The following is a 60,248-nucleotide window of genomic DNA, read 5'->3' on the forward strand; positions in this document are numbered from 1 at the left end:
TTGGTGCATTCACCTTATGACATCCAGTGGAGCAGCCACTTTACAATAGTGCATCTAAATCTTTTAAGGGGGGTGAGAAGGATTACTTTATCCTATCCTAGGTATTCCTTAAAGAGGTGGGGTTTCAGGTGTCTCCGGAAGGTGGTGATTGACTCCGCTGTCCTGGCGTCGTGAGGGAGTTTGTTCCACCATTGGGGGGCCAGAGCAGCGAACAGTTTTGACTGGGCTGAGCGGGAACTGTACTTCCTCAGTGGTAGGGAGGCGAGCAGGCCAGAGGTGGATGAACGCAGTGCCCTTGTTTGGGTCTAGGGCCTGATCAGAGCCTGGAGGTACTGAGGTGCCGTTCCCCTCACAGCTCCGTAGGCAAGCACCATGGTCTTGTAGCGGATGCGAGCTTCAACTGGAAGCCAGTGGAGAGAGCGGAGGAGCGGGGTGACGTGAGAGAACTTGGGAAGGTTGAACACCAAACGGGCTGCGGCGTTCTGGATGAGTTGTAGGGGTTTAATGGCACAGGCAGGGAGCCCAGCCAACAGCGAGTTGCAGTAATCCAGACGGGAGATGACAAGTGCCTGGATTAGGACCTGCGCCGCTTCCTGTGTGAGGCAGGGTCGTACTCTGCGGATGTTGTAGAGCATGAACCTACAGGAACGGGCCACCGCCTTGATGTTAGTTGAGAACAACAGGGTGTTGTCCAGGATCACGCCAAGGTTCTTAGCGCTCTGGGAGGAGGACACAGTGGAGTTGTCAACCGTGATGGCGAGATCATGGAACGGGCAGTCCTTCCCGGGAGGAAGAGCAGCTCCGTCTTGCCGAGGTTCAGCTTGAGGTGGTGATCCGTCATCCACACTGATATGTCTGCCAGACATGCAGAGATGCGATTCGCCACCTGGTCATCAGAAGGGGGAAAGGAGAAGATTAATTGTGTGTCGTCTGCATAGCAATGATAGGAGAGACCATGTGAGGTTATGACAGAGCCAAGTGACTTGGTGTATAGCGAGAATAGGAGAGGGCCTAGAACAGAGCCCTGGGGGACACCAGTGGTGAGAGCACGTGGTGAGAAGACGGATTCTCGCCACGCCACCTGGTAGGAGCGACCTGTCAGGTAGGACGCAATCCAAGCGTGGGCCGCGCCGGAGATGCCCAACTCGGAGAGGGTGGAGAGGAGGATCTGATGGTTCACAGTATCGAAGGCAGCCGATAGGTCTAGAAGGATGAGAGCAGAGGAGAGAGAGTTAGCTTTAGCAGTGCGGAGCGCCTCCGTGATACAGAGAAGAGCAGTCTCAGTTGAATGTCTAGTCTTGAAACCTGACTGATTTGGATCAAGAAGGTCATTCTGAGAGAGATAGCGGGAGAGCTGGCCAAGGACGGCACGTTCAAGGGTTTTGGAGAGAAAAGAAAGAAGGGATACTGGTCTGTAGTTGTTGACATCGGAGGGATCGAGTGTAGGTTTTTTCAGAAGGGTGCAACTCTCGCTCTCTTGAAGACGGAAGGGACGTAGCCAGCGGTCAGGGATGAGTTGATGAGCGAGGTGAGGTAAGGGAGAAGGTCTCCGGAAATGGTCTGGAGAAGAGAGGAGGGGATAGGGTCAAGCGGGCAGGTTGTTGGGCGGCCGGCCGTCACAAGACGCGAGATTTCATCTGGAGAGAGAGGGGAGAAAGAGGTCAGAGCACAGGGTAGGGCAGTGTGAGCAGAACCAGCGGTGTCGTTTGACTTAGCAAACGAGGATCGGATGTCGTCGACCTTCTTTTCAAAATGGTTGACGAAGTCATCTGCAGAGAGGGAGGAGGGGGAGGGGGAGGGGGATTCAGGAGGGAGGAGAAGGTGGCAAAGAGCTTCCTAGGGTTAGAGGCAGATGCTTGGAATTTAGAGTGGTAGAAAGTGGCTTTAGCAGCAGCGACAGAAGAGGAAAATGTAGAGAGGAGGGAGTGAAAGGATGCCAGGTCTGCAGGGAGGCGAGTTTTCCTCCATTTCCGCTCGGCTGCCCGGAGCCCTGTTCTGTGAGCTCGCAATGAGTCGTCGAGCCACGGAGCGGGAGGGGAGGACCGAGCCGGCCTGGAGGATAGGGGACATAGAGAGTCAAAGGATGCAGAAAGGGAGGAGAGGAGAGTTGAGGAGGCAGAATCAGGAGATAGGTTGGAGAAGGTTTGAGCAGAGGGAAGAGATGATAGGATGGAAGAGGAGAGAGTAGCGGGGAGAGAGAGCGAAGGTTGGGACGGCGCGATACCATCCGAGTAGGGGCAGTGTGGGAAGTGTTGGATGAGAGCGAGAGGGAAAAGGATACAAGGTAGTGGTCGGAGACTTGGAGGGAGTTGCAATGAGGTTAGTGGAAGAACAGCATCTAGTAAAGATGAGGTCGAGCGTATTGCCTGCCTTGTGAGTAGGGGGGAAGGTGAGAGGGAGAGGTCAAAAGAGGAGAGGAGTGGAAAGAAGGAGGCAGAAAGGAATGAGTCAAAGGTAGACGTGGGGAGGTTAAAGTCGCCCAGAACTGTGAGAGGTGAGCCGTCCTCAGGAAAGGAGCTTATCAAGGCATCAAGCTCATTGATGAACTCTCCGAGGGAACCTGGAGGGCGATAAATGATAAGGATGTTAAGCTTGAAAGGGCTGGTAACTGTGACAGCATGGAATTCAAAGGAGGCGATAGACAGATGGGTAAGGGGAGAAAGAGAGAATGACCACTTGGGAGAGATGAGGATCCCGGTGCCACCACCCCGCTGACCAGAAGCTCTCGGGGTGTGCGAGAACACGTGGGCGGACGAAGAGAGAGCCGTAGGAGTAGCAGTGTTATCTGTGGTGATCCATGTTTCCGTCAGTGCCTAGAAGTCGAGGGACTGGAGGGAGGCATAGGCTGAGATGAACTCTGCCTTGTTGGCCGCAGATCGGCAGTTCCAGAGGCTACCGGAGACCTGGAACTCCACGTGGGTCGTGCGCGCTGGGACCACCAGATTAGGGTGGCGCGGCCACGCGGTGTGGAGCGTTTGTATGGTCTGTGCAGAGAGGAGAGAACAGGGATAGACAGACACATAGTTGACAGGCTACAGAAGAGGCTACGCTAATGCAAAGGAGATTGGAATGACAAGTGGACTACACGTCTCGAATGTTCAGAAAGTTGACCTTACGTAGCAAGAATCTTATTGACTAAAATGATTAAAAATGATACAGTACTGCTGAAGTAGGCTAGCTGGCAGTGGCTGCGTTGTTGATTTGGGGGCTAGCTGGCTAGCTAGCAGTGTTGATTACGTTACGTTGCGTTAAAAGAACGACAATAGCTGGCTAGGTAACCTAGAAAATCGCTCTAGACTACACAATTATCTTTGATACAGAGACGGCTATGTAGCTAGCTATGTAGCTAGCTACGATCAAACAAATCAAACCGTTGTACTGTAATGAAATGAAATGAAAATGTGATACTACCTGTGGAGCGAGGCGGAATGCGACCGGGTTGTTGAGTTCTAATCGGTAGACGTTGGCTAGCTGTTGGCTAGCTAGCAGTGTCTCCTACGTTAAGGACGACAAATAGCTGGCTGCGTTGTTGATTCAGGGGCTAGCTGGCTAGCTAGCTAGCAGTGTTGATTACGTTACGTTGCGTTAAAAGAGCGACAATAGCTGGCTAGGTAACCTAGAAAATCGCTCTAGACTACACAATTATCTACACAATTATCTTTGATACAGAGACGGCTATGTAGCTAGCTATGTAGACGGTGGGCGTTAGCTAGCTGGCTAGCTGCTGGGCAGATACGTTAGGATGACGAAATACGATAATTACGCAATTATCTTTGATACAAAGACGGCTATGTAGCTAGCTAAGAAGAAATTGCTAAGATTAGACAAATCAAACCGTTGTACTATAATGAAATGTAATGAAAAGTTATACTACCTGCAGACCGAAGTGCAGACCGAAGTGCGGATGCGACTGCTCGCTCCAACCCGGAAGTCCAGGGTACAGTATATACATATACATATACATATACATATACATATGAGATGAATAATGTAGGGTATGTAAACATTATATTAGGTAGCATTGTTTAAAGTGGCTAGTGATATATTTTACATCATTTCCCATCAATTCCCATTATTAAAGTGGCTGGAGTTGAGTCAGTGTGTTGGCAGCAGCCACTCAACGTTAGTGGTGGCTGTTGAGATAGAAGCTGTTTTTCAGTCTCTCGGTCCCAGCTTTGATGCACCTGTACTGACCTCGCCTTCTGGATGATAGCGGGGTGAACAGGCAGTGGCTCGGGTGGTTGTTGTCCTTGATGATCTTTATGGCCTTCCTGTGACATCGGGTAGTGTAGGTGTCCTGGAGGGCAGGTAGTTTGCCCCCGGTGATGCGTTGTGCAGACCTCACTACCCTCTGGAGAGCCTTACGGTTGTGGGCGGAGCAGTTGCCGTACCAGGCGGTGATACAGCCCGACAGGATGCTCTCGATTGTGCATCTGTAGAAGTTCGTGAGTGCTTTTGGTGACAAGCCAAATTTCTTCAGCCTCCTGAGGTTGAAGAGGCGCTGCTGTGCCTTCTTCACGATGCTGTCTGTGTGGGTGGACCAATTCAGTTTGTCTGTGATGTGTACGCCGAAGAACTTAAAACTTACTACCCTCTCCACTACTGTTCCATCAGTGTGGATAGGAGGGTGTACCCTCTGCTGTTTCCTGAAGTCCACAATCATCTCCTTAGTTTTGTTGACGTTGAGTGTGAGGTTATTTTCCTGACACCACACTCCGAGGGCCCTCACCTCCTCCCTGTAGGCCGTCTCATCGTTGTTGGTAATCAAGCCTACCACTGTTGTGTCGTCCGCAAACTTGATGATTGAGTTGGAGGTGTGCGTGGCCACGCAGTCATGGGTGAACAAGGAGTACAGGAGAGGGCTCAGAACGCACCCTTGTGGGGCCCCAGTGTTGAGGATCAGCGGGGTGGAAATGTTGCCTACCCTCACCACCTGGGGGCGGCCCGTCAGGAAGTCCAGTACCCAGTTGCACAGGGCGGGGTCTAGACCCAGGGTCGTGGAGTCGTGGTCAGCTTTTCCGAAAGGAGGGCGGGGCAGGGCCTTATATGCGTTGCGGAAGTTAGAATAGCAGTGATCCAAGGTTTTTCCAGCCCTGGTGGCACAATCGATATGCTGATAAAATTTAGGGAGTCCTGTTTTCAGATTAGCCTTGTTAAAATCCCCAGCTACAATGAATGCAGCCTCCGGATAAATGGATTCCAGTTTGCAAAGAGTTAAATAAAGTTCGTTCAGAGCCATCGATGTGTCTGCTTGGGGGGGGATATATATGGCTGTGATTATAATCGAAGAGAATTCCCTTGGTAGATAATGCGGTCGACATTTGATTGTGAGGAATTCTAAATCAGGTGAACAGAAGGACTTGAGTACCTGTATGTTGTTATGATCACACCACGTCATGTTAACCATGAAGCATACCTCCCCGCCCCTCTTCTTACCAGAAAGATGTTTGTTTCTGTCTGCGCGATGCGTGGAGAAACCCGCTGGCTCCGATAGCGTCTCTCCAGTGAGCCATGTTTCCGTGAAGCAAAGAACGTTACAGTCTATGATGTCCCTCTGGAATGCTACCCTTGCTCGGATTTCATCAACCTTGTTGTCAAAAGACTGGACATTGGCGAGAAGAATGCTAGGGAGTGGTGCACGATGTGCCCGTCTCCGGAGTCTGACCAGAAGACCGCTCCGTTTCCCCCTTTTACGAAGTCGTTTTTTTGGGTCGCCGGCTGGGATCCATTTCGTTGTCCTGGGTGAAAGGCAGAACACAGGATCCGCTTCGCGAAAGTCATATTCTTGGTCGTACTGATGGTGAGTTGACGCTGCTCTTATGTTCAGTAGTTCTTCTCGACTGTATGTAATGAAACCTAAGATGACCTGGGGTACTAATGTAAGAAATAACACGTAAAAAAAAACAAAAACTGCATAGTTTCCTAGGAACGCGAAGCGAGGCGGCCATCTCTGTCGGCGCCGGAAGTGCAGGGGGGTGGCAGATAGCCTAGTGGTTAGAGGGGGGCGGCAGATAGCCTAGTGGTTAGAGGGGGCGGCAGATAGGCTAGTGGTTAGAGGGGGGCGGCAGATAGCCTAGTGGTTAGAGGGGGCGGTAGATAGCCTAATGGTTAGAGGGGGGCTGCAGATAGCCTAGTGGTTAGAGGGGGGCGGCAGATAGCCTAGTGGTTAGAGGGGGGCGGCAGATAGCCTAGTGGTTAGAGCATTGGGCCAGTCATCAAAAGGTTGCTGGATCGGTTCCCCGAGCTGACAAGGTAAATATCTGTCGTTCTGCCCGTGAACACAGCAGTTCCACTGTTCCCTGGTAGGCCGTAATTGTATATAAGAATGTGTTCTTAACGGACTTGCCTAGTGAAATAAAGGTTACATTTCATCTCCTCTGGATGCAAAACCCCTAATAGGGCTTAGCATCCAATCCCACAAACTCCTGTTACTGGTCCTATTAGGGGTTTAGCATCCAATCCCACACAATCCTGTTACTGTTCTTATTAGGGGCTTAGCATCCAATCCCACACACTCCTGTTACTGGTCCTATTAGGGCTTAGCATCCAATCCCACACACTCCTGTTACTGGTCCTATTAGGGCTTAGCATCCAATCCCACACACTCCTGTTACTGGTCCTATTAGGGCTTTGCATCCAATCCCGCACACTCCTGTTACTGGTCCTATTAGGGGCTTAGCATCCAATCCCACACACTCCTGTTACTGGTCCTATTAGGGCTTAGCATCCAATCCCACACACTCCTGTTACTGGTCCTATTAGGGCTTTGCATCCAATCCCGCACACTCCTGTTACTGGTCCTATTAGGGGTTTAGCATCCGATCCCACACACTCCTGTTACTGGTCCTATTAGGGGTTTAGCATCCAATCCCACACACTCCTGTTACTGGTCCTATTAGGGGTTTAGCATCTAATCCCACACACTCCTGTTACTGGTCCTATTAGGAGCTTAGCATCCAATCACACACACTCCTGTTACTGGTCCTATTAGGGGCTTAGCATCCAATCCCACACACTCCTGTTACTGGTCCTATTAGGGCTTTGCATCCAATCCCACACACTCCTGTTACTGGTCCTATTAGGGCTTAGCATCCAATCCCACACACTCCTGTTACTGGCCCTATTAGGGGCTTAGCATCCAATCCCACATACTCCTGTTACTGGCCCTATTAGGGGTTTAGCATCGAATCCCACACACTCCTGTTACTGGCCCTATTAGGGGCTTAGCATCCAATACCACACACTCCTGTTACTGGTCTGTCCTGTGAAGGCTTAGTGATGTATTGCCGGACTGCAAGACACCGTCCATCATTTCCACCCATTCATATCATCACTCTGAGTAGAGTAGACCCACTGGATTGTAGCATCAGAATCAAACTAACCAGGACCTCTCCCTTCAGTAGTAAAAGAGGTGATTTCCTTCTTCATTTCCTCTCCCTTTTTTATTTAGCCTTAATTTGGGAACAAATGACATTATATCCCAGAGCCCCGAGGGCAGCCTGGATTCTTAATAGAAGAAGAAGCTCCCTGCACAGTGGATAAAGATACAAATGCCTGAAACACCTCTCGTGTCACTCCTTCTCTCTGTGGAGAGGAGAGAGGAGGGGATGGCTAGGGTTGAACCTCAGCTAAACGCTGCACCCCGGTGGTAGCATTCTGAACTGGTCCTAAAGAACAAAATAAGTCAATCATGACATGGATAAATGCACGTGGGATGAGTGATGTGAGAACAGCTAACGCGGTTTGTGTTAATGATAAGAGCAGTGGTGGAAAACGTACTTCATTGTAATACTCGAGTCAAAGTAAAGATGCCTTAATAGAAAATGAGTCAAGTAACAGTGAAAGTCACCCAGTGAGGACTTGAGTAAAGGTCTAAAAGTATTTGGTTTTAAATACATTTAAGTATCAAAAGTAAATGGAATTGCTAAAATGTACTTAAGTATCAAAAGTAAAAGAATAAATAATTTCAAATTCATTATATAAAGCAAACCAGACGGCACAATTTTCTTTTATTTTTTTTGTTGACAGATCGCCAGGGGTACACTCCAACACTCAGACATCATTTACAAAACCAAGCATTTGTGTTTAATGAGTCTGCCAGATCAGAGGCAGTAGGGATGACCAGGGATGTTCTCTTGATAAGTGTGTGAATTGGACCATTTTCCTGTCAAAAATGTAACGAGTACTTTTGGGTGTCAGGGAAAATGTATGGAGTAAAAAGTACATTATTGTCTTTAGGATGGTAGTGAAGTAAAAGTTGGCAAAAATATAAATAGTAAAGTAAAGTACAGATACCCCCAAAACACGCTTCAAGTGATGCTTTAAATGATTTTTTACTTAAGTACCATACACCACTGATAAGAGGGTGAGATGGGTGATTATTTCACCAGAATGGTGGAGGTGGAGTTGGTGGGACGGTGCGATGTGGGAGGAATGGGGGTTATGTCAGGGAAAGTTAGCAGAGGTTTACTGTGTGTGTGGGTATGTATTAGCTAGCGAGTAGGTGGAGGTTGTCACGCCTTGGTCTTAGTATTTTTTTTTTCTTTAGTTATTTGGTCAGGCCAGGGTGTGACATGGGTTTATTGTGTTGTCATATTGGGGTTTTTAGTAGGCATTGGGATTGTGGCCTAGTAGGGGTGTATAGCATAGGCTTGGCTGCCTGAGGCGGTTCTCAATCAGAGTCAGGTGATTCTCGTTGTCTCTGATTGGGAACCATATTTAGGTAGCCTGGGTTTCACTGTGTGTTTGTGGGTGATTGTTCCTGTCTTTGTGTTAGCACCAGACAGGCTGTATAGGTTTTCACGTTCCGTCTGTTGTTTTGTATATTTATTTAGTTATTTCATGTATCGTTCATTTTTTCATTACAGAACATGAATAACCACCACGCCGCATTTTGGTCCGACTCTCTTTCAACAGACGAACGCCGTTACAGAGGTGGTGTGAGGGTGATAACTACGATGAAGGTTACGTTAGAGAAGGGTAGAAGAGGTGGGGTGTGTGTGTGGGCATGTATTAACCAGAGAGAGAGGGATGGGACTGGAAGTAGTGTCACCTCCTGCAGTTTGTCAGACATGATCCCACACTGTTCTGGTCGTCACGCTGACACGCTCTGTCGCTCCGAACTCATCTCCCTCTTAATCTCCTGCAGACACTTCTCCACATGAGGCGACACTTGGGGGGGATCACTGTAGGTTACAGCACTAAGCTGCCATCTTCAGAGTGCAGCAGCTAAGGTTAGAGTCATGTTTTTATGGCAACTTAATGTGGAAGTAAAGTATTTAAAGTGATGTAAATAACTCACTGAGTCCTGTCTCTGAAGTCGACAGGTGCTTTGAGTGATTCTCCATGACTCAGACCGTAAAAGAGAAAAATAGAAATGAGTGAATACACACAACATATTTGCACATAGTCTACCTGTTCCTCCTGATGATCTCTGTCCATGTCATCTCCCAGTCTCAGCTGGTCACTGCGCAGGTCGCTGAATGACTGGTGCAGGACGTGGACGTGAGAAGGAGGTGAGGGGCACAGGTAGTACAATCACTACTTGAAACATCAACAAGGACTGAATAACGCTGTTATAAAACAGGCATAACTGTTTTAAACTGTCACTGTGAAAATGGACCCCAACCGCCCTCTACTGGTTAAAGTATCTAACTGCACTAAAATGGTGAGTTGAACATTTTAAAGATAGCATCGCTTTGACAAGTCTTACATCCTCGTCTGGCAGGCTGGGGTCTCTGAAGCGGACTGTAGCCGATCTGGCCCTCCTCCTATCTCCTCCTCCAGCTGACTCAGAGCTCCCACAGACCTTCAGGAGAGACGTGGGGTCTCTATACACAAACCTACACAGATATGTAATAAACTAATGTAGCTGTTTTATAACTGTAGCCCACCACCATCTCTTGAACATCTGACAGAGGAGCAAGGTGTACGGGTACAGTTGCTTATAGTGTTGAACAACTGACTCGATGCTTTTTATAGTGGAGATCAAGTGTATAACTTCCCTGCCTGGGCTGATGAGACAGAGGATTGTGTAGTCAGAAGGAACAGAGTAAATAGGCATTTTAACGTCATAGATTTAGCCGGTGGTAACTTGTGGAATAGACACCAGCAGGAATGCGCTTTTAACCAATCAACATTCAGGATTAGACCCACCCGTTGTATAATTTATTTTTATTTCACCTTTATTTAACCAGGTAGGCTAGTTGAGAACAAGTTTGTCACGGTTTTCATGTAGTGAAGGAGAGTCGGACCAAAATGCAGCGTGTATATTACGATCCATGTTTTAATAAACAAACGTAACACGAATCTAAATACAATTACTACAAAAAACAATAAACGTAAAGAAAACCGAAACAGCCTAAACTGGTGCAAACTAACACAGACTCAGGACATCAAGACACTAAGGACAATCTCCCACCCCAAACTCAAAGAATATGGCTGCCTAAATATGGTTCCCAATCAGAGAACGATAAACACCTGCCTCTGATTGAGAACCACTTCAGACAGCCATAGACTTATCTAGAACACCCCACTAGCTACAATCCCCCATATATACACACCACATACAAAAACCCATGCCACACCCTGGCCTGACCAAATAAATAAAGATAAACACAAAATACTTCGACCAGGGCGTGACAGAACCCCCCCCCTAAGGTGCGGACTCCCGAACGCACCTCAAAACAAATAGGGAGGGTCCGGGTGGGCGTCTGTCCATGGTGGCGGTTCCGGCGCGGGACGTGGACCCCACTCAATTAATGTCTTAGTCCCCTCTCCTCGCGTCCCTGGATAGTCCACCCTCGCCGCCGACCATGGCCTAGTAGTCCTCACCCAGAAACCCACTGGATTGAGGAGCAGATCGGGACTGAGGGGCAGCTCGGGAGTGAGGGGCAGCTCGGGAGTGAGGGGCAGCTCGGGAGTGAGAGGAAGCTCGGGAGTGAGAGGAAGCTCGGGAGTGAGAGGAAGCTCGGGAGTGAGAGAAAGCTCGGGAGTGAGAGAAAGCTCGGGAGTGAGAGGAAGCTCGGGAGTGAGAGGAAGCTCAGGCAGGTTGATGGATCTACCAGATCCTGGCTGGCTGGTGGTTCCGGCAGATCCTGGCTGACTGGCAGATCCTGGCTGACTGGCGGATCCTGGCTGACTAGCGGTTCTGGCAGATCCTGGCTGACTGGCGGATCCTGGCTGACTAGCGGATCTGGCAGATCCTGGCTGACTGGCGGATCCTGGCTGACTGGCGGATCCTGGCTGACTAGCGGATCTGGCAGATCCTGGCTGACTGGCGGATCCTGGCACACTGGCGGATCCTGGCTGAATGGCGGATCTAACTGATCCTGGCAGACTGGCGGATCCTGGCAGACTGGCGGATCCTGGCTGAATGGCGGATCTAACTGATCCTGGCCGACTGGCAGATCCTGGCCGACTGGCAGATCCTGGCGGATCCTGGCTGACTGGCGGATCCTGGCAGACTGGCGGATCCTGGCTGAATGGCGGATCTAACTGATCCTGGCCGACTGGCCGATCCTGGCCGACTGGCACTTCTGGCGGATCCTGGCTGACTGGTGGATCCTGGCAGACTGGCGGATCCTGGCTGAATGGCGGATCTAACTGATCCTGGCCGACTGGCAGATCCTGGCCGACTGGCAGATCCTGGCCGACTGGCAGTTCTGGTGGCGCTGGGCAGACTGGCGGCGCTGGGCAGACTGGTAGCTCAGGCGGCGCTGGGCAGACTGGCGGCGCTGGCGGCGCTGGGCAGACGGGTGGCTCAGACGGCGCTGGGCAGACGGGTGGCTCAGACGGCGCTGCGCAGACTGGCGGCGCTGGGCAGACTGGGGACAGTGGCGGCGCTGGGCAGACTGGGGACAGTGGCGGCGCTGGGCAGACTGGCGGCGCTGGGCAGACTGACAGCTCTGGCTGCTTCATGCAGGCTGACAGCTCTGGCTGCGCTGAACAGACAGGAGACTCCAGCAGCGCTGTAGAGGAAGAAGGCTCTAGCTGCACTGAACAGGCGGGAGACTCCAGCAGCGCAGGAGAGGCGAGGCGCACTGTAGGCCTGATGCGTGGTGCTGAACCGAGGACACGCACAGGAAGCCTGGTGCGGGGAGCTGCTACCGGAGGGCTGGGGTGTGGAGGTGGTACTGGATAGACCGGACCGTGCAGGCGCACTGGAGCTCTTGAGCACCGAGCCTGCCCAACCTTACCTGGCTCGATGCCCACTCTAGCCCGGCCGATACGAGGAGCTGGAATATACCGCACCGGGCTATGCACCCGCACTGGGGACACCGTGCGCACCACTGCATAACAAGGTGCCTGGCCGGTCTCTCTAGCCCCCCGGTAACCACAGGAAGTTAGCGTAGGTCTCCTACCTAGCGTAGCCATACTCCCTGTGAGCCCCTCCCCAAGAAATTTTTGGGGCTGACTCTCAGGCTTCCATCCGCACTGCCGTGCTAGCTCCTCATAATGCCGCCTCTCTGCTTTTGCTGCCTCCAGCTCGGCTTTGGGGCGACAATAATCTCCAGGCTGATCCCAGGGTCCTTTACCATCCAGTTCCTCCTCCCATGTCCATTTCTCCAGGTGGTGCAGCCTCTCCCACTGTAGCTGCTGCTGCTCCTGCTGCTGCTGCCTCTGTTGCCTCTTCTCCTGTTGCACCTTTGGGCGGCTACACTCCCCTGGTTTAGCCCAGGGTCCTCTCCCGTCGAGGATCTCCTCCCATGTCCAGAAATCCTTCTCACGCATCTCCTCTTTGGGCTGCTCCTGCCTGTTGACACGCTGCTTGGTCCGTTTGTGGTGGGTGATTCTGTCACGGTTTTCTAATGGTGAAGGAGAGTCGGACCAAAATGCAGCATGTATATTACGATCAATGTTTTAATAAACAAACGTAACACGAATCTAAATACAATTACTACAAAAAACGTAAAGAAAACCGAAACAGCCTAAACTGGTGCAAACTAACACAGACTCAGGACATCAAGACACTAAGGACAATCACCCACCCCAAACTCAAAGAATATGGCTGCCTAAATATGGTTCCCAATCAGAGACAACGATAAACACCTGCCTCTGATTGAGAACCTCTTCAGACAGCCATAGACTTATCTAGAACACCCCACTAGCTACAATCCCCCATATATACACACCACATACAAAAACCCATGCCACACCCTGGCCTGACCAAATAAATAAAGATAAACACAAAATACTTCGACCAGGGCGTGACAAAGTTCTAATTTGCAACTGCGACCTGGCCAAGATAAAGCATAGCAGTGTGAACAGACAACACAGAGTTACACATGGAGTAAACAATTAACAAGTCAATAACACAGTAGAAAAAAAAGGGGGAGTCTATATACAATGTGTGCAAAAGGCATGAGGTAGGCGAATAATTACAATTTTGCAGATTAACACTGGAGTGATAAATGATCAGATGGTCATGTACAGGTAGAGATATTGGTGTGCAAAAAAGCCGAAAAGTAAATAAATAAAAACAGTATGGGGATGAGGTAGGTGAAAATGGGTGGGCTATTTACCAATAGACTATGTACAGCTGCAGCGATCGGTTAGCTGCTCAGATAGCTGATGTTTGAAGTTGGTGAGGGAGATAAAAGTCTCCAACTTCAGCGATTTTTGCAATTCGTTCCAGTCACAGGCAGCAGAGTACTGGAACGAAAGGCGGCCAAATGAGGTGTTGGCTTTAGGGATGATCAGTGAGATACACCTGCTGGAGCGCGTGCTACGGATGGGTGTTGCCATCGTGACCAGTGAACTGAGATAAGGCGGAGCTTTACCTAGCATGGACTTGTAGATGACCTGGAGCCAGTGGGTCTGGCGATGAATATGTAGCGAGGGCCAGCCGACTAGAGCATACAAGTCGCAGTGGTGGGTGGTATAACGTGCTTTAGTGACAAAACGGATGGCACTGTGATAGACTGCATCCAGTTTGTATAAAGCTTCAAAGACATTACACATTGTATAGGACAGACATGATTGCTCTCACCTGATCCATAGCCAGCCTCCAGGTCGCTGGTGTGCAGGGAGAAGGCTGACACCCTATGGGCTCCAGAGGACCTACGCAGCCTCTGGCCTCTTAGCTGCGAGGGAGAGAGACGGAGAGGGAAGACGAGCTTGAAATGGGTCTAATTGACTCAACAACCAAAAACACATATCTAAGTGTAGCTTTCTTAATGAACCAGAACATTTCTAGTTATTTCTTCTTCTTTTTTTCTCAAAGTTAGCTGAGTAACTCATTGATTCTGCTTTGTAGCATACCCATCTGGGAAGAGAACACTAGCCTACCTGTAGTGCTTCCCAGTGGGTTCATTTTCTGTGAGATGCCTGCAGCATCAGGACCTGTGCTCACAGTTTGAGGGCTGCATCCCTTCCCCATGGCCGTGATCTTGATTTTAGCTCGAAACAGAGGCATGCGCTGAAGAAGAATTGTGCAGTTATCTATTTTTTTATTTTCTACACTCAAACAATTCCTCTCTGGTAAATCAACTTGAATGGGCCGCCAAGAACAGGAACATACATTGCCGCCGTATTAATGACGTTGGGAGTTGTAGTTTTTAAACTCACAGCAGTGATGGAATTATTTGTGAATAAAATGCTTGAGCACTACATTTTCCAAAACTTGTTCGGGGACATGCATTTTGCGACACTGGGACTACTGTTTGGATTAGAGCGCAGGTGTAAAACTCATTCCACCGAGGGCAGAGGGTCTGCGGGTTTTTCGCTCTTCCCTTGCACTTTATTGATGAATTAACTAATTAGTAAGGACCTCCCCACACCTGGTTTTCTAGGGCTTAATTGAAAGGAGGCCCTTCATGGAATGAGTTTGACACCCCTGGATTAAAGCCAGGCTGTCTAGGGGGTTACTGATAATAAAGAATATAAGAAATACAATTTTGACTTTGTTTATTTTATGTGGGGTATTAGGGCTGATATCTATAGCCTAAAACATGATTATAACTTGACAATATACTAGTTTAATTGAATAATAATACTGATTAGCAACACATTTTATTTAGCTTTATGAAAATAGCCTACATTCCGTAAACTAATTAAAGAAAATCCAAAATCTTTAATTCTCCTGCCTGACACAAGAGTGCCTCAGAAGTCCACCAAGAATATCTACTCCTGAAGAAAGACCACCTCCATATCCCAAGCATCTCCTCTCACCACTCTCTCAAACGGTCAGTATAATTGCGCTAGGACGAGTTCATGCGCTGAAGTTTATGACATAAACAAAGTAGCGGGCTTCAACTTCAATTTGCCACGGGCGTCCGGTGAGAAGGAAGCCGTTAGAATCTCAGCGTTAACAATAGGCATCATTTTTTTTTTAAAGAGATGACTGAAAACGACAGACACCGCTTGCAGGTGATAACATGTGCGCTGTTTACCCTCGTCGCGTTACCGATCGAAACCTTGGTTGACTTCAACTCCTGCCCCACTGTTTGTGATTGCTCAGAACGGAAGACCTACACGATCTCCTGCTTTGACATTGATGTCATTCCCACATTTCCTGCAAGCACAGATACACTGTAAATATATGTTTACTTTTAATGTCCCTTTGTTGTATGGATTGAGATCTGATTAGTGTGTGTGTGTGTGTGTGTGTGTGTGTGTGTGTGCGTGTGATTATTTTTTCTTTCTATAGGTAGGCATTCATTCAGTCGATTGTGATGGCTCTTGTAGGCTATGGGTGATGCAAAGAAAACTCCTTGGAACATTTCTCTGTAATGAGTTGATCCTGTAACGAATCTTGTCTCAGTGAGCCAAGGGCCCCTTTTTTCTGCCTGTTTATCAGACAGTCTTGGTCCTTGGAGCTTTGAGTGTGTTTGTTTTGATGGAACATTATGAGAAGGTATGCAGATGCTCTGCTAAATGACTAAGATGGAAAAATGTAAATATGCCTACATACATGATGATGAGAACAGGAAAGGCTATGAAAATGACGGTGCAAAACGTTTTGAAACAGAGGCATCCATTGAAAAATTATGAAGTTCTCTTTTTTATGTTCTATACTCAAACAATTCTACAAATGCGTATAGACAAAATTAAGACATCGTTAATTAACAATTTTAGGCTAAATATTGCAAGTGCACAATTCAGGTTCTCTGAATAAGCATTATAAAATGGTATTGTTTGTCATCAGAGCAAACATCTCCTAAATGCTGTGACAGTGAACGTCTATGAGAGAGAGAGAGAGAGGGGGCGAGAGAGAGAGAGGGGGCAAGAGAGAGAGAGAGGGGCAAGAGAGAGAGAGAGAGAGAGAGAGGGGGGCAAGAGAGAGAGAGAGAGAGAGAGAGAGAGGGGGCAAGAGAGAGAGAGAGGGGGCAAGAGAGAGAGAGAGAGAGAGAGAGGGGGCAAGAGAGAGAGAGGGGGCAAGAGAGAGAGAGAGAGAGAGAGAGAGGGGCAAGAGAGAGAGAGAGAGAGAGCAAGAGAGAGAGGGGCAAGAGAGAGAGAGAGGGGGGGGAAGAGAGAGAGAGAGGGGGCAAGAGAGAGAGAGGGGGCAAGAGAGAGAGAGAGAGAGAGGAGAGGGGGCAAGAGAGAGAGAGGGGGCAAGAGAGAGAGAGAGAGGGGGGGGGGCAAGAGAGAGAGAGAGGGGCGAGAGAGAGAGAGAGAGAGAGGTGGCAAGAGAGAGAGAGAGGGGGCAAGAGAGAGAGAGGGGGCAAGAGAGAGAGAGAGAGAGAGAGAGAGAGAGAGAGAGGAGGGCAAGAGAGAGAGAGAGGGGCAAGAGAGAGAGAGAGGGGGCAAGAGAGAGAGAGAGAGAGAGAGAGGGGGCAAGAGAGAGAGAGGGGGCAAGAGAGAGAGAGAGAGAGAGAGAGAGGGGCAAGAGAGAGAGAGGGGGGGCAAGAGAGAGAGAGGGGGCAAGAGAGAGAGAGAGAGAGGGGGCAAGAGAGAGAGAGAGAGAGAGAGAGGGGCAAGAGAGAGGGGGCAAGAGAGAGAGAGGGGGCGAGAGAGGACGAGAGAGAGAGAGAGAGAGGGGCGGGAGAGAGAGAGAGGAGGGGCGGGAGAGAGAGAGAGAGGGGGCGAGAGAGAGAGAGGGGGCGAGAGAGAGAGAGAGAGAGATCTGGGCCCCGTTTTTAAATGGCACCCTATTTCCTATAGTGTGTTACTGTTGACCATATGGATTTCTGCCAAAAGTAGTGGACTAGACTTATATAAGCAACAGGGTTCCATTTTGGACACAGCCCTGGTCCTGACCCAGGTGAGAACCAAATGGCGAACAGTAAGAATGTCCAAATCAAATTTGATTTGATTTGATTTAAGAATGTCCAATTGTCATATTTGAGTAAAAGTAAAGATACCTTAATAGAAAATGACTCAACTTAAAGTTCAAGTTACCCAGTAAAACACTATTTTAGTAAAAGTTTTAAAAAAAATTGAATTCTAATTCCGCAAACTAGAAAACACGATTTTCTTGTTATTTTTAAATTACGCATAGTCAGGGGCACACTTCAACACTCAGACATAATTTACAAATGAAGCATGTGTGTTTAGATAAGAGGCAGTAGGGATGACCAATGATGTTCTCTTAATAAGTGAGTGAATTGGATCATTTTCCTGTCCTGCTAAGCATTCAAATTTGAATGAGTACTTGTTCAAGGTCAGAACGACAGATTTTCACCTTGTCGGCTTTGTCACGATCGTCCTCCTCTTCATCTGAAGAGGAGAGGCGAGAAGGATCGGAGGACCAAAATGCAGCGTGATATGTGTTCATGTTGAATGTTTAATAAAGAAAGAACTGAACACTGAGACACTATACAAAAACAGTAAACAAAATAACAACCTTGAAGCTAATGCGAGCTGCGCTGAAACAAGCCATCAACATAGACAATCACCCACAAACAAACAGTGTAACCCAGGCTACCTAAGTATGATTCTCAATCAGAGACAACTAATGACACCTACCCTCTGATTGAGAACCATACTAGGCCGAAACATAGAAATACCCAAATCATAGAAAAACAAACAGACTGCCCACCCAACTCACCATACTAAATAAATACAAAACAAAGGAAATAAAGGTCAGAACGTGACAGGCTTGGGGATTCGATCTAGCAACATTTCAGGTAAAGGCCCAATGCTCTAACCACTAGGCTACCTGCAGCCCCAAAATGATGGAGAGACTATCATCAGGTTCTGAGATGGTTCAAGACATCCACTATAGGACCCAGGCTTTTCTGGTTATAAAATAAAAAAGAGAAAATTATGTCACGTGATCAGGTTAAATTCATCATAAATTACTGCTGCATTCTGTACTCTCTGTTGGCCATTAGGGTCATCTGTGTATGGGCACGGGTAGGCTTCAGAGAGGGTCTACAGCCCTCCTCCAGCTGTAGAGGTTTAACACGTATGATAACGCACATTCTCCTTCTGTTTGTTCAACCTACTGGGAACATTTCATTACCCTTCCTACCATTGGACATCCCCCCCTCCCTCATCCACCGTCTCTTCTCCCAGGACACCCATCACATGGAATTAGCCCCCAATCAGTGCCCCAATTCTTTTGCCCAGACGCATCCGCGATGCCACCGCATTCTTCAGCCTCACATAGTTTGCCCGGCGCCCACCAGGAAACAAAAGAAAAGGAAAAATATCTCCCCAAAATATCTCCCCAAAATATCTCAAGTCCAAAACAACCCAGCTCGAAATAGCCATCTGGCATCCTGTATTTTAGGGATGTTCTGAGAGTTGAGGTGTGAAGGTGTTGTACTGTACTGACTGGGGAACAACAGTGGAGCTGAACCCAGCTGACCTGACCTGAGCCTAGGGGCAAGGTCCCTGTCTCTTTGTATTAACACAGTGGCTAGATATCTCTCTCTCTGTCTCTTTGTCTATTTCTGTGTGTGTGTGTGTGTGTGTGTGTGTGTGTGTGTGTGTGTGTGTGTGTGTGTTTAACAAGCAGACTACCATAGTCCCTGTGCCCAAGAAGTCCAAGGAAACCTAAATGACACTCACATCTATATCTTTGAAGGGCCGGTCATGCCTCACATCAACACCATTATTCCAGAAACCCTAGACCCACTCCAATTTGCATACCGCCCCAGCAGATCCACAGATGGCGCAATCTCTATTGCACTGCACACCGCTCTTTCCTACCTGGAGAAGAGGAACACCTATGTGAGAATGCTGTTCATTGACTACTACTCAGCATTCAACACCATAGTGGCCTCAAAGCTCATCACTAAGCTAAGGACCCTGGGACTAAACACACTCTGCAGCTGGACTTTCTGACGGGCCGCCCCCAGGTGGTGAGAGTAGGCAACAACACATCCGACAAGTTGACTCTCAACACGGTGCCCCTCAGGGTTGCTTGTTTAGTCCCCTACTGTACTCCCTGTTCACCCACGACTGCGTGCGCAAAGGAGCTGATCGTAGAATACAGGAAACGGAAGGCTGAGCATCGACAGGGCTGTAGTAGACCCCCATCTACATCGACAGGGCTGTAGTAGAGTACACCCCCATCTACTGTACATCAATAGGGCTGTGGTAGAGCACACCCCCATCTACTGTACATCAATAGGGTTGTAGTAGAGCACACCCCCATCTACTGTACATCAACAGGGCTGTAGTAGAGCACACCCCCATCTACTGTACATCAACAGGGCTGTAGTAGAGCACACCCCCATCTACTGTACATCAACAGGGCTGTAGTAGAGCACACCCCCATCTACATCGACAGGGCTGTAGTAGAGCACACCCCCATCTACTGTACATCAATAGGGCTGTAGTAGAGTACACCCCCATCTACATCGACAGGGCTGTAGTAGAGCACACCCCCATCTACTGTACATCAACAGGGCTGTAGTAGAGTACACCCCCATCTACTGTACATCAATAGGGCTGTAGTAGAGCACACCCCCATCTACTGTACATCAATAGGGCTGTAGTAGAGTACACCCCCATCTACTGTACATCGACAGGGCTGTAGTAGAGCACACCCCCATCAACATTGACAGGGCTGTAGTAGAGCACACCCCCATCTACTGTACATCAACAGGGCTGTAGTAGAGCACACCCCCATCTACTGTACATCAATAGGGCTGTAGTAGAGCACACCCCCATCAACATCGACAGGGCTGTAGTAGAGCACACCCCCATCTACATCAATAGGGCTGTAGTAGAGCACACCCCATCTACTGTACATCAACAGGGCTGTAGTAGAGTACACCCCCATCTACATCGACAGGGCTGTAGTAGAGCACACCCCCATCTACATCGACAGGGCTGTAGTAGAGCACACCCCCATCTACATCGACAGGGCTGTAGTAGAGCACACCCCCATCTACTGTACATCAACAGGGCTGTAGTAGAGCACACCCCCATCTACATCGACAGGGCTGTAGTAGAGCACACCCCCATCTACATCAACAGGGCTGTAGTAGAGCACACCCCCATCTACATCGACAGGGCTGTAGTAGAGCACACCCCCATCTACATCAATAGGGCTGTAGTAGAGCACACCCCCATCTACTGTACATCAACAGGGCTGTAGTAGAGCACACCCCCATCTACTGTACATCAACAGGGCTGTAGTAGAGCACACACCCATCTACATCAACAGGGCTGTAGTAGAGCACACCCCCATCTACATCAACAGGGCTGTAGTAGAGCACACCCCCATCTACTGTACATCAATAGGGCTGTAGTAGAGTACACCCCCATCTACATCAACAGGGCTGTAGTAGAGCACACCCCCATCTACTGTACATCAATAGGGCTGTAGTAGAGTACACCCCCATCAACATCGACAGGGCTGTAGTAGAGCACACCCCCATCTACTGTACATCAACAGGGCTGTAGTAGAGCACAACCCCATCTACTATACATCAATAGGGCTGTAGTAGAGCACACCCCCATCTACTGTACATCAATAGGGCTGTAGTAGAGCACACCCCCATCTACATCAACAGGGCTGTAGTAGAGCACACCCCCATCTACTGTACATCAATAGGGCTGTAGTAGAGCACACCCCCATCTACATCAACAGGGCTGTAGTAGAGCACACCCCAATCTACTGTACATCAATAGGGCTGTAGTAGAGCACACCCCCATCTACATCAACAGGGCTGTAGTAGAGCACACCCCAATCTACTGTACATCAACAGGGCTGTAGTAGAGTACACCCCCATCTACTGTACATCGACAGGGCTGTAGTAGAGCACACCCCCATCTACATCGACAGGGCTGTAGTAGAGCACACCCCCATCTACATAAACAGGGCTGTAGTAGAGCACACCCCCATCAACATCGACAGGGCTGTAGTAGAGCACAGCCCCATCTACATCAATAGGGCTGTAGTAGAGCACACCCCCATCTACTGTACATCAACAGGGCTGTAGTAGAGTACACCCCCATCTACTCTACATCAACAGGGCTGTAGTAGAGCACACCCCCATCTACATCGACAGGGCTGTAGTAGAGCACACCCCCATCTACTGTACATCAACAGGGCTGTAGTAGAGCACACACCCATCTACATCAACAGGGCTGTAGTAGAGCACACCCCCATCTACATCAACAGGGCTGTAGTAGAGCACACCCCCATCTACATCGACAGGGCTGTAGTAGAGCACACCCCCATCTACTGTACATCAATAGGGCTGTAGTAGAGTACACCCCCATCTACATCAACAGGGCTGTAGTAGAGCACACCCCCATCTACTGTACATCAATAGGGCTGTAGTAGAGTACACCCCCATCAACATCGACAGGGCTGTAGTAGAGCACACCCCCATCTACTGTACATCAACAGGGCTGTAGTAGAGTACACCCCCCATCTACTGTACATCAACAGGGCTGTAGTAGAGCACAACCCCATCTACTATACATCAATAGGGCTGTAGTAGAGCACACCCCCATCTACTGTACATCAATAGGGCTGTAGTAGAGTACACCCCCATCAACATCGACAGGGCTGTAGTAGAGCACACCCCCATCTACTGTACATCAACAGGGCTGTAGTAGAGCACAACCCCATCTACTATACATCAATAGGGCTGTAGTAGAGCACACCCCCATCTACTGTAAATCAATAGGGCTGTAGTAGAGCACACCCCCATCTACATCAACAGGGCTGTAGTAGAGCACACCCCCATCTACTGTACATCAATAGGGCTGTAGTAGAGCACACCCCCATCTACATCAACAGGGCTGTAGTAGAGCACACCCCCATCTACTGTACATCAATAGGGCTGTAGTAGAGCACACCCCCATCTACATCAACAGGGCTGTAGTAGAGCACACCCCAATCTACTGTACATCAACAGGGCTGTAGTAGAGTACACCCCCATCTACTGTACATCGACAGGGCTGTAGTAGAGCACACCCCCATCTACATCGACAGGGCTGTAGTAGAGCACACCCCCATCTACATCGACAGGGCTGCAGTAGAGCACACCCCCATCAACATGAATAGGGCTGTAGTAGAGCACACCCCCATCTACTGTACATCAACAGGGCTGTAGTAGAGCACACCCCCATCTACATCGACAGGGCTGTAGTAGAGCACACCCCCATCTACTGTACATCAACAGGGCTGTAGTAGAGCACACACCCATCTACATCAACAGGGCTGTAGTAGAGCACACTCCCATCTACATCAACAGGGCTGTAGTAGAGCACACCCCCATCTACATCGACAGGGCTGTAGTAGAGCACACCCCCATCTACTGTACATCAACAGGGCTGTAGTAGAGTACACCCCCATCTACATCAACAGGGCTGTAGTAGAGCACACCCCCATCTACTGTACATCAATAGGGCTGTAGTAGAGTACACCCCCATCAACATCGACAGGGCTGTAGTAGAGCACACCCCCATCTACTGTACATCAACAGGGCTGTAGTAGAGTACACCCCCATCTACTGTACATCAACAGGGCTGTAGTAGAGCACAACCCCATCTACTATACATCAATAGGTCTGTAGTAGAGCACACCCCCATCTACTGTACATCAATAGGGCTGTAGTAGAGCACACCCCCATCTACATCAACAGGGCTGTAGTAGAGCACACCCCCATCTACTGTACATCAATAGGGCTGTAGTAGAGCACACCCCCATCTACATCGACAGGGCTGTAGTAGAGCACACCCCCATCTACTGTACATCAATAGGGCTGTAGTAGAGCACACCCCCATCTACATCAACAGGGCTGTAGTAGAGTACACCCCCATCAACATCGACAGGGCTGTAGTAGAGCACACCCCCATCAACATCGACAGGGCTGTAGTAGAGTACACCCCCATCAACATCGACAGGGCTGTAGTAGAGCACACCCCCATCAACATCGACAGGGCTGTAGTAGAGTACACCCCCATCAACATTGACAGGGCTGTAGTAGAGCACACCCCCATCAACATCGACAGGGCTGTAGTAGAGTACACCCCCATCTACTGTACTTCAACAGGGCTGTAGTAGAGCACATCCCCATCTACTGTACATCAATAGGGCTGTAGTAGAGCACACCCCCATCTACTTTGACAGGGCTGTAGTAGAGCACACCCCCATCTACATCGACAGGGCTGTAGTAGAGCACACCCCCATCTACATCGACAGGGCTGTAGTAGAGTACACCCCCATCTACATCAATAGGGCTGTAGTAGAGCAACCCCCCATCTACATCGACAGGGCTGTAGTAAAGCACACCCCCATCTACATCGACAGGGCTGTAGTAGAGTACACCCCCATCTACTGTACATCAATAGGGCTGTAGTAGAGTACACTCCCATCTACATCAATAGGGCTGTAGTAGAGCACACCCCCATCTACATCAATAGGGCTGTAGTAGAGCACACCCCCATCTACTGTACATCAACAGGGCTGTAGTAGAGCACACCCCCATCTACATCGACAGGGCTGTAGTAGAGCACACCCACATCTACATCGACAGGGCTGTAGTAGAGTACACCCCCATCTACATCGACAGGGCTGTAGTAGAGTAGAGTAGAGAACACAAAAACTTCCTTTGTAAATTATGTTTGAGTGTTGACATGTGTCCCCGGCTTTCCCTGAATTCAAAAACAAGAAAATGGTGCAGCCTGGTTTACTTAACTTCTTATGGTATAGGGGACGCATAATATAAAGAATTTGAAATTATTTATACTTTTAATTTAACTTTCGATACTCAAGTACATTTTTGCAATGACATTTACTTTTGATACTTAAGTATATTTAAAACCAAATACTTTTAGTTCCATCAATGCGGAGAAATGCAGGTGTTCCCGAGCAGACAGAGGGAAGAAGTTCCATGGAGGATGCAGTTCCATGGAGGATGCAGTTCCATGGAGGATGCAGTTCCATGGAGGATGCAGTTCCATGGAGGATGCAGTTCCATGGAGGATGCGGTTCCATGGAGGATGCAGTTCCATGGAGGATGCAGTTCCATGGAGGATGCAGTTCCATGGAGGATGCAGTTCCGTGGAGGATCAATGCGGAGAAATGCAGGTGTTCCGAGCAGACAGAGGGAAGCAGTTCCATGGAGGAAGCAGTTCCATGGAGGAAGCAGTTCCATGGAGGAAGCAGTTCCATGGAGGATGCAGTTCCATGGAGGATGCAGTTCCATGGAGGAAGCAGTTCCATGGAGGAAGCAGTTCCATGGAGGAAGCAGTTCCATGGAGGATGCAGTTCCATGGAGGATGCAGTTCCATGGAGGATGCAGTTCCATGGAGGATCAATGCGGAGAAATGCAGGTGTTCCGAGCAGACAGAGGGAAGCAGTTCCATGGAGGAAGCAGTTCCATGGAGGAAGCAGTTCCATGGAGGATGCAGTTCCATGGAGGATGCAGTTCTGTGGAGGAAGCAGTTCCATGGAGGATGCAGTTCCATGGAGGATGCAGTTCCGTGGAGGATGCAGTTCCATGGAGGATGCAGTTCCATGGAGGATGCAGTTCCATGGAGGAAGCAGTTCCATGGAGGATGCAGTTCCATGGAGGATGCAGTTCCATGGAGGATGCAGTTCCATGGAGGATGCAGTTCCATGGAGGATGCAGTTCCATGGAGGAAGCAGTTCCGTGGAGGATGCAGTTCCGTGGAGGATGCAGTTCCATGGAGGATGCAGTTCCGTGGAGGATCAATGCGGAGAAATGCAGGTGTTCCGAGCAGACAGAGGGAAGCAGTTCCATGGAGGAAGCAGTTCCATGGAGGAAGCAGTTCCATGGAGGAAGCAGTTCCATGGAGGAAGCAGTTCCATGGAGGATGCAGTTCCATGGAGGATGCAGTTCCATGGAGGAAGCAGTTCCATGGAGGAAGCAGTTCCATGGAGGATGCAGTTCCATGGAGGATGCAGTTCCGTGAAGGATGCAGTTCTGTGGAGGATGCAGTTCAGTGGAGGATGCAGTTCCATGGAGGATGCAGTTCCATGGAGGATGCAGTTCCGTGGAGGATCAATGCGGAGAAGTGCAGGTGTTCCGAGCAGACAGAGGGAAGCAGTTCCATGGAGGATGCAGTTCCATGGAGGATGCAGTTCCATGGAGGAAGCAGTTCCATGGAGGAAGCAGTTCCATGGAGGAAGCAGTTCCATGGAGGATGCAGTTCCATGGAGGGTGCAGTTCCGTGGAGGAAGCAGTTCCGTGGAGGATGCAGTTCCGTGGAGGATGCAGTTCCATGGAGGAAGCAGTTCTATGGAGGATGCAGTTCCGTGGAGGATGCAGTTCCGTGGAGGATGCAGTTCCATGGAGGATGCAGTTCCATGGAGGATGCAGTTCCATGGAGGATGCAGTTCCGTGGAGGATGCAGTTCCATGGAGGATGCAGTTCCATGGAGGATGCAGTTCCATGGAGGATGCAGTTCCATGGAGGATGCAGTTCCGTGGAGGATGCAGTTCCGTGGAGGATCAATGCGGAGAAATGCAGGTGTTCCGAGCAGACAGAGGGAAGCAGACAGAGGGATCTCTCCCTTTTCATTGGCTGAAACATATAATAGGTCCAACAGCTATCTCAACTACCTCCACTACGATTAACTATTTCCCCCCCACAACAAAAACAAAAAACATATATGGATTGATATTCATAACAATATCACCAGTGGTGATTTCCAGTAATTAACCATTATAACTCAAGTGTTTTTATGATCCCGCTAGCCCCCAGGCCGTAGATGTACCTTAGCAGGGCCAGACCTTGTTTGGTTTGGCTCAGGGCTGAGAGGTTAGGTCCAGGTCCACTCCTACACACTCGGAACCAGCGTTTTGTTTTCCCTTCATGTTCCTATGACAGGGTTTACACCATACACTTCATCAGGACAGCAATGCACTGCATGGAGAGAACCTAGTAACCAGAAATATATCCACCTATCGATGTTGGATCAGAGCTGACCTGGCCGAAGCTGTAAATTGAGGATTTTGTTCGATTCGATAGCTAATGTGTAATACCAAATTACCAACAATTGTGAAAGCAACGGATAGGCTGTTGAGTGCCTCATAACCTCACTTGCCCTCTCTTTGTCTCCAGTCCATCTCTAAAGCTCTTGTTTTTCTTGCTTTTTTTTAGAAGGGGTGTGCTAACTCAATATAATAACTTAATCCAAACTGTGGACAACTGATAATGTACCTACATTCAAACTGTTTATTGACCGTGTCCAGCTCGCCAAAATGAAAGTTAGATTATTTGCTACTTTTAATTCTTACTTTGTTAGGTATTTTTCTTAACTGCATTGTTGGTTAAGGGCTTGCAAGTAAGCATTTCACTGAAAGGTGTATTCGGCACGTGACAAATAACATTTTGATTTGATTTAGACAGTCAGGGAACATTGAAAATCCCCCAAACTATTGATAGAGGACTATTATCAGCACATTTTCTCGTTGAAGATTGAATGCGGCCTCCGGGGCAAAATTAGTTTGACACCCCTGTCATAGTGGAATCCATGTCTTCAGTGATCGTGGGTCTGCTTTTCAACTCCTAGTGGAATCCATGTCTTCAGTGATCGTGGGTCTGCTTTTCAACTCCTAGTGGAATCCATGTCTTCAGTGATCGTGGGTCTGCTTTTCAATTCCTAGAGGAATCCATGTCTTCAGTGATCGTGGGTCTGCTTTTCAACTCCTAGTGGAATCCATGTCTTCAGTGATCGTGGGTCTGCTTTTCAACTCCTAGAGGAATACATGTCTTCAGTGATCGTGGGTCTGCTTTTCAACTCCTAGAGGAATCCATGTCTTCAGTGATCGTGGGTCTGCTTTTCAACTCCTAGTGGAATCCATGTCTTCAGTGATCGTGGGTCTGCTTTTCAACTCCTAGTGGAATCCATGTCTTCAGTGATCGTGGGTCTGCTTTTCAACTCCTAGAGGAATCCATGTCTTCAGTGATCGTGGGTCTGCTTTTCAACTCCTAGAGGAATCCATGTCTTCAGTGATTGTGGGTCTGCTTTTCAACTCCTAGTGGAATCCATGTCTTCAGTGATCGTGGGTCTGCTTTTCAACTCCTAGAGGAATCCATGTCTTCAGTGATCGTGGGTCTGCTTTTCAACTCCTAGAGGAATCCATGTCTTCAGTGATTGTGGGTCTGCTTTTCAACTCCTAGTGGAATCCATGTCTTCAGTGATCGTGGGTCTGCTTTTCAACTCCTAGAGGAATCCATGTCTTCAGTGATCGTGGGTCTTGTCACGCCCTGACCTTAGAGATCCTTATTATTCTCTATGTTTGGTTAGGTCAGGGTGTGATTTGGGTGGGAAAGTCTATGGTTTCTATTTCTTTGTTTTTGGCCATGTGTGGTTCCTAATCAGAGGCAGCTGTCTATCATTGTCTCTGATTGGGGATCATATGTAAGTTGTTATTTTCCTTTTGGGTTTTGTGGGATCTTGTTTTGTGTTTAGTATCTGAGCCTGACAGAACTGTGCGCTTTCGTTTTTTGTCTTTGTTATTTTGTTTGGTGTCGTCAATAAAAATACGTTGTACGCCTACCACGCTGCACCTTAGTCTCCTTCTACAAACCAGAGCCGTTACAGGTCTGCTTTTCAACTCTAATATTTGCAGCATGCACAGTTTACCTTACACACTGTAAGGTGGATGAGTGTCTCTAGGGCAGGCATGTAACCCCTGTACACTGACTGAACTAAACCAGCACAAGGAGACCTCAAGATCTCAACATTACATCCAGGGATTAGTACAGTATGCATAACTGGCCAAAATGGGTATATATCTTATCAGTTGTTACAGATATGATAGAGACTCTGGAGGAGGAAGGTACAATGCTTTTCTTATGAATGGACTTCAAACAACTACATGCTGATTTGTACACTTTACATAAATCAGTAAACTGTACATAAATCTGTAAACTGTACATAAATCAGTAAACTTTATGTTGATCTGTGAACGTAATCCTCTATCTTCTCTTCCAGGTGGCTTCTGGAGACGCGTCTGAAATCAGTGCCAGGAGATGTCTTCTCCAACCTAGTAAACATATCAAGGATGTGAGTGAATCACAATCAGCACAATCACATTCACCAGCTTCTCGTTAAAGTCCTAAAGCTTTGTATTTAAATTCCTGTGAATCACTCAATCATCAGGATGATACACTTGTTTCTCACTGTTATTCCCTACCTTTGCGCTCTTTCTTCTCCTCTTCTCTTTCTCTCCCACTTCTCTCCTCTTCTCTTTCTGTCCCCCCTCTCTCTTCTCTCTTCTCTTTCTCTCCCCCCTCTCTCTTCTCTCTTCTCTTTCTCTCCCCCTCTCTCTTCTCTCCTCTTTTCTTTCTCTCCCCCTTCTCTCTTCTCTCCTCTTTTCTTTCTCTCCCCCTTCTCTCTTCTCTCCTCTTCTCTCTCTCCCTCTTCTCTCTCTCTCTCGCTCCTCTCTTCCCCTTCTCTCTCTCTTTTCTCTTCTTTCTCTATCGCTCTCTCCTCTCTATCTCTCTCTTCCCCCCTCTCTCTCTCTTCTCTCTTCCCCCTCTCTCTCTCTTCTCTCTTCCCCCTCTCTCTCGTCTCTTTCCTTTTTCATCATCAGTATGATCACATGTTTTTTGTTAAAGCCACAAAGCTCTATAAAGCTATATTTAAATTCCAGCGACTTACTAAACCACCTGTTGCATGTCTCTTATTCTCCAAAGAGGGGGAAAAACATCAGATCCAAGCCTCTCTCTCTCTCTCTCTCTCTCTATCTCTCTCTCTCTCTCTCTCTCTCTCTCTCTCTCTCTCTCTCTCTCTCTCTCTCTCTCTCTCTCTCCGTCTGATCTGTTTTCTGTTTGGTATCACTGCTGTCTGCTAATCACAGTTAATGCCATCCTAGAATAGGAATGTCGGCATTTCCACCGCAAGGGCATAGGCATCTGCAAGGTAATCCAGTAGAACTGTTCTATGGATTGGTGCTTTTTTAGGATTTTAGTTTTTGGTCAAAAAAGACTGTGTAAAATCAACAGAAATTCAGCTGAAAATAATTCTGTACATCTGTTCCCAAGTATGAAAAAAAAACAATAGACAGTGTCTGAATTTAATCAAATATGTATTTGAAAATAACAATAATTTCAATCTCTTTTTTTGGGCTTAGTTGTGGTCAATTTGCAGTGTACACTTTTGTATCATTCCAGTATGTTCTGGCCGCGTCTGAATCTAGTTGCCTTCCCCTGGTTTAGTTGATGTGGTAAAATATACACTAGGTACATAAAGGTGGAAAGGGGTATCACCAAGCTAAAACGCTTAAACGCAAGATGAAAATGAGAAACCAAGTTATTTTTTAGACAATAGAAAATTAACATTCTGCCAAACCTTGATCTCAGCCTGTGAGGCCAATGTCCAAGTCAGCTACGAGGAAAGAGAGAGAAAGCAAAGAAGATTATTATTTTCTTCTGCCTCAGCCAGTACATAGCAGCCAGGTGCTTCTATATTGGCAAATAAGATACTGTAATTGAGACACTTTTTAACCTGTAATCAGTTTTTGAGATCAACCCCCTTAATTAGGGAGCAGTGAAATATCATTGATTATCTACTATAGTATAGTCTACTGAACTTTAAATACTAAGCCTGTTTTCTCACAGTGAACAGACTCATTCCATGTATCATATAGATTCAGTCTAAGTCTCTATTTTATATGCCATTAAATCACGCTAACTACACACTAGTTACTCAGTAATACCAAAGAAAGCAGTGATACTGATGACTAAGGTAAAAGTGTTGCATACTGTACATACTTGTTAATTGATTGTATTTAGAGGCTATGTGACAGGTGGGTAGTTGAGTAGATTGGTCATGTGTGGCCATTAGAATGGAGTCAACAGACAGTAGATTGGTTATGTGTGGCCATTAGAATGGAGTCAACAGACAGTATATTGGTCATGTGTGGCCATTAGAATGGAGTCAACAGACAGTAGATTGGTCATGTGTGGCCATTAGAATGGAGTCAACAGACAGTAGATTGGTTATGTGTGGCCATTAGAATGGAGTCAACAGACAGTAGATTGGTTATGTGTGGCCATTAGAATGTAGTCAACAGACAGTAGATTGGTTATGTGTGGCCATTAGAATGGAGTCAACAGACAGTATATTGGTCATGTGTGGCCATTAGAATGTAGTCAACAGACAGTAGATTGGTCATGTGTGGCCATTAGAATGGAGTCAACAGACAGTAGATTGGTTATGTGTGGCCATTAGAATGGAGTCAACAGACAGTAGATTGGTTATGTGTGGCCATTAGAATGTAGTCAACAGACAGTAGATTTGTTATGTGTGGCCATTAGAATGTAGTCAACAGACAGTAGATTGGCCATGTGTGGCCATTAGAATGGAGTCAACAGACAGTAGATTGGCCATGTGTGGCCATTAGAATGGAGTCAACAGACAGTAGATTGGCCATATTGAAGTATATATTTTTTTCCCAGATATATATCAGTGGATCTGACGCTGAAGAGGCTGGAGAGGCATTCATTCTATAACCTGAAGAAAATCACCCACATGTGAGTGACTTACTAATATAATATATGCCATTTAGCAGACGCTTTGAAAGTTCCTACAGTCACGCGTGCATGCATGTTTACGTATTGGTTGCCCCAGGAAATTGAACCCACATTCCTGACGTTGTTCTACCAACTATGCAGTACCAACTGAGTCACACAGGACCACCATTACTGACTTGTAAATTCCCTTGATTTCCATTACTGGCTATAACATGAAGCGTATTTCCCTTCGACTAACTAGCAGTTTAAAGGCATTTGAGTATAGTTGTGTCAACTAAATTATTATTAATTAACTGGTTCCACAGACTTGTTTTAGTTTACGCAACTTTTTCGGTCAAAGTTTTATCAGAACTTTACATTTTTAGTTGTCCCTAAAAATAAAAGTCTGTGGAATTAATTACACACACACAGCACTTTTTAACATACCATTTTTTTAACTTACAACTTGACATACATGATTACATTGTGCATGTTAATTTATTCACTTATTATTATTATTATTATTTGTATCCACAATCTCTTTATTGATGTCGTTCTGATCTTCCTGCCACCATGTCTGTGTTAATTATCAGTTCATCTGACAATTCTCGCATCTTTGCTTTGTTTATTTATTTATTTAAGCAGTTTTAGGTTTTTCTGTATAATTGTCAAATATTGGCAGGAAATATTACACTGCTTTAATGTTACTCCTTGATAAATGAAATAGTTTTTCTTGACTACTTTTAACAGATTTATTGCAAAGTGTAGCAATACAGCTGAAATCAGTTATTGAGACTGACATGGTGGCATAGCAGGAAGATTAGAATGCTGTGAACCAAGAGTTTGTGAGTTCAAATCCCAGTTGAGGACATGTTGAATACTAATTACTGTATAAATGAACATGCACAATGTCAATGTGTGTCTAATATGTAAGTTGAAAACTTTGTATGTTAAAAGCAGTGTGTGTTTAACTAGTTCCATGGCCATTTGGGGGGGATAAAATGCCCAAATAATAATTTCTAGTTGAATGAACATATCAGACAAATTGAGCAAAAACAAGTGAGCCAACACATTTTTTTTATTCAGGTAACACTGACCGAAAAGTTGAGTAAAAAAAGAAAAGGATGTGGAACCAGTTACTTCAAACTTCCTGGCATTGACAATGTCACGGATCCCTCCGGAACTTGCGCACACCTGGTCCCCATTCCCACTGATTGTATTTGTATAAATATGCCCTTTGTTTCACCATTGGGCTGTCGGTTATTGTTACATTGTCCGTTGGTCGTGTGAGTACCTGTGCTATGTTTTGGCTTTCGTGCCATTGTGGAGTGCGCAGAAGATTACGGGTCTCATCCCGTGTGATAATCATTGTGCGCTAGAGTTATTTATTCTAGGTACTCCTCGCTCTTTTGTTTGGGTTTCAACCCTGTGTTTTGTATGCGTGTTTGGTCTTTGTCCCCGTGCCATTACATGGAACGCTGTCATTTGGGAAAATAAAAACCCCTATTACACATTCCTGCACCTGTCGCCCGATCCCTTCATACCAGTATGACAGACAACTTAGATGTAAAGCTACTGAGGATGGTAGCTGACTCTATAGCCACTCCTATATGTCATATCTTTAATCTGAGCCTAGAGGAAAGTATTTGTCCTCAGGCCTGGAGGGAAGCCAAAGTTATTCCGCTACCCAAGAGAGATAAAGCAGCCTTTACTGGTTCTAACAACAGGCCTATAAGCTTGCTGCCAGCTCATAGAAAACAGTTGGAAATAATTGTGTTTGAGCAAATACAATGCTATTTCTCTGTAAACAAATTAACAATTTGATAATAAGCCTTTGCCATATTGTGGATTCAGAGCTACCTATCTAATAGAACTCAAATAGTTTTCTTTAATGGAAGCTTCTCATGTTAAACATGTAAAGTGTGGTGTACCGCAGGGCAGCTCTGTAGGCCCTCTACTCTTTTCTATTTTTACCAATGACCTGCCTCTGGCATTAAACGAAGCATGTGTGTCCTAGTATTCTGAAGATTCAACCATATATACATCACCAACCGCAGCTAATGAGCTGCAACCGCAGCTCTTCAACTTGTTCAACAGCCCCACCATTCATTACCAGATTCAGCTGAGGTCTAGAACTTAAGGAATGATTTGTACCAAATACGATGCTCTTTAGAGATTTTTAGGACCTGTTTATTAATGGCCACCCATTCCAAAACAGACATGTAAACTGTAATGGTAAAAACAAATAGATTTAATGGATGTAAAGATGGGGAGAGGTCTGTCTTTTAAAAAAAATGATTCTCTGCCTTTTTGACATCACATTCCAAAAAGCAGGCTCTAGCTTAGTCTTATCTTGATTATTGTGTGGTCGAGTGCTGTAAGGGAAGATCTAGTTAAGATGCAGCTGGCCCAGAACAGAGCAGCACATCTTGCTCTAAATTTGTAATCAGAGGGCTGATATACACTTACCGGTTTGATCGGTAGTGTAACCAGAGGGCTGATATAAATACTATTCAGGCAGTCTCTCTTGGCTATGAGTTGAGGAGAGACTGGCTGCATCACTTGTTTTTATAAGAAACATGAATGTGTTGAAAATCCCCAAAAGTTTGCATACTCAACCCAACTTTACTCAAAGACACATTTACCCCACCAGACATGTCACCAGGGGTCTTTTCACAGTCCTCAAATCCAGAACAAATGCAAGAAAGCGTACAGTATTATATAGAACCATTATTGGATGTAACTGTTCCATCTCATATTGTTCAAATGAACAGCAAACCTGGTTTCAACACCTCTCCCCTATTTGACCTAGATAGTTTGTGTATGTATTGGAATTGATGTGGGCTGTGTCCCTTTTTTGTAAAAAAAAAAAAACTAGATAGTTGATGTAGGTCTGTACTTGAGCTGTTCTTGTCTAGTAATGTTCTGTATTATATCATGTTTTGTGTGGACCCCAGGAAGAGTAGCTGCTGCTTTTGCTGCAGCTAATGGGGATTCTAATAAAATACCAATACTAAAAAATATTTAGGTGAAACAACTCGTTTTTTTCAATATATTTTATTACAGTGCATCCTCAACAGACTTTCTGTTACCCAACATCGTTTCCATAACCAGTTTGTGGTTGACAACATTTCATAAGGTCTGAAGATTGTCACTCTGCCATCCCATGTCACTCTAGAGAAGCATATTAGCTAATTGGCTTTTGAGATGACATCTGCTATATATATATATATATATACAGTATCTGTCTCCCATCCATCATTGCTAGGTCTGGGTCTAATCAGACAGTGACAATAACATGTTAGGGGAGAGGGCAGGCTAAAATAATATTTGTGTTTCCTGTCCTTAGCTGCTGTATTTGCATCTAATAAAGACCCAGAGGAAAGTGGGAGAGAGCTTATGGGCTCCTAGCCATGCAACTGAGACTGGTTTGCAAATGAATACACAGTCCTGCTCATCTCTAGCTCACCATCTTAATCGTATAGGTTATCTCTATAGTCTCACCTTTTAGATGATATGTGATTGTTTGTCCCCTCTGTGATAGGCTCTCTTTGTGGCCAATCCCTGTCATGGATTTAGTCTTCCACAAATCTCCAGTTCTGACACCTGAGAAGATTGAGCCCCTAGCCAGTTATTTGAATTGGATCTCCAGGGTCTGTTCAGAGCTGATTGGTCCAGTGGTTGTGCCACACCACATAATAATGGCATCTCTCTCCGTTTCCTCCAGGGTTCAGAAACAAATTAATGTTGGGCTTCCTGTCAGCTGCTTGTGGCCAGTAGAGGGTGGCAACTGTTAGGGGTCGGGGGCCAGGGGGAGAGGTAGGGTGGAGGGATGGGGTGGAGAGGTAGTGTTCAGGGGAGAGGTAGGGTTCAGGGCTGGGGGCTGGGGGGGACCAAGGGGCTGGGGAGAGGTAGGGTGGAGGGATGGGCTGGAAGGGTGGAAGGAAATGTTTCATTGAACAAAGGCATGCAAACCTTGGGGCTGAAATCAGGGGGAGCAGGTTGAGTGTGGTGAGTGGGCGGTGGTTCACTGCACATTGCACACACACTGGGTCAGACAGAGGGCTCCCAGTGGTCAGAGCACGTTGGCCAGGGTGCTGTGTGGTTATCCAGGTGTGTGAAGGAGGGCCAGGATTGCACGTTCATCCCCAGCGTTCCTCCACACCGCATGGGTTAGACAAGCAAAGAGGAGAGCCCCTCTCCTGGCCCTCTCTGGTGCACAAGAGTTAACACAGTAAGGAGACATTAATTGAACCTTGACTTCTGGAGTTAGATGTATGTGGAGATTTGGAAGATTTTACTCCTGGTCTTACCCACAGACAGACATGTACCTTTCCCTGTTCTGTCAGCACTCAGCAGGTTTAAGCCACACGGATGTAATCGGTATCCCTGGGTTAGGGTGTGTGCGTGCGCGTGAACCTAAAGCACGGTCCTGACCTTTAGACAACATGAAGGGAAGTTGTGATGGACTGTTGGGAATTAATCAAACCTTTGTATCACCTCGATGTATGTGATATACAGTATGTTCTGTGATGCAAAGGTATGCTAAATTACTGAGCAATGCAAAGAATGTATTAGCACTTAAAGGGATACTTCAGGATTCCATCTACTTCCCCAGAGTCGGATGAACTTGTGGAAACCATTTCATGTCTCTGTGTCCAGTATGAAGGAAATTAGAGGTAGGTTTGAGAGCCAATGCTAACTAGCATTTGCGCAATGGCTAGACGTATGGGTATCTTGCTAGCTTTGGCGCAACTACCTCTAACTTATTTCTTACTGGACACAGAGACATTAAAATGGTATCCACAAGTTCATCTGACTCTTTGCCAAAATACCAAAGTATCCCTGTAATCCTAAAATGCACAGAAATACATCTCAAATTGGAAAACATTATGTTTACCTTGTCGTTCACTTACAAGTGTGTGTGTGTAGCTATCCCTTTCCTGCAGTCAAATGATCTAGTGGGCTCATGGGTGGAATGTTACAAGCATTTCGCTACCCATACAATAACATCTGCTAAATATGTGTATGTGCCCAATAACATTTGATTCATTAATAGTTTTCATAATTAATGAACATTTATTTATTTTACGCTGAAAACCGGTTGACAAATATTTTTCAGTCTTCTGTGATGTATATAAAGTGTAATATTAGGATGCAAACTCCAAATTGAATACATTTTAACTCTATATCTGACATGGTACAGGTGTCTTCTTCTTTTTATAAAGCCCATAACCATGTGTGTGAGGTGTATACTTTTGTTTCACAGTAGATTCGTTTTAGACTACCAAGAAACACTCTGTGTGACCCTGATTTAGCCCACTGCAGTAAAAGGTTAAGCATTTTGTGTTTTCCATTTCAGAGAGATCCGGAATGCGAGGAGTCTGTCATACATAGATCCAGAAGCATTTAAAAACCTTCCAAACCTGAAATACCTGTGAGCACTTTTACACATCATATACAATGATTTAAAAGCATCATTCTGACAGCATTGAAAACACTATTGTGAGTCCTCCTAACCACTGACAATGCTACTTTAACACAAGATGCAAGAGATGAGACTTGTCTTCAAATATTTGGCTTGGATAAAGGACCCATAATTGATCAATTATATATATTTACGTCTTTTTTTTTTGGTACCTTCTAGGGGTATTTTCAATACTGGCCTCACCATCTTCCCTGATCTCACCAACATTCACTCAGATGACATGAACTTCATACTGTAAGAAAACTAGTAGGCAGAACTTTTTGTTATTTGTCACTCAGGTCTTAGAAATCTATTACAATCCACCGACCATAGTATTCTATATATAAAATCCCACACTCAAAACCTCCTTTCTTCAGTAGTAGGGAGGTTTTTCAACCAAATATGCCTTGGTTAGTCTTGTGTCAGTGGTTACTATAGTGCCAGGAGATGTACTTAGCTATTTCCCACTCTGACAAGGTTTTCTATATTTGCGACGCCACCTCATTTCCTCTTGTTTCTCCTGACAGTGAGATCACTGATCATCCTTACATCTCTGAGGTCCCAGCCAACTCATTCCGCGGTATTACCAACCAAGTGCTGACAGTGTGAGTACACAGCCCTGGTTCTAGTGTTTCACTGGTGTTGTCACTATAAGGGATAGGCCATTACATTACCCTCACTTGCAGTCTCAGAGTGTGCTGTGGCCAGCCCAGAGAGGGTTTCCGGAGAGAAACTACCATTACATTAGATGTCAAAGCTATGGGCCCATTGGTCACATTGGAAAAGAGATACAGGAGACCACAAGCTCCTACAGCTAAGTAGTTCGGTTTTGAAGGGGAGAAAATAATATTGAAAATGTTGTGGTGGTTTTAGTCTCTAAATTGCATACACAGGCAAATCCCTCAGCACAAAAGTATGCATGTTGTTCACTACCTACTGTAGCACTGATATTACTGATTTTAATGTGACTTGTACAACCAGAAAGTTAGTCAGTGGGTTAGTGCCTAATAACTCAATTACCCAGTGATTACTTCAGTAAAAATGTCACCTTTATGAATGTTTTGTAATGTTGTTATTCTCTTCCAGGATGCTGTACAGTAATGGCTTCACAGACATCCAACATCATGCTTTCAATGGGACCAAACTGGATGCTGTGTAAGTCATTTAGCTTATCATTAAAACAGTAGAATAGAATAGAATGGAATAGAATATACAATATGGAATAGAATAGTCCCAGTCAGTATTAGACAGAACGTTGCGGCCCTGCCTGCCTGTGGGGAAAACAACCTGTTGTTACCTAGGTTACCCATTGGCTCACAGCAAATACTTGACCATGCAGTTTTTTTGATGTCTGCTTGTTTTAGTCAATTACAAAACGTAATTTAATAAAAGTAAAACATGTCTAAAGATAACTTTTCAACATTGCCTGCTCCAGAGTTTTCTCACTACTTAGAAAAACATCATATTGTAGGGCTTCCCTCATGCCCCTTTTCATGACGTGCTAGCAGCCAGGTGAATAAATGAGGGCTAGCTAGCTACCAACCAGAACATTAAGCTAGCCAAGACCAACAATGCAAACAAATGGACTATAGAAGTAGTGAGTGGAGTTACTAACGGACTCTACTAAACAAGTTAAATGTCTTACCTGTGATAAAATGTTTTCCAGACATATATAGCTAATGTTTAGCCTATTTGGACATCCGGCTCCCCACATTTCCCACTCTCCCACATCGAATATCCTGTAGACACAGGGCTTTTCTCGCAGGCTCTATTTCCCTACATGGGAGCATTGGGAACCTTTCCTGTAGGTCTGGATTTTTGACCTGGTTATTTGTACCTTATTAAACAACACAGCAGCTTTTCGGCAAGTTTTGTTATCTCTGTATAACAAAATTATGTTATTTAATATTTTGACATGAGTAAACAATTTTTTTATTTCTGGCATGTATATTTCCTTACTCAAAAATTACACTATTACCCTACAAGAGTAGTAGGATCACTGCCACATCTGAACTAGTTCTCTCAGATCACGGCCACATCTGAACTAGTTCTCTCAGATCACGGCCACATCTGAACTAGTTCTCTCAGATCACTGCCACATCTGAACTAGTTCTCTCACATCACAGCCACATCTGAACTAGTTCTCTCAGATCACAGCCACATCTGAACTAGTTCTCTCAGATCACTGCCACATCTGAACTAGTTCTCTCAGATCACGGCCACATCTGAACTAGTTCTCTCAGATCACGGCTACATCTGAACCAGTTCTCTCAGATCACAGCCACATCTGAACCAGTTCTCTCAGATCACAGCCACATCTGAACCAGTTCTCTCAGATCACAGCCACATCTGAATTAGTTCTCTCAGATCACTGCCACATCTGAACTAGTTCTCTCACATCACGGCCACATCTGAACTAGTTCTCTCAGATCACTGCCACATCTGAACTAGTTCTCTCAGATCACAGCCACATCTGAACCAGTTCTCTCAGATCACAGCCACACCTGAACTAGTTCTCTCACATCACGGCCACATCTGAACTAGTTCTCTCACATCACGGCTATATCTGAACTAGTTCTCTCAGACGTGCTTAGAGAGAGATTATCCCCAGCCTTGATTAGGAAGCTCTAGTTCTCATGGGATAAATAGGATATTTTAGGAAGGTGATTTCAGGAAGTCCGCATCAAAGCATCAAATGACCTCTATTTCCCTAGCCTTGGTACCAGTCTCTTTAGAACAGGGGCGTCAAACGCATTCCACGGAGGGCCTAGTGTCTGCAGGTTTTAGTTGTTTAGTTTCAATAATTAATTAGGGAACTTAATTCATCAACCAAGTACAAGGGAGGAGACACCCACAGACACTTGGCCTTCTGTGGAATAAGTTTGACACCTGTGCTTTAGATAATCCACTCCATGTACTCCTGTGCCAAAGATACTGGCCTTTCTGCCATCTTCAAATATTAACAGTCTATCATTAATGAGCTCGAGGAGAACAGTGGATCCTGATTTCATCACCCTCACAGCTATCCTCCAAGCACAACTATTATGCAAATATTGGAACTCTCACTTTTTCTCTCTCCACAGAACACGTTGGTATCCAGTTGCTAAGCAACCATTTTTTTGTTAGTCCAGAGGAAACCAGTATGACAAAAGTCGCTAGTTTAAGGGTAAATTCCCAAACTAAATACATACTGCAATTCCAACCACAGATTGTCTTAGTTTTAAGCATGAAAATACAACAACTTGCCTAGCTAAGGAGTGTAATGTTAGCTAAAGAGGCTGATACTCAGACTACTATTTTACCAAGGGAGAAAAACACTATATAGGGTCTCATTTTTAAATGTAGATTTCATCTTACTGGGGACTGACCTGGATTTGCATTGAATGAAGTTTTAATAATACCTTGTTTTATATAGAGAGCACTTCTCATTAAGTGTGGAAATCACAAAGCTCTGAAATGGGGATTAAACCAAGCACTACTTTCTGTCACAATTTCAACTCCCCTCTTCCTTTTGGTCACCTCTCTGTCCCCTTTCATCCCTCTATCCCTCCATTTACCCCAAGTCAACCCTAGCTGGTCCTTATGGAGTTGTAATTAAACCAATGGGCAGTCACTTTAGTCAGTCTTACCACACTGCTGTTTGTGTTGGCAGGAGCGCGCTCAGAGAGAGAAATGATCCTGGAGTGTGTGTTTGATCCCTGTTATACCCAGACAAACACTCCCCCCACACGTTTATTATCATGTAGGGATTCTTCAGTATGTTTCTGAAGTATCTTCTCCGATGGCTAATTTAAAACAACACTCAGGATAAGATCTGATCCATCCGAAGTCAGTGTTGCTTTAGAAAGAGGTGAAAATATTAGGTGTTTTTGAGCTATCAGGATGATTACAGTGATTGAAGAGTGTCGGTTATATTCTTGCGTGTGTCTGCTTGTGCGTGGGTGCCCATGTGTGTGTGTTTTCTCTCCAGGTACCTCCATAGAAACAGGCGTCTGACCAGGATGGATGAAAATATGTTTTCTGGCACTGTCAGTGGCCCAATGCTTCTGTGAGTATGAATTAGTCCTTTATTTAACCGAGGAAATCCCATTCCTTTATTTAACCAGGGATGTACCCGTACTTTATTTAACCAGGAAAGTACCTTTCCTTTACTTAACCAGTTCATTCGTTCTTTTTCAGGTGAGCGCTGGACAGAAATGTATCTCTTACTGCATTGCCCAACACTTTCAGTTCAAATCAGTTAATCGCTCAAACACCTTTGACAGATTGGTGGACTGGTACAAATGTCATGTACAGTTGAAGTCGGAAGTTTATATACACCTTAGCCAAATACATTTAAACTCAGTTCTTCACAATTCCTGACATTTAAACCTAGTAAAAATTCCCTGTCTTAGGTCAGTTAGGATCACCACTTTATTTTAAGAATGTGAAATAATAGTAGAGAGTGATTTATTTCAGGTTTTATTTCTTTCATCACATTCCCAGTGGGTCAGAAGTTTACATACACTCAATTAGTATTTGGTAACATTGCCTTTAAATGTTTCGGGTAGCCTTCCACAAGCTTCCCACAAAGAGTTGGGTCAATTTTGGCCCATTCCTCCTGACAGAGCTGGTGTAACTGAGTCAGGTTTATAGGCCTCCTTGCTCGCACACACTTTTTCAGTTCTGCCCACAAATTGTCTGTAGGATTGAGGTCAGGGCTTTGTGATGGCCACTCTAATACCTTGACTTGTTGTCCTTAAGCCCTCATGATGCCATCTAGTTTATGAAGTGCACCAGTCCCTCCTGCAGCAAAGCACCCCCACAACATGATGCTGCCACCCACGTGCTTCACGATTGGGATGGTATTCTTCAGCTTGCAAGCCTCCCGTTTTTCCTCCAAACATAACGATGGTCATTATGACCAAACAGTTATATTTTTGTTTCATCAGACCAGAGGACATTTCTCCAAAAAGTACGATCTTTGTCCCCCATGTGCAGTTTCAAACCTTAGTCTGGCGTTTTTTATGGCGGCTTTGGAGCAGTGGCTGAGCGGTCTTTCAGGTTATGTCAATATAGGACTCGTTTTACTGTGGATATAGATACTTTTGTACCGGTTTCCTCCAGCATCTCCACAAGGTCCCTTGCTGTTGTTCTGGCATTGATTTGCACTTTTCGCACCAAAGTACGTTCATCTCTAGGAGACAGAACACATCTCCTTCCTTGAGTGGTATGATGGCTGTGTGGTCCCATGGTGTTTATACTTGCATACTATTGTTTGTACAGATGAACGTGGTACCTTCAGGTGTTTGGAAATTGCTCCCAAGGATGAACCAGACTTGTGGAGGTCTACAATTGTTTTTCTGAGGTCTTGGCTGATTTCTTTTGATTTTCCCATGATGTAAAGCAAAGAGGCACTGAGTTTGAAGGTAGGCATTGAAATACATCCACAGGTACACCTCCAATTAACTCAAATGATGTCCATTAGCCTATCAGAAGCTTCTAAAGCCATGACATAATTTTCTGGAATTTTTCAAGCTGTTTAAAGGCACAGTCAACTTATCGTATGCACAATTCTGACCCACTGGAATTGTGATACAGTGAATTATAAGTGAAATAATCTGTTTCTAAACAATTGATGGAAAAATTACCTTTGTCATGCACAGAGTAGATGTCCTAACTGACTTGCCAAAACTATAGTTTGATTAACAATACATTTGTGGAGTGGTTGAAAAATGAGTTTTAATGACTCCAACCTAAGTATATGTGAACTTCCGACTTTAAACTGTATCCAATGTTCCAGTTTTAAATGTCAACCATTTGTCATTTTTTGTTAAAGGGAATCTAGATCCAATAATGTTGGATTAATCAAAAGAGTTATACAATGATATGTGGTTTATGCTTTGAACTTTTACAGAAAAAGTTTATATTGGAGTATAATATTATCAGATTATTATTAGTCAATATCTAAATTAGTAAAAAAAAAAACATGATTGTCCTGATTTACAATGTCATTTCCTAACTGCCATGAATAATTAATGGTTACGTTTCATTTTTTGTCCCTCTCCATTTTCCTATTCATAAATACGGAGGAAGAGGAGAAACATGATAGATCAGCTTAAAGGCCCAGTGGAGTCAAAAATGTGATTTCCCCCCCCCCTGTGTTTTATATATATTTCCACACTATGAGGTTGGAGTAATATTGTGAAAATGATGATAATCAAATTAAATTGATTTGTCACATGGGCCGAATACAACATTTCACCTTACAGTGAAATAACCAACAATGCAGTTTAAAAGTACAAAATAGAATAATTGAGTTAATATGTACATGTAGGTGGAGTTACTAATAAAGTGCCTATGCATAGATAATAACAGATAACAGAGTAGCAGTGGTGTAGAGGGTGGGTGAGGGGAGGCACTGCAAATAGTCTGGGAAGCCATTTGATTATATGTTCAGGAGTCTTATGGCTTGGGGGTAGAAGCTGTTTAGAAGCCTCTTGGACCTAGACTTGGTGCTCCTGTACCGCTTGCCGTGCAGTAGCAGAGAGAACAGTCTATGACTTGGGTGGCTGGAGTCTTTGACAATTTTTAGGGCCTTCCTCTGACACCGCCTGGTATAGAGGTCCTGGATGGCAGGAAGCTTGGCCCCAGTATTGCACTGGGCCGTACACACTACCATCTGTAGTGCCTTGCAGCCGAAGGCCGAGCAGTTGCCATACCAGGCAGTGATGCACCAGGATGCTCTCGATGGTGCAACTGTAGAACCTTTTGAGGATCTGAGGACCCATGCCAAATCTTTTCAGTCTCCTGAGGGGGAATAGGTTTTGTCGTGCCCTCTTCACAACTGTCTTTGTGTTTGGACCCTGTTAGTTTGTTGGTGATGTGGACACCAAGGAACTAGAAGCTCTCAACCTGCTCTAATACAGCCCCGTTGATGAGAATGGGAGCGTGCTCGGTCCTTCTTTTCCTATAGTCCACAATAATCTCCTTTGTCTTGATCACATTGAGGGAAAGGTTGTTGTCCTGGCACCACACGGCCAGGTCTCTGATCTCCTCCCTACAGGCTGTCTAGTCGTTGTCGGTGATCAGGCCAACCACTGTTATGTCATCGGCAAACTTAATGATGGTGTTGGAATAAGCCTGACCGTGCAGTCATGAGTGAACAGGGAGTACAGGAGGGGACTGAGCACGCACCCCTGAGGGGCCCCTGTGTTGAGGATCAGCGTGGCGGATGTGTTTTTACCCACCCTTACCACCTGGGGCCGGCCCGTTAGGAATTCCAGGATCCAGTTGCAGAGGGAGGTGTTTAGTCCCTTAGCTTATTGATGAGCTTTGAGGGCACTATGGTGTTGACTATGCTGAGCTGTAGTCAATGAATAGCATTCTCACATAGGAGTTCCTTTTGTCCAGGTGGGAAAGGGCAGTGTGGAGTGCAATAGAGATTGTATCATCTGTGGATCTGTTGGGGTGGTATGCAAATTGGAGTGGGTCTAGGGTTTCTGGCATAATGGTGTTGATGTGGGCCATGACCAGCCTTTGAAAGCACTTAATGGCTACGAGTCGGTAGTCATTTAGGCAGGTTACCTTAGTGTTCTTGGGACAGGGACTATGCTGGTCTGATTAAAACATGATGGTATTACAGACTTGGACAGGGAGAGGTTGAAAATGTCAGTGAAGACACTTTCCAGTTGGTCAGCACATTCTCGCAGTGCACGTCCTGTTGATCCGTCTGGCCCTACGGTCTTGTGAATGTTGACCTGTATAAATATCTTACTCACATCGGGTGGGAAGAGTGTGATCACACAGTAACCCGGAACAGCTGGTGCTCTCATGCATGTTTCAGTGTTATTTGCCTCGAAGCGAGCATAGAATTAGTTTAGCTCATTTGGTAGGCTCGTGTCGCTGGGCAGCTCTCGGCTGTGCTTCCTTTGATAGTCTATAATGGTTTGCAAACCCTGCCACATCCGACGAGCATCAGAGCTGGTGTAATACGACTTGATCTTAGTCCTGTATTGAAATGTTGACTGTTTGATGGTTCGTCGGCAGGCATAGCGGGATTTCGTATTTGCTTCCGGGTTCAAGTCCTGCTCCTTGAAAGCTCAGCTCTAGCCTTTAGCCCAGTGTGGATGTTGCCTGTAATCCATGGTTTCTGGTTGGGGTATGTACGTACGGTCACTGTGGAGACGACGTCATCGATGCACTTATTGATGAAGCCAATGACTGATGTGTTGTACTCCTCAATGCCATAGGAAGAATCCTGGAACATATTCCAGTCTGTGCTAGCAAAACAGTCCTGTAGCTTAGCATCTGCTTCAGTTGACCACTTTTTTATTGACTGAGTCACTGGTGCTTCCTGCTTTAATTTTTGCTTGTAAGCAGGAATCAGGAGGATAGAATTATTGTCAGATTTTCCAAATGTAAGTTTCCCTGCATTAAAGTCCCCGGCCACTAGGAGCACCGCCTTTGGATGAGCGTTTTCCTGTTTACTTATGGCTGAATACAGCTCATTGAGTGCGGTGTTAGTGCCAGCATCAGTCTGTGGTGATATGTAGACAGCTACGAAAAACACAGATGAAAACTCTCTATGTAGATAGTATGGTCTACAGCTTATCATGACATACTCTACCTCAGCCGAGCAAAACCTTGAGACTTCCTTAGATATTGTGGACCAGCTGTTGTTTACATTTATATGCATAGTCTGCCACCCCTTGTCTTACCAGACGCCGCTGTTCTATCCTGCCGATACCGCGTATAACCAGCCAGCTGTAAGTTGATAATGTCATCGTTCTGCCACAACTCCGTGAAGCATAAGATATTACTGTTTTTAATGTCCTGTTGGTAGTTTAATGCCCTTTTAGTGTAAGAGCTGTTAGAAAAGACTGCCTGAAATTTCAGCGTGTTTTGGTGGGATGGAGTTTTGGCCTGCCTGGTGGTGGTACGTTTGTTAATTGACCAATACTAATGTGAGTCCCAAACCTCTCTACCAATAACAGCTAGTTTTCAGTTTACCCCTCCCCACTCAGACAACTCCTATGGGACACCGTTTGGTTCTTTGCATGTCAAAAAAGATACGTCAAATAACACTATTTGGTGCGTCAAATAAGCTTGTTGACCAATCAGGACCTGAATATGACTGCACATCATAATTTAACACTCATTCATTTAAGTAGTTATTACACATTTATTACAGTATCACTTGTATTTCATGTCACAACAATGTTTTCCCCCCAAAACATAGTAAAACGACAATCTGTTTCAGTCGCTATAGCTAACTATCTAGCTAGGTGTCATATCCCTAATGAATAAATAATTGCCCGGACCCGGTCCGGTCAAGACACACTAGCCATGCTTATAACGTTAACTTGGGGCAACAGTGTCACGTTCTGACCTTTTATTTCCTTTGTTTTGTCGTTATTTAGTATGGTCAGGGCGTGAGGTGGGGTGGGCAGTCTATGTTTGTTTTTCTATGATTTGGGGATTTGTATGTTTCGGCCTAGTATGGTTCTCAATCAGAGGCAGGTGTCATTAGTTGTCTCTGATTGAGAATCATACTTAGGTTGCCTCGGTTTCACTGTTTGTTTGTGGATGATTGTCTATGTTGATTGCTTGTGTCAGCACAGTTCTCATTAGCTTCACGGTCGTTATTTCGTTTATTGTTTTTGTATAGTGTGTTTCAGTGTTTTCTTAATTAAAATTCAAGATGAACACAAACCACGCCGCATATTGGTCCTCCGATCCTCTTCAGATGAAGAGGAGGAAGACCGTGACAAACAGGGTTAGGTAGCTGGCTAGCTTGTTTAGTTCTTTATCTAGCTAGCTGGCTAGTTCATGATCTGAAGTTCGATTTCAGTAGTATAACAACAAGTGGTTGCCTAGCTAAGAATATTACAAATGATTGTCAGGTATACGCAGGGAGTCAGGGAGCAGGTGCAGAAGTAGAGTTTTATAACAATGATGCAAGGCAGATTAACAAAACAGGGGATGCTACTGAACATGAAAACAAACCAATACTGCCTGATGACTGAGGCTACTGAGGGATAAATAAAGGGATGGTAATCAAGGTGATAATGAGATCCAGGTGTGCGTAATGATGGGGAGCAGGTTGCCAGGTCTGGTGGTTAGTAGACCGGCGACATCGAGCTCTGGAGAGAGGGAGCAGGAGTAGGCATGACAATGATTGCAGTTAATCTTTTTCTTAACACCCGCCCGCTTAATCCGGAAGCCAGCCGCACCAATGTGGCGGAGGAAGCACTGTTCAACTGACGATCAAGGTCAGCCTGCAGGCGCCTGGACCGCGACAAGGAGTCGCTAGAGTGCGATGAGCCAAGTAAAGCCCCCCAGGCCAAACCCTCCCCAAACCAGGACGACATTGGGGCCAATTGGGTGCCGCCCTATGGGACTCCGGATCACAGTCGGTTGTGATACAGCCCGGGATCGAACCCGGATCTGTAGTGATGCCTCAAGCACTGTGATGCAGTGCCTTAGACCGCTGCGCCACTCGGGAGGCCCCACGATTGCAGTTTCTGGTATTTTGGACGTAGTATTTGCAGCAAACTGCAGTCAGATAGTACACTCTAGTATGACTGTAGTTAGAGTGCAGTATAACTGCAGTATGCTGCAAATACTACGTCCAAAATACCACTTTTCTTTACTGCAGAAATGTTGTAGTGTAACTGCAGTTACAGTGCAGGATAACTGCAGATCAAATATAGTACACTGCAGTTATTCTGCAATTACTGCATACAAAATACCACAGTCGACTGCAGTTACTTCACTTTCACTGCGCTATCAAAACTGCAATAGCTACCACAGAAGTTGCTAAAAACATCTGTATCAAAGATGTTTGTGAGTGACTTTATCATACAGCAAACCAGTCAATGTAGTAGGGAGAAAGCCTAACTCCAGTTTCCATACTGTCATCACTGTTGACAAAATGCTTGATTGTTATTCTGTATTTTGCCAAGCTAGGATAAAACAAGTGCAACTGCGTGGGAAGTTGGGATGTGACTGGCTGGCTGGCAGACAGCAGCAGCAGGATCGCCATCCGTTTTCTGCCTCTGAGATGGTTGCATGTCGGGGAGAATGGTGGACTACATAGGCCTCTCAGGACTAAGGCCTTGTTTCAAATACTTCGGAAATCCTTCTTCCCTTCCTTCCATGACATAATCACTGACCTGGATTGGTGAAAGTAATAATTATACCCATCCAATCACTTATCTCTATGTTTACGTAAGAAAGGAAGGACGGATGAATATTTCTATTCTATAAATATTGGAGCAGGGCCCATGTCCTGGCTGAGTGGTCAGGTCAACCACATGAGGTCATGGCCTAAACATCTCTGATTGACAATCGGCCAGTCTTCGACCCACACTGTTATTCTCCAGTGTTGCTCAGTGTGTGTGTGTGTGTGTGTTTGTGTGTGAGCGAGAGAGTCTAATGATTTATTTAATGCATTGTTTGGCTTATCTTTTAAGTTATTTAACTAGTATGCTAGACGAGGAAACATCTTGTTAATGTTTTGTCCCTCACCCGATTAAATTAATCCAAAAATACCATCACTCAATACCCCATAACTACAAAGTGAAAGCAGTTTTTTTAAATATTTGCAAATGTATTGCAAATAAAAAACATGAATACCTTATTTACATAAGTATTCAGACCCTTTGCTATGAGTCTCAGGTGCATCATGTTTCCATCCTTGAGACGTATCTACAACTTGATTGAAGTCCACCTGTGGTTAATTCAATTGATTGGACATGATTTGGAAAGACACACACCTGTCTATATAAAGGATGCACGTCAGAACAAAAAACAAGCCATGAGGTTGAAGGAATTATTGGTGCGGCTGGCTTCCAGATTAAGAGGGCGGGTGTTACGAAAAAAATAAACTGCAATCATTGTCATGCCTACTCCTGCTCCCTCTCTCCAGAGCTCGATGTCGCCTGTCTACTAACCATCAGACCTGGCAACCTTTATTAAACATTAGCTTTTTGACATGGCACGTATTGCACTTCTACAACACTGGGTTTCTGCATTATTTAATCCAAATTGAACATGTTTCATTATTTATTTGAGACTAGATAGGTTTTATTATGATTTATATTAAGTTAAAATAAAAGTGTTCATTCAGTATTGTAATTGTCATTATTACAATAATATATATATATATATATATATATATACATACACTGCTCAAAAAAATAAAGGGAACACTTAAACAACACAATGTAACTCCAAGTCAATCACACTTCTGTGCAATCAAACTGTCCACTTAGGAAGCAACACTGATTGACAATAAATTTCACATGCTGTTGTGCAAATGTTATAGACAACAGGTGGAAATTATAGGCAATTAGCAAGAAACCCCCAATAAAGGAGTGGTTCTGCAGGTGATAACGACAGACCACTTCTCAGTTCCTATGCTTCCTGGCTGATGTTTTGGTCACTTTTGAATGCTGGCGGTGCTTTCACTCTAGTGGTAGCATGAGACGGAGTCTACAACCCACACAAGTTGCACAGGTAGTGCAGCTCATCCAGGATGGAACATCAATGTGAGCTGTGGCAAGAAGGTTTGCTGTGTCTGTCAGCGTAGTGTCCAGAGCATGGAGGTGCTACCAGGAGACAGGCAAGTACATCAGGAGACGTGGAGGAGGCCGTAGGAGGGCAACAACCCAGCAGCAGGACCGCTACCTCCGCCTTTGTGCAAGGAGGAGCAGGAGGAGCACTGCCAGAGCCCTGCAAAAATGACCTCCAGCAGGCCATAAATGTGCATGTGTCTGCTCAAACAGTCAGAAACAGACTTCATGAGGGTGGTATGAGGGCCCGACGTCCACAGGTGGGGGTTGTGCTTACAGCCCAACACCGTGCAGGACATTTGGCATTTGCCAGAGAACACACCAAGATTGGCAAATTCGCAACTGGCGCCATGTGTTCTTCACAGATGAAAGCAGGTTCACACTGAGCACATGTGACAGACATGACAGAGTCTGGAGACGCCGTGGAGAACGTTCTGCTGCCTGCAACATCCTCCAGCATGACTGGTTTGGCGGTGGGTCAGTCATGGTGTGGGGTGGCATTTCTTTGGGGGGCCGCACAGCCCTCCATGTGATCGCCAGAGGTAGCCTGACTGCCATTAGTTACCGAGATGAGATCCTCGGACCCCTTGTGAGTTCATATGCTGGTGCAGTTGGCCCTGGGTTCCTCCTAATCCAAGACAATGCTAGATCTCATGTGGCTGGAGTGTGTCAGTAGTTCCTGCAAGAGGAAGGCATTGATGCTATGGACTAGCCCGCCCGTTCCCCAGACCTGAATCCAATTGAGCACATCTGGGACATCATGTCTCGCTCCATCCACCAACGCCACGTTGCACCACAGACTGTCCAGGAGTTGGCGGATGCTTTAGTCCAGGTCTGGGAGGAGATCCCTCCGAAGACCATCCGCCACCTCATCAGGAGCATGACCAGGCGTTGTAGGGAGGTCATACAGGCACGTGGAGGCCACACACACTACCGAGCCTCATTTTGAATTGTTTTAAGGACATTACATCAAAGTTGGATCAGTCTGTAATGTGGTTTTCCACTTTAATTTTGAGTGTGACTCCAAATCCAGACCTCCATGGGTTGATAAATTTGATTTCCACTGATCATTTTTGTGTGATTTTGTTGTCAGCACATACAACTAGGTAAAGAAAAAAGTATTTAATAAGAATCTTTCATTCATTCAGATCTAGGATGTGTTATTTTAGTGTTCCCTTTATTTTTTTGAGCAGTGTATAAACATCAGCCGATTAATCGGTAGCGGCTTTTTTTGGTCCTCCAATAGTCGGTATCTGCGTTGAAAAATCATAGTCGGTCGACCTCTAGTCAGGACCCCCTTTATGAGCCCTCAGTAACCTCCAGCTGTCATGTCTGTCTTCCCTAACAGTGACGTGTCCCTGACGGCGGTGTCGTCCCTCCCCACAGCAGGGCTGGAGTCTCTCAGGGAGCTGAAGGCCCGCAGCGCCTGGAACCTCAAGAAGCTTCCGCCAATCAAAACCTTCAAACACCTGACCACCGCTGACCTCACCTACCCCTCTCACTGCTGCGGCTTCAAGAACCTCAAGAAGAAACGAGGGTGAGTTAGAATAGAGTTTCTATTAAATTACTAGAGGCTATGTCGTACATTTTAGAGGCTATTTATACAGAACATTTGTATTCGGCGCATGTAAAAAATACAATTTTATTTGAATAGTTTCTAAAAATATATTATACGGATTATACATTTTAGTCTAAAATATTTATAATCCATATAATCTATTTTAGAGGCTATTCATACAGAACATTTGTATTTAACCTGTATAAACTATATAGTTTTTACATATGTTAACAGACCATAAATGTCTACATTTTAGTTTTCTTTGGAAGAGTTATTATATGATACAAGATCAGTACTTGTTGCATTTACAACTTGTCTAAGTCCTGTCGTCTGAAGCTCGACTGCATTGTATGGAATGTTGGCATATTGGCAGTTAATTTGAAAATGTACGGAATCATTGCAGTACAACTGGCTGGCTGGCTAGCTAGCTAATGAACTTTAGATCATCTTCAAATTCATTGTTTTACACAATATTTTACCACAGTACTGGCTGACCACTGGCTGACTTGTCACTTACAATAATTACTGCTCACAAAAACGCTCACAAAAACACATTCATCTATCAATCAAATTTTGATCTCAATCAAACTGTATTCAGAAAGACGTTCGTCAAAGTCACGCGTGTCACAAAAGGCTTTTCCAGTAACCCGGCCTGGATATTGCAGATACCTGGAGTACATCATCTGTAACCTGACAGCATTCTACGGCCAGCAGCAGAAGAGGTCCGTAGGTCCTCTCACAGTCCCATCCCTCCAGGGAGACCCCACTGCAGACACAGCTGACCAGGAGCCCAGTGAGGAGGGCTTCAGAGATGGTGTATTCAAAGAAACCCAGGGAGACCCCTGGAGAGACTTCCACAGCAGCCTCAACTACCACGCCTACTTCGGTGGGCAGCCGGACGATGACGTGGGCTTCGGGGAGATGCTGAAGGTAAGAGAGGATCACCTGTTTGAATCTCAGCACTGACTGGGGAAAATCTGGTGGGGAGTGGGCCTGAAACTGGACCATTGCTAGTATTGATATCATTAGTATCTTTAATACTTAAAAGTTACATATCACAACATTTCGATTTGAAATCTTTGACATCAGCGCGACCTCGAGGGAATCATATTTGAGTCCGAAAAGGATGTTCATATGATAGGTAAGATATACAAAACCTTGCAGCGAGCATATCCAACTCTATCCAATCTCTTAGAAAAAAAGATGAACTATTGGAACCAAGATGGACAGACAGTTGGAGCATATCTAACCAAATTACAGTTAAGGAAAATGTAATAGACACTGGGGACGGGAGTGTGAGCAGGTAGACACTGGGGACGGGAGTGTAGACACTGGGGACGGGAGTGTAGACACTGGGGACGGGAGTGTGAGCAGGTAGACACGGGACGGGAGTGTAGACACTGGGGACGGGAGTGTAGACACTGGGGACAGGAGTGTGAGCAGGTAGACACTGGGGATGGGAGTGTAGACACTGGGGACGGGAGTGTGAGCATGCGTGTCTGGGCAGATGAGATGTAGCCATTGTGTGCATCTGAAAGTCATTTGTGTCACGAACCGGCTCAAAGCCCATAACAAAAGGGAGACAACGTGGAGATAAGGAGTAACAAAATATATATTTATTAAATAAAGTCAACTAAGTACAATATACAATGGTGTGTGTAATCAGTAGTGTAAGTGTTTTGCATGCATGAATGTGATAATGCAGGGTGTTGAAAGGTGCCAAAGCAAACAACCAAAAACCACCAAGATACACAACAAAATCTATAAAGGTGTCTGCATGGAGAGAGTCTCCTCCATGAATGGGGAAGTGGTGTATTTATCCTGGGACACACCTGGCCCAGGTGTGTCTGCATGGAGAGAGTCTCCTCCATGAATGGGGAAGAGGTGTATTTATCCTGGGACACACCGGGTCCAGGTGTGTCTGCATGGAGAGAGTCTCCTCCATGAATGGGGAAGAGGTGTATTTATCCTGGGAGACACCGAGCCCAGGTGTGTCTGCATGGAGAGAGTCTCCTCCATGAATGGGGAAGAGGTGTATTTATCCTGGGACACACCGGGTCCAGGTGTGTCTGCATGGAGAGAGTCTCCTCCATGAATGGGGAAGAGGTGTATTTATCCTGGGAGACACCGAGCCCAGGTGTGTCTGCATGGAGAGAGTCTCCTCCATGAATGGGGAAGTGGTGTATTTATCCTGGGAGACACCGAGCCCAGGTGTGTCTGCATGGAGAGAGTCTCCTCCAAGAATGGGGAAGAGGTGTATTTATCCTGGGAGACACCGAGCCCAGGTGTGTCTGCATGGAGAGAGTCTCCTCCATGAATGGGGAAGTGGTGTATTTATCCTGGGAGACACCGAGCCCAGGTGTGTCTGCATGGAGAGAGTCTCCTCCATGAATGGGGAAGAGGTGTATTTATCCTGGGAGACACCGAGCCCAGGTGTGTCTGCATGGAGAGAGTCTCCTCCATGAATGGGGAAGAGGTGTATTTATCCTGGGAGACACCGAGCCCAGGTGTGTCTGCATGGAGAGAGTCTCCTCCATGAATGGGGAAGAGGTGTATTTATCCTGGGAGACACCGAGCCCAGGTGTGTCTGCATGGAGAGAGTCTCCTCCATGAATGGGGAAGAGGTGTATTTATCCTGGGAGACACCGAGCCCAGGTGTGTCTGCATGGAGAGAGTCTCCTCCATGAATGGGGAAGAGGTGTATTTATCCTGGGACACACCGGGTCCAGGTGTGTCTGCATGGAGAGAGTCTCCTCCATGAATGGGGAAGAGGTGTATTTATCCTGGGAGACACCGAGCCCAGGTGTGTCTGCATGGAGAGAGTCTCCTCCATGAATGGGGAAGTGGTGTATTTATCCTGGGAGACACCGAGCCCAGGTGTGTCTGCATGGAGAGAGTCTCCTCCATGAATGGGGAAGAGGTGTATTTATCCTGGGAGACACCGAGCCCAGGTGTGTCTGCATGGAGAGAGTCTCCTCCATGAATGGGGAAGTGGTGTATTTATCCTGGGAGACACCGAGCCCAGGTGTGTCTGCATGGAGAGAGTCTCCTCCATGAATGGGGAAGTGGTGTATTTATCCTGGGAGACACCGAGCCCAGGTGTGTCTGCATGGAGAGAGTCTCCGCCATGAATGGGGAAGTGGTGTATTTATCCTGGGAGACACCGAGCCCAGGTGTGTCTGCATGGAGAGAGTCTCCTCCATGAATGGGGAAGTGGTGTATTTATCCTGGGACACATCGGGCCCAGGTGTGTCTGCATGGAGAGAGTCTCCTCCATGAATGGGGAAGAGGTGTATTTATCCTGGGACACACCGGGCCCAGGTGTTTCCCATGTAGCTGACGACCCTCCCAACTCCGCCCACCGGCATCCTTATAAGGAAACAACAAAAGAGAGAATACGGCAGACAGAGTGGGAGGGTCGTCAGATTTGTATGTATAACTTTGTATGTGGAGTGGAAAGGAATGAAATATAAAATATATGTTTTTTTAAAGTTTCTTTGATACCATGTCCTGCTGTTGTGCACTTGAGCAAGGCAATTGACAATACAATACAATATGTCTTGTCTTATCTCATCTTACAGAACCCGCAGGAGGACACCAGCCAGAACTTTGACAATCGCTACGACTACGTGGTCTGTGAGGAGGGCGAGGAGGTGACCTGCGCCCCTGCACCCGACGAGTTCAACCCGTGTGAGGACATCATGGGCTTCAGCTTCCTGCGTGTGTCTGTGTGGTTTGTGTCTCTGCTGGCTGTAGTAGGTAACATGGTGGTGCTACTGGTCCTCCTCACCTCCCACTACAAGCTCTCCGTCTCACGCTTCCTCATGTGTCACCTGGCCTTCGCTGACCTCTGCATGGGGATATATCTCCTCCTCATCGCCTCAGTGGACCTTCACACCAAGATGGAGTACTACAACCACGCCATCGACTGGCAGACGGGGCCGGGTTGCGGGTTGGCGGGGTTCCTCACGGTGTTCGCCAGCGAGCTGTCGGTTTATACGCTGACAGTGATTACGCTAGAGAGGTGGTACGCAATAACGTTCGCCATGAGGTTGGACAGGAAGTTGCGTCTGCCCCACGCCACTGCTGTGATGCTGGCTGGATGGTTTTTCTGCCTCCTCCTAGCAATGCTCCCCCTAGTGGGGGTTAGCAGCTACCAGAAGGTCAGTATTGATTAATTGATTGGTTGATTCAAGGATCCATCCCCCCCAAAATCTTGATTTTCTTTCTGTATGTATTTATTGATTGATGTATTGATTGGTGATTTATTTGATCTTTATCTATCAGGTCAGTATCTGCCTGCCCATGGATACCCAGTCCACCATGGCCCAGGTCTACATCATCTCAGTCTTGATCCTAAACATCCTGGCATTCCTGGTGATCTGTACCTGTTACATGAAGATCTACTGCGCTGTGCACAACCCTTACTACTGCTCAGGGTCTAAAGACAGTAACATTGCCAAACGCATGGCCATCCTCATCTTCACTGACTTCCTGTGTATGGCGCCCATCTCGTTTTACGCCATGTCAGCCGTTGTGGACCGGCCGCTTATCACCGTGTCCAACTCTAAGATCCTACTGGTGCTCTTCTACCCTCTCAACTCCTGTGCCAACCCCTTCCTGTACGCCATCTTCACCAAGGCTTTCAGGGGGGATATCTTTATCCTGCTCAGTAAGGTGGGGCTGTGCCAGCGTCGGGCGCAGCTCTTCAGAGGGCAAGCAGTCAGTTCGAAGGGTAGCAGTAGGGTGTGCCAGCAGGTCCAGGGGGGTAAAACGAGAGACACTGACAGGAAGAGGACAGGAGGACCAGAGGAGGTACCCATTCACCTGCAGGAGTATTCTGGGTCTGGTCACACCTACATTCAGCTGGCCTCACAACAGCCCAGTCCTGAGGAAAGCCGTAGCCTGGAAACGTGATCCCTAACTCAGCCGGGGGAGATCAGAGAGGACCATGGTGGTCCCAGTGGCGGTTTGGTTGGTTAGGGGAGAGGAGCCACAGTGAAATGAAAACTGGAAGCCGGAGGTTAGAGGTGAACTGCTGGGATACTTTACTCTGCACTTTTACACGTGTTTGAATGTTTTCATCATTTCAGCTGTGATATTGTTTTTGCAATTAATATACCATATGTTGCAGAATATTATGTGTCGGTGAGATATTCTTGTCAATTGCACCGGAACTTCTTTAGGATATGATATCCTATTTTGGCACTTCTGTTGTTGTTAATTCTAAAGATTCTAATTCTAAAGATTCTAATTCTAAAGATTAAGTGGGTGTTGAAACTGTTGCTAAATATCAGTTTCATCACAAAGCAAAGTTTATTTACACGTTTGATTAAACTTGAGATGAACCAAAATTGGGTCCAAAAACGAATAATCTCTGGTGGATTATGGTTATCATTGATATGTCACATTTATTCAATTGATTATTCATACATACCATACCAAAAATGATATATTTATTTTACAGTAACTGGGACTCTAAAATATTTTCACTACTTACAGAGCTAAAGAAACAGGAGAACTTGGGTCTGAAATGTGATATTTTAATCCTCAAACTTCACACCTTTGAAAGTGAAAAGTACCAGAGATTCCTGTGAGACTCCTGGATATTGTCCTGGTACTGTATTACAGATCAGCCCCAGTGCGATTTAAAAACTACACCCGACTTCAGACAGGGAAATACTGCATGTCTAAATGCTCCACAATAGCTGTGTACACTGAGTATACAAAACATTAGGAACCAAATATTGAGTTGCATCCCCCATCCCCTTTTGCCCTCAGAACAGCCTGAATTCATCGGGGCATATTGGACTCTACAAGATGTTGAAAGCGTTCTACAGGGATGCTGGCCCACGTTGACTCCAATGCTTCACACAGTTGTGTCAAATTGGCTGGATGTCCTTTGGGTGGTGGACCATTCTTGATACACACGGGAAACTTAGTATAAAAAGCTCGGCAGCGTTGCAGTTCTTGACACACTCAAACCGGTGTGCCTGGCACCTACTATTGTACCCTGTTCAAAGGCACTTAAATATTTTGTCTTGCCCATTCACCCGCTGAATGGCACACATACACAATCCAGGTTTCAATTGTCTCCAGGATTAAAAATCATCTACACTGATTTGAAGAGGATTTAACAAGTGACATCAATAAGGGATCATAAACCTCTCATCTCCCAGCCCTATCCAGGCCTGACCCATTCCTCTCCTGGTATAAACCTCTCATCTCCCAACCCTATCCTGGACTGTTCCCTTCCTCTCCTGGTATAAACCTCTCATCTCCCAGCCCTATCCTGGCTCCTTCCTCTCCTGGTATAAACCTCTCATCTCCCAGCCCTATCCTGGCCCCTTCCTCTCCTGGTATAAACCTCTCATCTCCCAGCCCTATCCAGGCCTGGCCCCTTCCTCTCCTGGTATAAACTCTCATCTCCCAGCCGCTCCTCAAATAAGCAGCAGGGCATGGCTCTTTGGATGGACAACGTGCACCATGTGCCATATTATTGGGTTTCTTTACTCAAATATGGTAGAGAGAGATGATGTGAAAGAGCGTGTTGACTTTTCACTTCTCGTACGCTCGTCTCTACGGGTCAGTAGGTGGAGTCAGTGAGTTGCTCTTGAAAGGTCAAGTAGTAGTCAATATGCTGCTGTTAAAAGGTCAAGGGCCATCCTCTCATATAACTGCTGGAGTGTTACACCACGCTCTGCCAGCCTACGCAGAGACAAAATGAAGGGAATGATGAAGTGGAGGACAAGAAAAAACACTCCCTCCTCCCTTTCTGATTCATCAAGTGCCTCCGGATTCTCCAGACTGACCACCTGCCGTCATGCCATGCCAGTGAACCACACACACAGACACATTAACATGAGAGAAGTCAATGAACTACATCACACGTCCCAAGCCTTTCAATAACAGCCAGACATTCATGATAATTGGATGGACTGCAATGTCCACCATCAAGCCTGCCGACCTGGGTCAAATACGTTACATACATTCAAACATCAACCCTGTTCACCCGGTAGATTATGCTCGTCAGACCTGGGATTTGAAACTAACAACCTTTTGGTCACTGACATGCCTCTAACCTACCTCTATCTCACTGCACCTTCTGTTAAAATTGTACAGCCCAAAAGACACCACCTGACGTCGGCAGACCCTTCAGTACGTCAGCTCTAACTGTACTCCAGTGCTCACTGAAGAATAGGCTGCTTCCTGCCTATTCCATTGGGAGTATTTAGGGTCCATTATTCCTCCTCCACTCCGAGAGATTAACTAGGACTAGACGCCACTCTCTGTTTTCCATTTCCAATCAGTGGCAGAATCCACATGACATCTTAGTCATTTAGCAGACACCCTTATCCAGAGTGACCAACAGTCAACTACAGTAGGTAGAACTAGCTCTCTGAGAGATTAACTAGGACTAGACGCCACTCTCTGTTTTCCATTTCCAATCAGTGGCAGAATCCACATGACATCTTAGTCATTTAGCAGACACCCTTATCCAGAGTGACCAACAGTCAACTACAGTAGGTAGAACTAGCTCTCTATATCAACTGAGTTCTAGTCCCATTACTCCCGTCAGGTTCTAATTTTCAGAGTAAAAACTCAACGGACAATATGAACGCTTAAACCAAGTTTATTCTTCCCAGAGGGTCAACGCATTAGACAAAAACATTTCCACAAACACTCGTATTTAACCCTTTCTCCAAGGCTGAGTCTCCTCCTACACATCTGTACACTGTATGTTCACTGCTAGGCAGGAAACGAAGTAATACAGCCATAAACCTTTCTTTCTCCCTTAACATGACCTCGACCCCCTTCATCACTAATCCATGGATCTCTCCCTTTATCAATCCCTGCCACAAGTGATTGCTTCCCTGCACTTCAAATATTCCAAGCTTAACTACACACACTATAGATCTTCCTCCTATAACCATTCACTTCTGGTGTAGACCCTCTAAACCTCAGCACTCCCTCAGTGACATGAGTATATTTCCTATTCTCAGAACCCAACACTACCACATGTTGTATCTCATCGTTACCCTGTATATCAGCCAGGTTGGAATTAGGGCAACACCCACATAACCCGGCAGATCAATTATGTAGGTTATCCCATCCCAATGTGGAAAATGGGGATTAAACTAAAGTGATTCTGGGTCATTTTCATCACAGTAGTATAAGGAATGTATCTGATCATAGTTTCAGATGTAAAACATTTCAGATCTGAAAACGACAGAAAGTGTGTGAAATGCCTTTCACCTTCATTATTTTATGAAGTATAATCCCAGTAAAGAATGTCAGGATTATACTATCCCAGTAAAGAATGTCAGGATTATACTATCCCAGTAAAGAATGACAGGATTATACTATCCCAGTAAAGAATGTCATGATTATACTATCCCAGTAAAGAATGCCAGGATTATACTATCCCAGTAAAGAATGTCAGGATTATACTATCCCAGTAAAGAATGCCAGGATTATACTATCCCAGTAAAGAATGTCAGGATTATACTATCCCAGTAAAGAATGTCAGGATTATACTATCCCAGTAAAGAATGCCAGGATTATACTATCCCAGTAAAGAATGTCAGGATTATACTATCCCAGTAAAGAATGTCAGGATTATACTATCCCAGTAAAGAATGTCAGGATTATACTATCCCAGTAAAGAATGTCAGGATTATACTATCCCAGTAAAGAATGCCAGGATTATACTATCCCAGTAAAGAATGTCATGATTATACTATCCCAGTAAAGAATGCCAGGATTATACTATCCCAGTAAAGAATGTCATGATTATACTATCCCAGTAAAGAATGCCAGGATTATACTATCCCAGTAAAGAATGCCAGGATTATACTATCCCAGTAAAGAATGTCAGGATTATACTATCCCAGTAAAGAATGTCAGGATTATACTATCCCAGTAAAGAATGTCAGGATTATACTATCCCAGTAAAGAATGCCAGGATTATATTATCCCAGTAAAGAATGTCATGATTATACTATCCCAGTAAAGAATGCCAGGATTATATTATCCCAGTAAAGAATGTCAGGATTATACTATCCCAGTAAAGAATGTCAGGATTATACTATCCCAGTAAAGAATGCCAGGATTATATTATCCCAGTAAAGAATGTCAGGATTATACTATCCCAGTAAAGAATGCCAGGATTATATTATCCCAGTAAAGAATGCCAGGATTATATTATCCCAGTAAAGAATGTCAGGATTATACTATCCCAGTAAAGAATGCCAGGATTATACTATCCCAGTAAAGAATGCCAGGATTATATTATCCCAGTAAAGAATGTCAGGATTATATTATCCCAGTAAAGAATGACACAAACCAGTTTTCATATTACTTTAATACATTTTTTAGCAAAGGCAAAAAACTCAATGGGTCTGTTCAATAAAATACTACTTTCTCTAATTAGTTGTATTCAAAGCACAGCCTTCCAAGTTATGGTTATTTACAAAGATCTTTGATTTAAAATAAAAAAAACAGTATGATTTATAAAACAAACAATACATTTCCCTCACATACAGTTATTTGAACAGCAGTTGAAACACATGGTACATGAAAAAATACTTTCCAGAGACATCCTCTTTTGAAATGCTTATTTTATCATTATATATTTGTATAGCTGCAAGCCAAATTAAAATCCAAAAGGCACGTGTACGATATGACGGGGCAGCAGGGTAGCCTAGTGGTTCGAGCGTTGGACTAGTAACCGAAAGGTTGCAAGTCAAGTCCCCGAGCTGACAAGGTACAAATCTGTCGTTCTGCCCCTGAACAGGCAGTTAAGCCACTGTTTCTAGGCC

General features: G+C 45.7%; 1 protein-coding gene across 1 annotated transcript; it reads left to right on the forward strand.

Annotated features, from left to right (window-relative positions):
- Window positions 1-15,225: 15,225 nt before the first annotated feature.
- LOC115123134 (thyrotropin receptor-like) lies at window positions 15,226-56,570 on the forward strand. The gene is made up of 12 exons (XM_029652452.2): window positions 15,226-15,533; window positions 28,324-28,395; window positions 30,792-30,866; window positions 36,208-36,282; window positions 36,493-36,567; window positions 36,840-36,917; window positions 37,399-37,467; window positions 40,283-40,360; window positions 50,218-50,406; window positions 51,093-51,357; window positions 54,009-54,590; window positions 54,715-56,570. The coding sequence occupies exons 1-12, from the start codon at window positions 15,340-15,342 to the stop codon at window positions 55,342-55,344; spliced, it is 2,382 nt and encodes a 793-aa protein (XP_029508312.2). The 5' UTR covers window positions 15,226-15,339; the 3' UTR covers window positions 55,345-56,570.
- Window positions 56,571-60,248: the final 3,678 nt, after the last annotated feature.

Source organism: Oncorhynchus nerka, linkage group LG13, assembly GCF_034236695.1.
Source record: "Oncorhynchus nerka isolate Pitt River linkage group LG13, Oner_Uvic_2.0, whole genome shotgun sequence".
NCBI lineage: Eukaryota > Metazoa > Chordata > Actinopteri > Salmoniformes > Salmonidae > Oncorhynchus > Oncorhynchus nerka.

Coding starts and splice junctions, on each gene's coding strand:
- LOC115123134 (XM_029652452.2), top strand. CDS start 15,340: ATGACTGAAAACGACAGACACCGCTTGCAGGTGATAACATGTGCGCTG. Junction 15,534..28,323: donor CCTGCAAGCACAGATACACT/GTAAATATATGT, acceptor CTTCTCTTCCAG/GTGGCTTCTGGAGACGCGTC. Junction 36,568..36,839: donor GATGACATGAACTTCATACT/GTAAGAAAACTA, acceptor TTCTCCTGACAG/TGAGATCACTGATCATCCTT.